This window comes from Malania oleifera, chromosome 1 (genome assembly GCF_029873635.1).
Source record: "Malania oleifera isolate guangnan ecotype guangnan chromosome 1, ASM2987363v1, whole genome shotgun sequence".
Lineage (NCBI taxonomy): Eukaryota > Viridiplantae > Streptophyta > Magnoliopsida > Santalales > Ximeniaceae > Malania > Malania oleifera.
The window spans coordinates 61623243-61695331 of NC_080417.1; the positions used below are offsets into that span (position 1 = coordinate 61623243).

The window sequence follows — 72089 nt, forward strand, 5'->3', positions numbered from 1 at the left end:
TCAAAATCGGGATATGACCCATAGGGTCAACAATTAATATATCAATTAATTAAATTATCAGTAATTTAATTTAATTGACAGGTATTTGTAATCTTTACATGGGAAGATAAATAAACATTTAATAATAGGAGCTTGAAATTTAATTTCGAATATGACAAGAAGTGCAATTATAATTCTTTAGTGGTATGAATTATAATTTACGTAATTAAGGATGAATTTGAGTTGGATTAGGAATTCCTAAATACGTGAGAAGCCCTAGTCATATTTGCCTAGAGGTCTTAAATTAGGATAGCTTCCCAAAAGGGGTGTGAATTCGGTTTTTAAAAAATTAATTCCTTTTTAATGTTTTTGTGTTATAACAACAAGAACATCTCCAACACAATCACAAAATTAAATCAAGTCAACCACAACCAAAAACAAAGTAATCAATATCTTAATCTTAGTATCAATAGCCCTGTAACAAAGTGTAAAACACGCTGAATTTATATAAGCCCTGTGTTTTACACTTTGTTACAGGGCTATTAAAACACGCTGAATTTATATAAGCCCTGTGTTATTCCACAATCACACTTCTTCCTAGTGTTCATTTTTTAAATAAACTTTCAGTTTAATAAGTTTAGGATGATCAACCAATGTAGTCCCTTTCGGTTTCCGCAATCAATGTTGATCAAGCCAAAATGAATTATCTTCCGGTCTATTTAACAACCATACACTTAGAATTTATCAATTTTAAAGCATCCATGCAAGTTGTAAATTTTGCTGAAAAATAAAGAGTAAGGAAGAAGAGAGAGACACAAGGTTTTACGAGGTTTGGCTTATACCCAGCCTACATCCTCACTTTTGGCAAACCACCAAAGGATTCACTAGTTCAGTTTCATTGACGGGTGGAACAATACCAATTACAACCACTCCTTTCTTTAGGCTAGAGCCTGCCTCTCCAATGATATTCCCTTGTTCGGTCCAACGATTCTACAGCCTTGAATCTTCTATAAACAAGATACAAGATAAAGAAAGATTTTTGTACAAGAGACAGTCTCACAGCAGAGTTGATTAGTACAAGAATCACAAATATACTTCAAAGTAAATAAATATAAAAAATTGAAGCTCAAATTGAATTTAGATCACCAAATATATCTTCCAATTATTGAAAGATTAAGACTTTGAAGGCTTTACTTCGGAATTTGTATCAGCAGCAATTTAGTAGTTGAAGTAGGATAAACACAAGAGAGTTTGAGAGCTTTTAGAGGACTTTGATTGTTGGAAAATTTCTTGGTATAGAAATCTTTGAAGTTTGGGGCTATTTATAGATGTTTAAAAGTAATTCCTTACCCCCCCCCCCCCCAAGTTTACTTGGAGCAATCCTCAAGTTTTTCAAAAGAGTAGTGCCCAAGAAATCCATTTAAAAAATCTTCTCGTTAAGAATTTTAAAAATCTGTTCGAGTGGCAATTGCTTGCCATGACCAGGCAGTTGCCTGCCATAGAAGAAACTGAACGATCCAGAATACTAGCAATCGCCTGCCAAAACCCAGGCAATCGCTTGACTTGACCACCTAGGTGCTTGGCTATGCTCAGGCAGTCACCTGGCACCCTACTGCCTCCTTAAAAATTCTTTCTATAAATTGGGCACTCACCTGCCACATGTAGTCAGTCACCTGGCTGTTTAGCTTCACTTTATATTCTTTAAAAAACTTTTCTTCTTTTAAGACCTTGTTTACTTTGATTTTAAAACATACTTTAGGGTTTTTCTAAAAAATACATTTTTAAGTTTCTTTTGATTTATATGAGCTTTAATTCAATTTATATTGAAGTTTACATGAAGTACTTACATACAGACATCCTTAAAACTCTATTCTTTTGATCTTCAAGTAATTCCTTTTTCTTCTATGATCATATATCATCTTTGAGCTTTTGATCATCTTTCTTTCTTGAACCTTTTGTATAGGACATTCATCATGACCTTTATCATCCATTTGAGCTTGAAGTTTCTTTAATCTTTGCCTTCTTCCTGAAAGAGTTTCACTTAAAACAAACCATATCAAACTTATCCTGATTTGTTATCATCAAAATAAGAAATGTAAGCCTTGTTCAGCCAATAATCTCCCCCTTTTTTATGATGACAAATCTAGAGCAAAAAGTAGGAAAATTCCACTTACATACTTTCCTTTTGAAAAAAATTTACGGCTCATGGCTCCCCCTTTCAACATGCATGAGGTTTTCATACACAATGATCAAGTTATCAATACCATTAATGATCGAGCATACCAAATGCACTCATACAAGCATATACCAAATGTATTCGTACAAGCATATATTCATACAAACATATCAAATACATTCATATAGTCATATACAAAATGCATTCATACAAGCCATTCGTATACACACCATTCATACAAAATGTATTCATACAAGCCATTCATATACAAGCCATTCATATACAAGCCATTCATATTTCTTTTTGCTCTTCTCTCTCTCAAACATTCTCCCCCTTTGGACGTCAATCAAAAAGGAAAAGAGGGTGATACAACAAAAGGCATAGGGAAGAACTAAAATACAAACTACTTTTAGGTCTTACAAACACAAAAGAAATGTTGTTCGGTGAAATACATAGAAACATGAATACATAAGCATAGATATTAAAACATCACAAGGAGTAAGCATATCAATCTGAGGCTTCCTTAGACCCACTTTCATCATCTTCTTCTTTTTATTCATCAGAATTTTCAGCAGATTCATCATCACTAGATGGAACCGAGCTAATATCCATTTGAGTTGTGCCTTTAGAAGAACTAGCCAAGTATTTCTCAATCTTATCAACACGCTAAACAAGGCTTGAAGAATGAGTTACCATAGTGGAAACCTTTTCCCGAAGAGTACCAAAACCAGTTTTCATCCCATCGCTGAAGGTCATATAGTGATTGTAAAATAGAATGAACCAAGAGGGAGTTTTTGGGTCTAGCTATACTGAAGGGGCTGGCATGGAAGGCTGAGAAGGTGGTTCAGATGTGGTGTGACGATGTCCCTTATGAAACCATCCTTGAGTAGTTTTCTTATATCCCATACGCTTAAGAATTTTGTCAAAAAAGATATCGTAATGGGTTTTGCTAGTGAAATTGAATGATGGTTTGAGAACGTTAAAATGTGCAAATACCATATTCAATATCCCAGCATAAGGTAGAATGATACGAGGGGCATCAACTTTCATATATATCCATTTCATAAGTAAACTTCAAAGATCCAGCTTTTTCCCTTTAAGAATACACCACATAATAAATCAATCTAAGAAAGAAACATGGTCATGAGAACCGAATCGAGGTAGGATATTATACATAATAAGTTTATGCAGGATTATAGCTTAGAGATTAAGCTTTTTGTAAATGGGTACATGCCCAAAGAAGATGGGTGTATCAGCTGTGACAAGAGGTAAAAATTCCTCTAGAGTGAATCCTTAGGCCATTATCCATTGTTTTTCAACAATTTGTACTTCGAAATATCCTGGCTTAACTTGAAGAATTTTTCCTGAAGATATGGGAGTAAGATGAATACTCTACCCTAAGAGATTTGTTTTTATCCCATTGTCAAGTTTCTCCATGTTAGCATAGAAAATCCATACTACGTTTGGATAGTACCCTTTTCCTTAATATGTGATAAATCATTCCCATCCAATCTCCTTAAAAAGCTCTATGATTTTAGTAAAATCAGAATTAAAGAATGTAACATCAAGTACTTTACCTAGAATCGATTCTACTGAAGTTATTTGATTTCTATAGAGAGTTATTTGATTTCTATAGAGAGTTTTGGCGTGAGGAGTTACTAACCACTTCTCTACTTCATCGTTGTTGATTTGTGTGGAGGAAGAGGTACCCTTGTTAACAACTGATTTGATTTGAGGCATGTTTATTTTCAAGAGTGAAACTGGTAAACCCTAGAACTTTGTACAAGATGATGCAAAGGTTGGGTTTGAATCAGGATTTCAGACGAATTTGGAAGAGAAATCTATTTGAAAAAGAGTAGGAATGGAAGATTATGGAGTGAAAGTAGAAGGGGCAAGCGCCTGAGAGTAGTTAAAAGGACACATAACAGGGTTTTAAATTCTTACCTTTCGCGAGGTAGTCGCTTGCTACGAGGAGGCAGGCACTTATTAACCAAGAAAAATACCAAGTCAGTAGCATGGTAGTTTCCTGTCACCCAGGTGGCAGTCGCCTGCCAAGAAAATCTTCTATTTAAATAGCTTCTCATATATGCATCATTCCTAATTCTCGTCTAATGATTATGAACCGCTCTTCAGAGAGTGGTTTTGTGAATATGTCTACTAATTGGTCATTTGTATTGACAAATTCTAGTGTTATGTCCTTGTTTTGTACATGATCTCTCAAGAAGTGATGTTTTTGTCAATATGTTTTGTTCTTGAGTGAGATATCAGATTTTTTGAAATATTTATGGCACCTGTGTTGTCACACTTTATTGGAATAGATTGATATTAACGTTTGGGCACAACAACTCCCCACTACTATGTATTCTGCTTCAGCTATGGAAAATACCACAGAATTTTGTTTCTTTGAAGACCAGGAGACTAATGAGTGCCCTAGAAAATGACAAGTTCCACTAGTGCTCTTTCTATCTATTTTGCATCCATCAAAATCTACATCTGAATAGCTTATCATTTCAAACTTAGTTCCCTTTGGATACCATAAGCCTAGTTCGAGTGTGCCTAGTAAATATCTAAGGATTCATTTAACTGCTATTTGATGTGATTCCTTAGGAGCCAATTGGAACCTAGCACACATACATACACTAAACATGATATCTAGTCTACTTGTTATTAAGTAAAGTAAGCTTCCTATCATGACTCAATAATGCTTGGTATCTACTTGTTTCCCTTTTTCATCCTTGTCAAGACTAGTTGAGGTGCTCATGGGAGTTCCTATAGGTTTACTTTCTTCCATATCAAACTTCTTTAACGTGTCTTTAATATACTTATTTTGATTTATGAAAGTTCCATTTTTAGCTTGTTTGATTTGTAACCCTAAGAAGTAATTTAACTCTCCCATCATGCTTATCTCAAATTCTTTTTGCATAGACTTAGTAAATTCATTACAAAATTCTTCATGAGTTGCTCCAAAAATAATATCATCAACATAAATTTGTACTACAAGCATGTCTTTATTTTTTGTTTTTATAAATAGAGTGCTATCTATCTTTCCTCTTGAAAAATGTTTTGAAGTAGGAACTTGCTTAGTTTTTCATACCAAGCTCTAGGAGCTTGTTTCAAATCATACAAAGCTTTTTTTAACTTAAATACATGACTTGGATTTTTTGAATTTTCAAAACCTGGAGGTTGTTTGACATACACTTCTTCATTTATATATCCATTTAAGAATGCACTCTTTACATATATTTGGTATAATTTAAAATCCTTATGGGCTGCATAAGTTAGGAGCATCCTAATTGCTTCCATTCTAGCTACAGGAGCAAAAGTTTCATCGTAATCAATACCTTCTTCTTGATTATAACCTTGTGCTACTAGCCTAGCTTTATTTCTTATAACTACCTCATTTTCATCCTTTTTATTTCTAAACACCCATTTAGTTCCTATGATTGATTTATCTTTGGGTTTAGGTATAAGTTCCCACACTTGACTTCTTTCTAATTGATTTAGTTCATCTTACATAGCTATAATCCAAGAATCATCTTTGAAGGTTTCTTCAAAGTTCTTGGGTTCATCTTAAGATAAAAAGGCATAATGATTGCAAATATTTTTCAATGAGGCTCTAGTGGTTATTCCTTTTGATGTTTCATCAAGAATTTGTTCTTTTGGGTGACTTTTAGCATATCTTTATTCTTTAGGTAGTTCTAGATTTTCTATAATGTTTTCATTTGAAGTTTCATTATTGTTTTCTTCTTTTATTTCAAGAACTTCTTCTTTTTGTGGAATATCTTCTTTTTCATCAATCTTATCTTTATAATTATTTGATTCATCAAACGTTATGTGTATTGATTCAATAATGGTAAAAGTTCTTCTATTATAAACCCTATAAGCTTTGTTATTTGTAGAGTAGCCTAAGAAGATACCTTCATCAGATTTTGCATCAAACTTTCCTAAATCATCTTTAGTATTAAGGATAAAACATTTGCATTTGAATACATGAAAGTAGGAGATATTTGGTTTTCTAACTTTCTATAATTCATATGGTGTTTTGTCTATACTTGATCTTATAGATACCATATTGACAATATAACAAGCTATATTTACAGCTTCTGCCCCAAAAGTATTTAGGTAGGTTATTTTTGTTTATCATTGTTCATGCCTTTTCTTGTAGGGTTCTATTCTTTCTTTCTATAACTCCATTTTGTTGTGGAGTCCTACGTGCTGAAAAATTATGATTTATTCCATGTTCATTTCAAAATTTATCAACCTCTTTGCTTTTCAACTCCCTACCTTGATCACTTCTAAAGCTTGTTACATTATAGCCCTTTTCATTTTGTAATTTCTTGCATAAGGTGATTAGCATGTCACAGGCTTCATCTTTGTTTGATAGGAATAATACCTAAGTAAATTTTGAATAGTCATCTACTATTACAAAAGCATATTGTTTACCTCCTAGGCTTAAGGTTCTAGTTGAACCAAATAAGTCTAGGTGTAATAGTTCTAGGGGTCTTTTAGTAGATATATATATATATATATATATATATATATATATATATTTTTTTTTTCTTTTTGAAGCTTGTTTTGACTTTCTTTCCCTTTTGGCATGCATCACACATCTTGTCTTTTATGAATTTGGTATTTGGTAATCCTTTTACAAGATTTTTCTTTGATAATTTGGATAATAGGTCCATGTTAGCATGTCCTAGTTTCCTATGCCATAGCCAACTTATTTCATTCATTGCTGCCAAACAAGTTATGTTCTGATTTACTAAGTTCTCAAGATTTATACAATAAACATTATTTATCCTATGAGCTATAAACAAGGTTTCATTGTTCTTAGAATTTTGGATAACGCATTTTTCTTTCTTAAAGGTTATTTCAAACCCTTTGTCACTTAATTGGCTAATGCTTAAAAGGTTGTGTTTTAATCCTTCTACTAATAGCACATTATCAATAGTGAGAGAAGTTTCTTTACCTATTTTTCCAATGCTAATAATTTTACCTTTGCCATTTTCGCCGAAGGTGACGTATCCCATATCCTTTTGTCTTAGTGTGGTAAACTTGGTCTTATCACCGGTCATGTGCCTTGAACACCCGCTGTCCAAGTACCACTTTTCCATTGACAGTGTTGTCCTAAAGCATACCTACAATGAAGAATTCATTGTGTTAGTCTTTGGAACCCAAATTCTCTTAATTTTCTTTGTATTATTTTTAGTTCCACTATTGACTCTCCACTCTCCTTGAATTTTAACATATTTTCTTTTTAATGGGCAGTTGACCATTACGTGCCCTTTAGTCTTGCACATATAGCAAGTGGTATGTTCATGTTTGTTGTTTAAGGAGGTGCTAGCATAGTGCTTGGCTTCCTTGATGAAGTATCCCATGTACAATTTTTTATTCTTTTCATTTGTTTTACTATTGTAATCTATCCCTTCTTTATTTCCATGTAGCCTTTGCTGTCCAATCATCTTTTCAAAATTTTCTTTACCTTTGGTAAAGTTATATATAATTTTCTCCTTATCCTCTACTAAAATCTTAAGTTCATTCACTTCAAAATCTTTTTTATTCAAATCATCTTCATGATTTTTTCCTAACTCTTGAGTTACTTTATTTACTTCCTCTTCTAACTTCTTAATACAAGAGTCCTTTTCTTTTTCAATGGTTTTGAATGATTCAAGTTGCTTTAGTAGTTCTTTATTTTGATCTTTCAAGGTTATATTTCTTTTGGAAATTTTTATGAATCTTTTATGTAGAGAAAAAAATTCAACTTGTAATTCCTTTTAAGAAGGCATACTATCATATGACTCGTCACAAGACTCATTGTACAATTCTGTTGAAGAATAGTAGGAATTTACCTCTTCGTCATTCGCCATGAAACATATATTTGTCATCTCTTGTCCACTTGATTCGTTTTCCATCTCACTGGAGCTTGAGTCATCCCAAGTGGCCTTCATAGCTTCCTTCTTTTTCTTCTTGTCTTTCTTGAGCAATGGGCGGTCCGGTTTGATATGCCATGTTTTCTTGTAGTGATAGCATATTGGAGGTTCATTCTTACTTTTATTTTCGTTTCTACTTGTCTCTCCTTTTTTATTTTTCTTTTTATTGATCTTTCTAGGAAATATTTTATTCCTTTTATAGAACTTACCAAGTCTTTTAGTGATGAATGCTAATTCTTCTTGATCTAAATCACTTATTTCACTTTCCTCTTCACTTGAGCTGTGGCTAGATGCTTTTAGTGCAATGAATCTCTTATGCTTTGGTTCAAGATTCCTTTCTTTTAAAGTCATTTCATAGGTAAATGAGTGAACCTATGAGTTCATATAAGGAAGTGGTCTTAAGGTTTCAACCTTCTGTAATTGTTGTAGCCATTGGTTCCCATATAGAGGGAAGGCCTTTTAGAATTTTTCTAATCATTTCATAGGTAGTATAAGTTTTTCCTAAGGCACTTAAGGAATTGATTATATGGGTAAATCTTGTGTACATACTTGATATGGTTTTATCTTAATTCATCTTGAATGCTTCATACTCGCTTGTTAACATGTCTATCCTATTGTCCCTAAGATCAATAGTTCCTTCAAATGTCACTTCTAATTTGTCCCATATTTTTTTAGCCACCTTGCAGGCCATGACCCTATTAAATTCGTTAGCATCTAAAGTACAGTATAAAACATTTATAGCACTCGAATTGATCTGAAGCATTTTATAATCTAAATCGGTCATATCTTTTTTCTCTTTTGGAATCTATTTTCCATCTACTATTTTAGTAGGAATAAGGTCTCAATCCATAACTACTTCCCATGCTTTCCAATCCATGTATTGGAGATAGATTTGCATTCTCTTTTTCCAAAAGGTATAGTTGTGTCCAAAAAAGATTAGTGGACGAGTTGAGGATTGGCCCTCTCCAAAAGGAGCTACTCCAATGTTTGTCATTTAGATCTTTTTATAGCTTCTTCTTAGGAATTTACTATAACTAGGCTCTAATACCAATTGAAATTAGGATAGCTTCCCAAGAGGGGGGTGAATTGGGTTTTTAAAAAGTTATTTCCTTTTTAATGTTTTTGTGTTGTAACAACAAGCACAAAAAGCACACCTCCAACACAATCACAAAATTAAATCAAATCATCCCCAACCAAAAACAAAGTAATCAATATATTAATCTTTGTATCAATAGCCCTGTAACAAAGTGTAAACCACGCTGAATTTATATAAGCCCTGTGTTATTCCACAATCACACTTCTTCCTAGTGTTCAGTTTTTCAAATAAACTTTCAGTTTATTAAGTTTAGGATGATCAACCAACGTAGTCCCTTTCGGTTTCCGCAATCAATGCTAATCAAGCCAAAAAAAATTATCTTCCGATCTATTTAACAACTATACACTCAGAATTTATCAATTTTAAAGCATCCATGCAGGTTGTAAATTTTGCTGAAAAATAAAAAGTAAGGAAGATGAGAGAGATACAAGGTTTTACGAGGTTCAACTTATACCTAACCTACGTCCTCGCCTTTGGCAAACCACTAAAGGATTCACTAGTTTAGTTCCGTTAATTGGTGGAACAATACCGATTACAGACACACCTTTCTTTAGGTTAGAGCCCGCCTCTCCAAATGATATTCCCTCATTCGGTCCAACAATTCTATAGCCTTTGAATCATCTATAAACAAGAAACAAGATGAAGAAAGATTTGTGCACAAGAGACACTTTCACAGTAGAATTGATTAGTACAAGAATCACAAATATACTTCAAAGTAAATAAATATAAAAAATTGAAGCTCAAATTGAATTTAGATCACCAAATACATCTTCCAAATATTGAAAGATTCTGACTTCAAAGGCTCTACTTCGGAATTTGTATCAGCAGCAATTCAGTAGTTGAAGCAGGATGAACACAAGAGAGTTTGAGAGCTTTTAGAGAACTTTGATTGATGGAAAATTTCTTGGTATAGAAATCTTTGAAGTTTGGGGCAATTTATAGATGTTTAAAAGTAATTTCTTGCCCCCCAAGTTTACTTGGAGCAATCCTCAAGTTTTTCAAAAGAGTAGTGCCCAAGAAATCTAGTTAAAAAATCTTCCCGTTGAGAATTTTAAAAATCTGTTCGAGTGGCAGTTGCTTGCCACGACCTAGCAGTCGCCTTCCATAGAAGAAACTGAACGATCCAGAATACTAGAAGTCGCCTTCCAGAACCCAAGCAGTCACCTGGCTTGGCCACCCAAGCGCCTGGCTATGCTCAGGAAGTCGTCTGGGAACCTACTGCCTCCTTAAAAATTCTTTCTATAAATTGGGCAGTCGCCTACCACATGTAGGTAGTCGCCTAGTTGTTCAGCTTCACTTTATATTCTTTAAAAAACTTTTCTTCTTTTAAGACCTTATTTACTTTGATTTTAAAACATACTTTAGGGTTTTTATAAAAAATACATTTCTAAGTTTATTTTGATTTATAAGAGCTTCAATTCAGTTTATATTGAAGTTTACATAAAGTACTTGCATGTAGACATCCTTACAACTCTATTCTTTTGATCTTCAAGTAAGTCCTTGTTCTTCTATGATCATATATCATCTTTTAGCTTTTGATCATCTTTCTTTCTTGAACCTTTTGTATAGGACATTCATCATGAGCATTATCATCCATTTGAGCTTGGAGTTTCTTTAATCTTTGCCTTCTTCCTGAAAGAGTTTCACTTGAAACAAACCATATCAAAGTTATCATGATTTGTTATCATCAAAATAAGAATTGTAAGCCTTGTTAGGCCAACAAGGTCCTTGTTATAGCTGATACACACGCATCCATTCAGCAGCTAGGGTTAGATGAGAGAACTCTCACAGAGGCAGACGTTTCATGAGAGAAGAAAACCCTAGCAGCCGCTTACAAGCCCACTCTCTTCGAAGCAAGAACTATTCAAGGAATACAGTACAAGATTCTTGGTCATCTTCAAGAGGTCATTTTCGTACTTGCAGATTTGGGATCAAATCAGACTAACTCGCAAGTATAATCCTAATAACGTGTTTTCCTAACAAGGCGTACGGATATTTTTTTATGATAACCAATCAATGGATTTTAACATGTTTTGGTTAAAGTGATGATGTTTCAGGAAACAAGCATATAACTTCAAGATCAAAGTGATCACAAGCATTTATTAAAAGTCTACATTCCAAAAAAGTGATAAGATGAAATCTTAATTGTTCAAAGATAAACAAAATTGATACAAGCTCAAAGAATATTGAAGCTCAAGGTCAAGATGGACTCAAAGAAAGAAATATATGAAGACTTCGCATTTAGATTATTTTTAAGTCTTAAGATAGTCTTATGTAAGTACTTCAATTTAAAGTCAATATAGATGCTTTGAAGCTCATTAGGATTAATTATTGACTTAGAGACCAAATTTTGAAAAACCCCGAAAAATATCTTCAAAAGACTCAAAGTAATTTGGCAAGTAAAAGCTCACAAAAGTTTTTGGAAACAAACAATATAAAAGCATGAATTTTTGTCTGTCCAAGCGACTGACCCATTCTAGTCAGGAGACTCACATTTATGCTGAATTATTTTTGGAAGACAGAATAGTCCCAATTGACTGACCCCTCTGAGTCCAGACGACTGACCCCATTCTGGCTTTAATTTTTTGCTGATTTTCAAAGTCCAGGCGACTGACCCCGATAAGTCTAGTCGACTAAACTTTGTAACTACTATTTTTAAACAGCGAAGAAAACTCTCCAAATTAGATTTCTTGGACCCCAAAATTTGTAAAAACTTGGGAAACACTCCAAGAAACTTGGGCAACATGAAAAATTATTTTTTAGCTCTATAAATACATGGAAAACCAAAAGATTTTATACAACTACATACAATCAAGAATTACATTCAGCAATCAAGCCTTACTGCCAATACTCTTCAAAAGCTTTCTTGCTCACACTATTTGCTGAGATTTTACTTAGGCTCGGTGTTCTATTCTCACACATCTTTGTGCACATATACTGAGTTTTTCAATCAAAGAAAGAAGATCTCGGAGATAAATTTTTTCATCTTCAAATTCAATTCTTTATTGATATTTTAAATTGAAGTATATTAGTTGCACTTTAACTTGCACTAATCAACTCTATTTTGAAAGTGATCTTTGTACACAAGAATTGTTCTTGTTTTTGTTGTCTTTTAACGGTTCAATATTGTTGAATTGCTGAATTACCAAGCGTGGGGTATCGTTTGGAGAGGAGGGCTCCATTCGACTTGAAGGAGTGTGTAAATGGTTTGTTCTACTTGACTAAAGGAGTGATATAGTGAAACCCTTGGGTGGTGTACCTAAGACGAGGATGTAGGCGAGTATAACCGAACTCCGTAAAAATCTCGATGCCACTCTCTTTCCTATTCTCTTTAAATTTCAGCACATATAAACTGCATGGATGCTTATTTAAATTGCTGAAATTATTTTGTGATTAGAAATTGCAGAAACCTTGAATAAAGTGGAGTACATTGATTGAATCTTGCAGAAGCTTTCTAAGGGAGTATGTTCATTATACAAGTCATTTATCAGCTACAACTCAATATCAAAAGACTGAATCTTGGAAGCTTGCTAGAATTGTTATAGTATTTCATATAGTGAAGCTTATTTTGATTGATTGAATTGATTTATTGAGTTTTGGTTTAATTTGCTAAAAGAAGTATTGAGAAACTTGCAAAACATTCAAATTGATATACTCATCCATAAAGGCTTAAAAATTAAATTGATGCTTGGCTGAATTTGTGATTGAAAGTCAAACCATACATGTGTGAAGAGTTGAGAAAGAATTAATAAAAGAGTTTGATGGGGATCAGCATATGTTACCCCTTCCTTTTGTAGATGTTCTGACACGTGGATGACCTCCTAATGTCTATGTTCTTCGCCAACATGGTGACTACCATGGACAACCTCCAGATGTCTACGTTCCTTGCCGACATGGTGACTACTGTGGATGACCTCCAGATGTCTACGTTCTTTGCCGACATGGTGACTACCTTTCGTTCGCCGACGTGGTGTCCCAAATGTCCACAATTCTTACTAACCATTGCAAGAACTTATGAAGACACTTGAAGACCCTATGGAGAAACTTGAAGACTTTTCAGAATAAAGAAGTTGAGTTGTGATTTTACAATTCCGAGACTCAAGACCCTTGTGGGCCCCACACGGATTTATTGGGTCCCACACAGCTACTCTAGGCCCCACATAGCTTGGGCCTCCCTTTTGACTTTATTTTAGTTAATTAATTACTTTATGAGTTGTTAGGTATTTAATTTATGTGAGGATTGAGTGATTAATAAGTTTTAATTGTGAACATTAAAGTGAGTCATCCCCCATGCCTGTATGGGGACGTTTAGGTCATTTATCATTTAGGTATTTATTTTCCCCTATATATGTTGCTATTGTAAATGATGGAAGGCAGGCAAGTATTATTATTGAATGAAAAAGGTTCTTCCTTTGTGAAGCTCTTGAAGCTTTGTTCTGATCCTTGCGATTGAGTGGCGAGAGGCTACAACGTTCTCCTCGAAAATTAGTTGGTGTGAGACCAACAACCTATCCAACATCTATCTATCACAATCCATCCATCACATCTACACCCTCTCTGATCATCTCACGCCATACACACACGATGAACAAGCAACAACATTTACACCGATTCACCGCGATCTTGACGAATTCCTTGGTGTGATTCATATTCGTTGATCATTGGTAAGTTATTTAGAGGACCCACATGGCAAAAATCATCCCTACCCACCCATAAATTTGTTTATCATCTTTTTTTAAGATTACATAAACTGTAGTTTTGCAAAACCCCATAAAAATCCCATTTTTCAGCCGACCCTTTGCTGCCCAGTCGCCTAATAGTGTCTGCCTTCCTACTTGATGTATGATTTTCAATGTAAAAACCTCCTCATCTTCAAAAAATTTAACAAAAAAGTTGCGCGAAGTTTTCTTAGCTTTCTTTTGACACCAAGATCACCTTATTTGGAGTTTTGTAGCAAATGTTCTGCCCCAAATACTGAAGGTTGTTCGCGGCTAAAAAAATCCATTAGTTGCTCTTGGGATTCCCCGAATTTCTCAATTTAAACATATATTTGAATTTCAACCATGGGAATATGATTGTGGTAGTTCAGAATTATTTTATTGAATGATTGAAGAGCATGTTCATGGCATATAACTTGATTATCTTGTGAAAGAACTGTTAGAATTTGTTATTCCCAAGAGGGGGGGTGAATTGGAATTTTTAAAACTTTTTCACCTAGGTTAATCCATGCAAACATGGTATGTACACAACCTAGGATCAGTCTATGCAATTTCCAAACGCGTAGATAAATATACTGTGAAAATTAAGTCATACGCATCATTCACCCATAACGTACACGTGCGGTAAATATAAAGTGCAGAGATATAGGCAAACACACGATATGTTATCGGGGTTCGGCCAACTGTGCCTACGTCCTCGCCTCAAGCTCGCAAGCTAGAGGATTTCACTAATAGCTCACTTAAGGGTGGAGCGACACCGTTTACAATCAGGTCAAATTATCACAGGGCTGACCTCAACCTTAACCAGATCAATTAGCGGGGCTGACCTCAACCTACACGCCTTAACAGGACGATGCACCTAGCTTTCCTAACCGGGTCTAAGCCAATCCGGGACTATTCCAGGTCTAGTCTCCCTCTTCAGGCCCATTCCTAAAAATACAACCAAAGTGTATTACAATGAAATGGTACAGTGATTGTGCTTTCAAGTAAAGCAGATAAGTACCCAAATTCGCGCAATAATATACACCACAAATATGATTCAATATGTAAGCTCAATGTGGTCTAAGATGTCAACTCTCAAATAGATTTACTATCGTTGTAATGAGTGCGTGAGAGTGCAAACCTAAATGATCTTTGTATCACAGGATATTCAATCTAAGTGCTCAAACAAAGATATTATCCAAACTTCATATATTTCAATCAACAAGTTTTCTCAATACATATATGTATATGAAGCTCTAGCAACGTATAAGTTTGGTTTGCAAAAGGATACTCAATCTTTGTATTCAGCAAGGAATATATGAATTAACGAATATTGCAACAAAGGTTTTATCACACTAGCAAATATCTCATCAAATATTTTCAAGATAAAAACACAGTAGATATTTGAAAATGTTTTTGCAACCAAAATGCAAATACCCTCTTCTTAAGATCTTGCAATGAAGGTGCAAGCTTAGAAGATCTAACAAGGTTTTCTTAGGAAATGCTTATTAGCAAAAGCCTCCTAAGAATCCTAAGGTTTGGCTCTCAAGAAAATCACATCAAACAAGTAGCATAAGGAGAGCAAACCTATTAAACAAAACACTCAATTAACTAACAAAATATGTAGGCAATGCTAGAAGGCAAGTATGAGTGGTTTGAGTAATAAAATGAGTAGTATAGGGTTTTTATTTTTCAGAGAATTCTTCCCTAATCAAGGTGGCTAATCTCTCTTTTAATCTTTGCAAATGAACCCATATATATAGCTATGGAAGGAAATATGGCCGTTGGAGACCTATAGGGTATTATTAGAAAAGTTTAATGACGTTTAAGGCATTTTAACCCTGTTTAGAAAAATACTAACCACGGTAAAAATAGGAGCAACCCGAGAGGACTGGTCGACTAGAAATGGTTCGGTCGACCAGGACTTAAATGGCTCGGTCGACCAGGGCTATTTTGAACTGAGTGGCCGATCGACCGAGGAAGGCGATTTTTCAAAATTTCGAGGTTCGGTCGACCGGGACTATTTTGAACTGAAGGGCTCGATCAACCATACCATTGGGAGTTCTCCCAAGACCCTTCGATCGACCAGGTAGTTGGAGTACAAAAGTGCTCGGTCGACCAGGAGGTCAAAAAGTTGACTTCCAGGTGGTTCGGTCGACCGGGGTCAAATGAACTACATGGTCTCGGTTGACCGGGACCTAGGTCAACGGTTGACCCAGGGATGGTTCAGTCGACCAGGCCAAGAATGAACTGTTTTTTCTGGTCGACCGAAAGTGCACCAAGTGTGCATTTCGGTCCCGTCTTAACACAATAAAGCCCTATTTAAGTGCCTAACAATTATATGTGAAAGTGTGAGTGTCCTAGGGGCACTTGGGGTCTAATTTGGAGACACCGAAAAAGTCTGGTGTCGGTCGACCTAAAACCCTAAGGTCTTTCTAAAGTCCATTGTCATTCATGGTTTGTTTGAGCTTACGTATTATCATGCATGTGATGTGTGTGAGCTTATTACAAACCAAAGACCTATTTACTATTACAAACCTTTCCTACTTAAATATTATAGACCCGAATATAAATTACAACAAATCAATTATATCAAGGGTCTTCAGAGTCTTCGTTTTCCTCTGGGTCTCTGAGTGCCATCATAGGATACTGCCAAGATAAACCTGCACATCAACTTGGCAATCATTAAATACCTGAGTATTTGTCATAATCAAAACAGGGTATGACCTATAGGGTCAACAAGAACTACCTAAGACTGAATTTGAATCTAATTATATACCTTTTTAAAATCCTTGGACCGCATGATAAAACATGATTTATTTAGTTTATGTTGGTTGATTAAATTTTGATTTTAAAGTGTTTATCATGTGTGTGATGATGAGGGTTGAACACAAGTAAGACAAGGTCACCCTACCCCACCTTACATCATCTAAGCATAAACAACTAGGATATACCATCTTGTCCTAGACCAAAGCTCAAAGAAAGTTTTTAAATCCCAATTCACTCACCCTCTTGGGAGTACACATTACTTTTCATCACGTGATTAGGGTTTGCATGATCAAATTTTGTTTGGTTATCTGTACGCACTACAACCGGATCATAGGGCTATTCCACAAGTCCCTTCACATGATGCATACAAAATTGCCACTATCTTCTTTAGAGAAGTTGTAAGGCTACATGGTCTTCTCAAGACCATTGTTTCTCATAGGAATGTACAATTTTTCAGTTATTTTTGGAAACCTTGTGGGCCATGTTAGGTATCAAACTCCTGTTTTCTAGTGCCTACCATCCATAGACTGATGGACAAACTAAGGTAGTTAATAGGAGCTTGAGTGACCTATTGAGATATCTAGTGGGTGAAAACATAGGTTCATGGGTATTGTGTCTTCCTATGGCTAAATTTGCATTTAATAGTTCAGTATATAGAACCACAAGATTGAGTCCTTTTTAGGTTGCCACTAGTTACCAACCTAGGAAGCTCATAGATCTTATTCCATTACCACCACAAGCTAGAGTGAGTGAGCAAGCTAATACTTTTGCAAAACACATACATGATTTACACTCTAAAATAAGAATTAAAATTGACTTGAATAATGATCATTATAAATCTAATGTTGATGTACATTCCAGGTTGTAACAATTTTCAAAGGGTGATATGGTTATGGTCTGCATTCGTCCCAAGCGGATTCCTATAGGAAATGTAAAGTTGCATGCTAAAAAATGGCACCTTTCAAAGTTTTAAAGATAGTTAGTTCTAATGCTTATATGCTTGATATTCATATTGATTTCGGTATAAGTGATGTGTTTAATGTTAAAAATCTAACCCATTTTCTTGAAGCATTATCTTTTGTGGAGCCTTCAAATTCTAACCCGACAAGTGATCCTACTCCATTCCCCACTCCTCTTAACCCCAAACCCCCAAAATTACATTTGCCTCCACCTTTACCCATACCTTTGAAACTTGATGAGATTGAAGAGATCTTTGATGACCAGACAACATTCACACGAGTAGGATTATACCAAAAATTCTTGGTCAAGTGGAGAGGTAAGCCACTTTCTGAGAGAAGCCAGATTCTTAAATATGACCTCCTTCATCTCAACCCGAAGTTGTCTTCCCATTACATCACTTCTCATTTTTTGGAGAAGAATTCTTTTATGCCCAAGAGAGATGATGGGGATCAACATGCCTTACCCATTTCCTTTGCAGATATGGTGACACGTGGACGACCTCTCGATGTCCACAATCATACAAATTATTTTGTAGGTACGCATGGAGTTATTTGAGGACTACTTGAAGACTTTCCATGCATGAAGATCTCCAATTGATATATTGATGCAAGTTTGAGTCCAAGACCCATGTGGGCCCGACATGGCCATGTGAACCCCACACGACTATGCTTCATGGGCCCTACGTGGTTTTGAACTTCTCTTTTGGCACATACTTGAGTCCCATATTTAATTTGTAAAAATACAGGACAACTAAGCTTGCATGTGTGCTTAGTAAGTAGTGATAATATTTCTTGTGTTATAAATAAGTGTAGAGTTTAATTGCTTTGTTTCCCCATGTGTGTTGCCCATGCTTTGTTCCCCATGCCTTTGAGAGTTGTGTGAGTGTGTTAATGTATTATCCCCCTATGCTATGTCTTTATATTTTGAATCATTGTAAGAATTCTGCAAAGAGAGATTGATATTGAATATTGAGAAGAATTTCTTTGCTAAAGCTTAAAGCTTGTCCAATCATTTTGATTGCATAGTGTGAGGCTACAGACGTTCTCTCTCAAGATCACGTGGTGAGAGACCACTCTATCCAGCACTATCACCATCCTACCTCTTACCCCCACATGGCCACATTTATATACAGACAACAGTTCCACTTTTATCATTGTGTTAACAACTTGTTGCAAGGATTTTCCTACATAATTTAAGCTTGTGGTGAATAGTATCAAGTCATCCAATGATTTCCTTTGGTAAAACTATTATTTTCCTTTAGCCCTTATTTGATTGTAAGCTCTTACTTGAACTCAAGCAACCCTTGTTTAAACAACACTTGAATTCCTGCATTTTATTCAAAAATTGTGGGTGTTCAGGTGACTGAAGACATAGGTTCAATCGACTGAACCACTACTGCTAGTCAGGAATTCTACTTCTAAATGCTTCATGCGACTGAACCCTAAAGTTCAAGCGATTGAAGTCACCTTGAACTGTTATTTTCAATATTATTATCACCTGCTCATATCAATTGTGGGAATATTGTTGTGCTAACATAGAACTTACATTATTAAAGTTTTGAAATAGCATCTTTTCAACATACAACTTGACTCTTTTTTGAATGAGCAATTGGAATTTAATTTCTAAATGAATCATACACCTTTTCAAAATCCTTGAAACATGTGAATCATAGCTTAGTTCATATTGTTTACGTTTGGTTGATAAATTATTAAATTAAAATGTTTAAAGTGTATGTGCTTGCTTGAGGGTTATTAGTAGAACTAGGCCACCCATACCTGTCCTACATCATGATGGACTCACTTCGCCATTAACACATTTGATAAATAGTGAATATGAGCGTGCGTCACTAAAAATTCAGTATTAGTGAGAATTTGACATTGGCGACTAAAAGTACACTATTAGTGATGCATGTCAAACTGTCAATAATAATATATCTTTTTGTGACTGATATAAGTTGATCACTATTAATCTATAATTAGTGACAATCTCTTATATGTCACTAATAGCAAACTTTTAGTGAGGAATGTCCATATTCGTCACCAACAATTATTAGTGATAGCTTTATTGGTGACTAACTTTTAACATAGAAATGTTCATCACTAACAATTACTTAGTGACAATTCTAGAATATTAAACGTTTTGGTGGACACTAATAGTGCCTTTTTTTTGTAGTGGGGGCTCTTATTGACCAACATCATGCTATGAGATCGATTTGATCAAATCATCTCAAATAATGAGTCACACTTAATAGGTTTTACAAAATTACCATATTCAATAGCTATTGTTCCCTTATGCGACTTAGACCAATATGGGTACAAAAACTGCAAATAAGAATGTCAAAACCATTTTGCCAAAAAGGTTTCAATGAAATAAATATTGTCTACATATGTTACCCTGTGCTTTGAGGAAATAAAAAAGATATATAAGATTGACACGGCAAAAATTATATGCACTAGTTTATTGAAAGGAGGCGATGCCACTTGCTAAGGTGAAAGCCCCATCTTGAAAAGTGATCCCGAAAAGTCAACTTGAAAAAGAACATTGGAAATAAAATAGTTATGATTTTCACTATCAAAACCTCCCCATCTTCAAAAACCTTAACACAAAATTTGTGCAAAATTTTCTTAGCTTTCTTTTGACACCAAGATCACCTTATTTGGAGTTCTGTAGCAAATGTTATGCCCCAAATACTAAAGGATGTTCGTGGCTAAAAAAATCCATTAGCTGCTCTCGGGATTCCCCAAATTTCTCAGTTTAAACATATATTTGAATTTCAACCATGGGAATATGATTGTGGTAGCTTAGAATTATTTTATTGAATGATTGAAGAGCATGTTCATGGAATATAACTTGTTTATCTTGTGAAAGAACCACCTAAGACTGAATTTGAATCTAAATATATACCTTTTTAAAATCCTTGGACCACATAATAAAGCATGATTTATCTTGTTTTTGTTGGTTGATTAAATTCTGATTTTAAAGTGTTTATCATGTGTTTGATGTTGAGGGTTGAACATAAGTAAGACTAGGTCACCCTACCCCACCTTACATCATCTGAGCATAAACAACTAGGATGTACCATCTTGTCCTACACCAGAGCTCAAATAAAGTTTTTAAATCCCTATTCACCCCCCCCCCCCCTCTCTTGGGAGTACACCTTACTTTTCATCACATAATTAGGGTTGCATGATCAAATTTTGTTTGGTTATCCGTATGCACTACAGCCGGATCTTAGGACTATTCCGCAAGTCCCTTCACATGATGCATACAAAATTTCCACTATCTTCTTTAGAGAAGTTGTAAGGCTACATGGTCTTCTCAAGACCATTGTTTCTCATAGGAATGTACAATTTTTCAGTTATTTTTGGAAACCTTGTGGGCCATGTTAGGTATCAAACTCCTGTTTTCTAGTGCCTACCATCCATAGACTGATGGACAAACTAAGGTAGTTAATAGGAGCTTGAGTGACCTACTGAGATATCTAGTGGGTGAAAACATAGGTTCATGGGATTTGTGTCTTCCTATGGCTAAATTTTCATTTAATAGTTCAGTATATAGAACCACAAGATTGAGTCCTTTTTAGGTTGTCACTAGTTACCAACCTAGGAAGCCCATAGATCTTATTTCATTACCACCACAGGCTAGAGTGAGTGAGAAAGCTAATGCTTTTTCAAAACACATACATGATTTACACTCTGAAATAAGAATTAAAATTGACTTGAATAATGATCATTATAAATCTAATGTTGATGTACATTGCAGGTTGAAAGAATTTTCAAAGGGTGATATGGTTATAGTTTGTATTCATCCCAAACGGATTCCTATAGGAAATGTAAAGTTGCATGCTAAAAAGATAGGACCTTTCAAAGTATTAAAGAAAGTTAGTTCTAATGCTTACATGCTTGATATTCATATTCATTTTGGTATAAGTAATGTGTTTAATGTTAAAAATCTAACCCATTTTCTTGAAGCATTATCTTTTGTGGAGCCTTCAAATTCTAACCCTACAAGTGATCCTACTCAATTCACCACTCCTCTTAACCCCAAAACCCCAAAATTACATTTGCCTCCACCTTTACCCATACCTTTGAAACTTGATGAGATTGAAGAGATCTTGGATGACAAGACAACATTCACATGAGCAGGATTATACCAAAAATTCTTGGTCAAGTGGAGAGGTAAGCCACTTTCTAAGGGAAGCTAGATTCTTAAATATGACCTCCTTCATCTCAACCCGGAGTTGTCTTCCCAATACATCACTTCTCATTTTTCGGAGAAGAATTTTTTTATGCCCAGGAGAGATGATGGGGATCAACGTGTCTTACCCATTTCCTTTGCAGGTATGGTGACACATGGATGACCTCTCGATGTCCACAATCATACAAATTATTTTGCAGGTATGCATGGAGTTATTTGATGACTACTTGAAGACTTTCCGTGCATGAAGATCTCCAATTGATATATTGATGCAAGTTTAAGTCCAAGACCCATGTGGGCCCCACACGGCCATGTGAACCCCACACGACTATGCTTCATGAGCCCTACATGGTTTTGAACTTCTCTTTTGGCACATGCTTGAGTCCTACATTTAATTTGTAAAAATGCAGGACAACTAAGCTTGCATGTGTGCTTAGTAAGTAGTGATAATAGTTCTTGTGTTATAAATAAGTGTAGAGTTTAATTGCTTTGTTTCCCCATGTGTGTTGCCCATGCTTTGTTCCCCATGCCTTTGAGAGTTGTGTGAGTTTGTTAATGTAGCATCCCCCTATGCTATGTCTTTATATTTTGAATCATTGTAAGAATTCTGCAAAGAGAGATTGATATTGAATATTGAGAAGAATTTCTTTGCTAAAGCTTAAGCTTGTCCAATCATTTTGATTGCGCAGTGTGAGGCTACAGGCGTTCTCTCTCGAGATCACGTGGTAAGAGACCACCCTATCCAGCACTATCACCATCCTACCTCTTACCCCCACATGGCCACATTTATATACACACAGCAGTTCCACTTCTATCATTGTGTTAACAACTTGTTCCAAGGATTTTCCTACATGATTTAAGCTTGTGGTGAATAGTATCAAGTCATCCAATGATTTCTTTTGGTAAAACCATTATTTTCCTTCAGCCCTTATTTGATTGTAAGCTCTTACTTGAACTCAAGCAACCCTTGTTTAAACAGCCCTTGAATTCCTACATTTTATTCAAAAATTATGGGTGTTCAGGCGACTGAAGACATAGGTTCAATCGACTGAACCACTACTGCTAGTCATGAATTTTGCTTCTAAATTCTTCATGCGACTGAACCTTAAAGTTCAGGCAATTGAAGTCACCTTGAACTTTTATTTTCAATGTTATTATCACTTGCTCATATCAATTGTGGGAATATTGTTGTGCTAACATAGAACTTACATTATTAAAGTTTTGAAATAGCATCTTTTCAACATACAACTTGATTCTTTTTTTAATGAACAATTGGAATTTAATTTCTAGAAGAATTATACACCTTTTCAAAATCCTTGAAACATGTGAATCATAGCTTAGTTCATATTGTTTACGTTTGGTTGATTAAATTATTAATTTAAAGTGTTTAAAGTGTATGTGCTGGCTTGAGGGTTATCAGTAGAACTAGGTCACCCATACCTATCCTACATCATGATGGACTCACTTCGCCATTAACACATTTGATAAATAGTGACTCATGAGCATGCATCACTAAAAATTTAGTATTAGCGAGAATTTTACATTGGCGACTAAAAGTACACTATTAGTGATGCTTGTCAAACTGTCAATAATAATATAGCCTTAAGTGACCGATATAAGTTGATCACTATTAATCTATAATTAGTGACAATCTCTTATATGTCACTAATAGCAAACTTTTAGTGAGGAATGTCCATATTCGTCACCAATAATTATTAGTGATAGCTTTATTGGTGACTAACTTTTAACATAGAAATGTTCATCACTAACAATTACTTAGTGACAATTCTAGAATATTACTGAAGGTTTTGGTGGATACTAATAGTGCCTTTTCTTTTTCTTTTTTTCGTAGTGGGGGCTCTTATTGACCAACATCATGCTATTAGATCCATTTGATGAAATCATCTCAAATAATGAGTCACACATAATAGGTTTTGCAAAATTACCATATTCAATAGCTATTGTTCCCTTTTGCAACGTAGACCAATATGGGTGCAAAAACTACAAATAAGAATGTCAAAACCATTTTGCAAAAAAGGTTTCATCAACGTATGTTACCCTTTGCTTTGAGGAAATAAAAAAGATATATAAGATTGACTTGGCAAAAATTGTACGGACTAATTTATTGAAAGGAGGCGATGCCACTTGACAAGGTGAAAGCCCCGTCTTGAAAAGTGATCCCGACAGTCAACTTGAAAAAGAACATCGAAAATAAAATAGTTATGATTAATTGCACCACATTTAGGGGTACCAAGGAGGGTCACATCATTAAGAAGAAAGTTAAGAGTGAGAGATATAGAAGTTGGACATACGGTGTTGAAATAAAATGGACAACACTATAAGATCCTAAGGCAAATTCAACCCAATTGATTAGGATTGAAGGTTACAAAGTTGGTATCATAAAAGTGGTAAAATTACAAATTTTAGATAGGAAAGATGTCGAACCACCACCAACTTAGACTAACTAAAAAGTACTTTACAAAAAAAGGTGTGTGGAAGGGGAGAGCTTTGCAAACTTTTGAAAATGCAATTTAGACCAAATAAATAAATAAAAGAGAATAGAAAATGAAGTCTCATTGGGTTTAAAAAATATTAAAAAGGACAGCATCGATAAGAAATTAGAAGTTCGCCTCTCATCTTTTCGTTTGTAAAGTCAAATTACATTATTGGTCGTTATTATTTAAATGTCAACTAATTATTAACATTTTTTAAAATAGCATATCCATTGTGCTTATTATAAACTTTCATCCACTTGATAACTTCTTTAGCCAATTACTCAAGATCTGCATTTTTTCTTTCTAACAAGTTTTTGACAAGAAAAGACGAGCAATTTTTATAACCACCAGAATTAGCTATCTTTTCATTAGCTTCCTTTCTCATCCACAATTTAGATCCAACAAAGACTAAGAAGAATTCCACCTCAAAAAGGGTGCTCAAAGCAAGAGACCTCCCAACAATGTACCCCTCCATACCATTTTATGTATTTAATTTCAATTGACATCAATGGCAAAGATGTGTAGCACACAAAAAAATAAAATAAAAAATAAAAAATAAAAAACTAAACTAAACTAAACTAAAAAGATCAAATAGAGAACTAGCTTTGACTGAAATGACATGCTTTTTGACTTAATATTTGTTTTTTCACATATACCCTCAAATTCAATCTGAAAGCCCATTAGAACCACGACCAATCTTTATGGTGGTTTCGCCATCTGGTTCATGTCCTTGCCGCAGCTAAACTGCATGTCCTTCCAATCAAAGTGCCAACCCTCTCTCCCATAATTGCTCTTGAGATATTACCTGGTTTCGTCAAGTTGAAGACAACGACTGCATCCAGGAAAAATATGGTGTAAATCCTCCATGCAGCCATCAAAAAGTACCAAACTCTGTAATACCAAGGCAACAGCATTAAACAACACAAACTGCAAGTTACTGGGTTGTACCCGGAATATTGTTTTCTTGGCACAATGTAATGGCAGTCATATCCATCACGGAGAGATCTCTGGACGTCACGTCATGATAACTCAAAGTATCAAGCAGATGAGCATTTGGGTTACGCCTGGGGTCACCATCATAAACCCCATCAACATTTGTAGCTTTTAACACCACCTCTGCATTTACTGGATCAACAATCATAAAGCAAGTATTAGCTCAAACTTTTCACAGCCAAGAGAATTCGGTATTGGGGAACACTATTTGCTGCCAGAAAATCTGTGAATTTTTGGATTGGATGAGAAAAGCATCAATAATAACCATAAAGCAGCAGGTCATATGGAGAAGAAGAGGATGAAGGTGAGAGACAGATAATGGGAAATGATCCTGGATGTTTAGCTACAATCAATGAATTAGTTGACTCTGTTAGGGCTTCATATGTTCATTGCGAATAAATGAGTGCACTGGGAACTCAACCTCCTGGTTTGGAAGGACATACTACTTCAATGGTGGAACTAACTCCACTTTTACCATGAATAAAGACCAAAGGTAGCATGGCTTACTTTCCGCACAACGAAGAGCTGCAGCGGTATCGGTGGTGAAAAATGGATTTCCAGTTCCAGCAGCAAAAATCACAACCCTTCCTTTCTCCAAATGCCTGATGGCCCTTCTACGTATATATGGTTCAGCAACTTCAGACATGCGAAATGCAGTCTGGACCCGTGTCGGAATGCCAATACTTTCCATTGTTGCTTGCAGGAATATAGCATTCATAACAGTTGCCAACATCCTATGCAATTAGAATCCGGTTACAGCTGTGGAATGCCATTTAAAAACTAGGTCTGGCATGTATTACAAATACAGCAGCTTTCAATGATAACTACATATAGATGATACTGGGTGTCAAACAATTAACTTGGGAGAACTCTAACCTTATGTTCCAAAAAGCCTTGGATTTGGATAAGGTGTAATATAAAATTGTATTAAAATTGGTCAACATCCACTCAAATCCAAATCCAAGATCTGAAATTTATGCTCCCAAATGCAGCGTAAAATAAAAATTCTAGTCTTACATACTCTAAACATTAAGAACAATCACAAATCCATTAGGAAGGGAAAACATTTAAGCACAGCTCAGCAAAAAGAATATGCATAGCATATGGATTAAGATGCATAAGTATCTTAGCTCTGTTTTCATATAACGATCATCTTAAGCTTTGGGCGAGCTTTTTGGCAGGGGAGGAGGGGTTGTGGAAGGGTAAATCAAAATAGTATTTTTTTTATCTTCAGTTTCAAATTTTATATTGCAAGTCGAACAAGCATCAACAAATCCTTGCATCACCAGTTTGTTATCTCTGGTAGTCTATGCCAGCTTCACATTTCCCACCAAATTCCTACCCCCATCACCCTTTTGGGTGGTCCATACCCAAGGTTTGTGTGTCCGGCATGGATAATATACCTACTTTTGATCAAACTCAAACTTACCATATATTTTTAGTAGTGTCGTTTAGGCATAAAAAAACAAACAGTGTAATTCTTAGCAGGGGAAAGGATTAAAGGAAACAATGCAATTCTAAGGTGGGGTTTGCATTACTTTTCAATAGCTCAGAGGGCTTTCTGTTGGGTATACCAATAAATCAGGGGGTCCTTGTCTTTATGAAATCTTTAAGGGCCTTAGTGTTTCTTGAAGCCTCAAGGATAGTATTTTTCATCACCCCCCACCCCCCCGTGCGCGCGCGCCAACCTTCTCATGCAACCAAAAAAAAAAGCCTTTTGAGTCTTTTGTATTGAGTGTATCAATAAATTTGCATTGCCAAATCATTTGCAAATCAATAAAAAGTATGCCTTCCAGTAATCATAAAACTGAAAAGGGCCAAAAGAATTCCTAGAATAGCTATACGATAAATAAAATCCAAGAAAACAATATACCCAATGTGGTCAGCAGATGAACGGTCCAGACAACTACTTCCAACCCAGGAGGATCCACGGAAAATATTTCCCCCGCCAACGACAATTGCAACCTGAAAATTTTGCTAATCATAATTCAGAGATAATCCTTTCAAAGCTAACTATGAAGCCTCTGGTTTTATAGGTTTGCAAGTTCAACTCCAATGTTCTCAAAACACGATTTAAAGAACATCATGAACTATGCAGCATCCAAAAAACTACAGCAACTTTTCTTTGAGTTCCAATATTACTATATCATTTGAAGAAATATACGCACTTCCTTCCTAGGGCAAACCATTTTTAGCATTATAAAATTTATAATTGAACTCAAATTATTTGAATAACTTTTCAAGAATTACCAGTGTCTAACATATTCACAGCAATGAGTAGATCTTAAGTCATGAATTGTTACTGCTTTTATAATCAGCAAAAATATATAACTAATTGTCAAAATGGTATGAAAAAACAAGCAGAAAAAATATTTTAGGAAAATAATGCGTAAATTAGATCAAGACTTACCTCAATGCCAAGCCGAGTCACAGATGCAACCTCCCTTGCAATCGACATGGTAATCTACAATGTAACATGACCATCTCTTTTCAAACATCATAAGTGAACAAAAAACAACAAACTATGAGAAAGATACTAAATAGCAGGTTGAATTGTCCTTTAAATTCCAACCTTTGGATCAATATTTTGTGTGCGATCTCCTGCAAGTGCTTCTCCGCTAACTTTAAGCAATACCCTTTGCCATTTATATGATGATTTGGACATGCCGGGTTCATTCATTGCAATGCCTAAGGAAGTTAGGGAAGACACCTGAGGTTGCCTGTTGAACAATAACGTCAAAGCAAGGGACATGCAAACTCTCTAAATCTGAAGTACAGAAACAGTGTAGGAAAATATGCAAAATAATAATCTGTGGTTTTATGCAACTGTAGATAATAGCATTGGGAAAAGCAAATTTGTGTAGTAGCAAATAGGAACAGCAGATGTTACATAGCAGAAACCAGCAAAAGAACTGAATATTTTTCAAAGCATGCACAACCTCATATATTCAAGCAGACTTGCATGTTTTGAGCCCCTGGCTATTACTACTAGGATTTTTTCATGTGTTTTTGAGTCTTTGGTTCAACCCACCAGGCTACTAACATTTTTTTAGTAAGCATGCATAAATTTCACATTGGTTTTGAAATGTTATTGGAGGAGAAATCATATTTCTTTCTTTCACTCTTCAGTCTTCAGTACTTTGTGACAATATATATAAACAGGTAATTAACTAATCATATAAAATAAGTTGATAAGTAGCTCACATGACAAGGCAAGTGTATGATAAATAAATTAACGAAAAAGAATAGTTACGGTATGTATTATAGACACAACGTTAATATCTCAAATGCAATACATATGAAAAATTAATTATACAAGGTCCACGTTTTTGTTGGTTAAAGAAAAAAAATTAAGAAATTTTTACCAATTCTGCCATTAATTTAAATGGTTATATTAGATAACCTATGCCGTAAAACTTATAACATAATAATAAAGCTTATTATTGAAAATTTATCAAAATAAAAAAATTACGAACTAGAAATAAATTACTAATAAGTTGAAAATTTTAGGAACTAGAAAAGAAACAAAGATTGAAATTGAAAAAATAAAATAGAAAAGAGATGCCAAAGTATTACTATTAACAAATAAATAAAATAAAATTTGTGAAGCAAAGAGTTGTTAAGATCAAATTGTCAACTAATGCACCTCTTGCAAGTATTACAATATGTAAGTGTGTGTGTATGTGTGTGTTTTCTTTTTCTTTTTTTTAAGCCCAAGGTGTAATGCAAGGCATTTTAATCCTTATAAGGCAGGGTGTAAGCCTTAGGGCATAAAGGCATAACCTTTTGGGAATTTTATTTTTTAAAATAAATAAATTACATATCTATAGGGAAGACAAAAAAAAAAAAACAGAAGAGTTATAAATATATATATATTTTTTAAATGAATGGTAATTGCTTTTTGTTCATTCTAAGCATATCAACTTAAAATCATTCAAGCAAACCATGCTAAGAAATAATCATAACATTACAAAGTTTAAACTGTGTTTGACCCAAGATGCAACTTTCAAAATTTTGGTTCAAAATTTTACAGATTTACTCATATTAGAGCATTCCTTAGTCCTTTCTTACATACATGTGCTTCAATTTTGCTAGTTTAAAACAAGATTTGACTTAAAATGAAAGCCTCAACCATAAAAGCATAAAAGAAGCACATTATGTTCAACTGCATAAGCCTCACTGCATTATGCACTTGCCTTTTGAGAGTTTGGCTCAGACTACACCTTAGGCCATTTTAGGCATGCCTTATCATGGGAGAAGCCTTGATCACATATTTTTAAAAACAATGCAAAAAACAAATAATTGTGCATTAATATCATCCTCATTCTCCTCCCATTCTCTTCACATGGCCAATTAGGATTGATGCAGGGAAAAAAAAAAAAAACAAATAAGAGAAAAAGAGAAGAAAAAGTACAATTTAAAATTTTTAAAATTAGTACTACAATAGTCTTGTAATGGCTATAGCAGCCACCGCATTTTCTCCTTCCCTACTCTTCACATAGCCAATTGGGATTGGTGTAGGAGACGAAAATGGGAGAAAAAAAAAACAAAAAGTTAAGGGGAAAAACATTTTTATTGCACAAGAGTCCTGTAATGTCCCTAGCAACCCTGTAGTGGCTATGGACAAGTTTTATTCCCACCACTTCATGGTATCAAGATCCCAGAAATCCGTTGTGTTGTGGCTGCTATTTAAAAAACTCAAGATTAAAGTTCACATAATCATGACATAGGTAACCCTAAAAGAAGATGAAGATTATTCAAAACATCTAAAGGACAAACAAATGAATTAGTTATGTTCACCACAGGAAAAAAACATTGTCCAATCACTAAGATAAGGAGGAAACTACTTGTTTATAAGTAAAGATACCACCTCTTGCAAGCCCTTGCTTACCTAACACTAAATGAGCTACATTAAATGCAATCGTTTGCACCTGACGAATGTGGAATCACTCCACTGTGTTTTATATACAATTTGAAAGTCCACATCTTTGTATAAATCATCGTGAAATCAACGCATCTTCCCATATATTTCTTTGGAGTTTGGACCATTGAGTAGTGCATTCATAACACATAATGATCAATGTATTGAGATACATCCATAATAGCTAATGATCAATATTTTGGGCACAAAAAAAAAAATTTATCAGCATTTTGGAACAATCATTCAGAGTCCCACTTTGACAGGGGCCAAATGAATTATGATAAGTATTAAGATTCACATCTAATGTTAGACATTTCAATTTCTGCTATTTGTTAATAAATGGGCATCATTCTCTCTGATGACACATTAGTTATTGTTAGCTGAGGTGTGGCAGCAATTAGCACATGTGATGAAGGCCTAGGGTGTGGGCCATGCCAGAATCAAAATGCAGTGCTTCAGCTATTCTATGATTTGAGTAGCACTTTCACTCTGAGGCATAAGCTTTTGGTGGTGCAACGGCAAGTGCCCAACCCTAAGTAGAGCTTTGCATTAATAAAGACGAAGGGGGTGAAGATTGTTGGCCAAAGTATGGCAGCAGTCTACCTGCACAGAAAAGGCCTTAGGTGTGGGTTAAGTCAGAATCAAAATGGGGTGCTTGGGCTGCTATACTCTCATGTCACATTTGGTTTGTGGAGTGAGATAGGGTAGGAGTGAAACAGGATGAAATTTTGAAAGGAGAAAATGAAGAAATCAAGTGATAAATTTGATTCCATTTCGTTCGATTCTATACCATTCCTATGTAGCAAACATTAAATTAGGGGATTTGTGTAGCATTCTCAATACCAACAATAACTTTGGTCCAAGGGCAAACACTTGGTCCTACTATTATACTGTACAAACACACAAACATGGTGGGCGTGTGCATTTCTGTCTGTGTGTATTATGAGAATGATTTTGTATAGAACAGATAATTGCAATGAACTCAATTTCCTTGGGTAACCAAAAGCACCCTAAATGGATATATAAATGTCAAATAAGAAACCTCGTTCCTGACTGCTATAATTCATCCCAAAGTTTACTCTCACTAACATAATACTGGCAGCATCATTGTCAAATCCCCTTTGGAAGAGACATCTGAACTGAGAAGGTGACATGAGGTGAAGAGAGAGACATGTGCTGCTGGAAAAGTGCCACTCTTGGTGAAGATAAGATTTATGCCCCGTTGGAGAATGGAATTTCTTTTTTCATAATACACATCCACTTGTTATAGAAAAATAAAAACTACTGTCATCTATTTAGGTTAGTGCAAGTTGGAAATTGTCTATAGTTAACATTGAGATAGATCACAATCTTAAAAGAGGAAAAGATTTTCTTGTTATGCCATGATTTTGTTTAGATAAGTGGGAAATCTTCCAAGTAAACATATAATTTCCTTGCAAAGTGATATTTCTAACCGAAGAGAGGCAACAAGTTTTCCCCAAACTACACAATAAACAATCTATTTTATTTCCCTTTTTTCCATCAAAAGATGAGAAATATTAATTTATCGATAACAATGGGGTAAAGAAAGGAGCAGTCACACAAATAAGAGTGCAGGCTCCCAAGCACAAAGGTTAAGATTGAGGAAGAAATTCAAACAAACTACTAATATTTCACCAGATTTCCCAAGAATACAATTTCCAAAGTTGCCTTGAACAATATGTTCAGTCAAAGAACTTCATTAAGAAAGGAAAGGCGGAAATGCAAGGAAGAGGTCAAGATATCCACTTAGAAAAAATGAATGAAAAATAAAAAATAAATAAATAAAGCAACTGTTTTCCAAACTCTCTGGGAATCAGTCAAAGGAACTCCTAAAAGTGCATGAACACAAACATCCAAGCTGCCTTGAATAGGTTCCAGTTATTCATTGAGCTTCTAACTTTCAATATCGAGAAATAATTCACAATTTAAATTAGCTCTTTACCAGCACCCCCTCTATTTTTCCATATGATCTATTCAGTTTACAAAAATAATGCTTAAACAGGTTGTGATCTACTGCTCAGACACCTGACACAAACAACTCTTTCGATTTTCTTCTTTTTGAGATCAGCTTACATCATCTAGTAAAAAAAATAAAAAATTGTGTCAAAAATCAGAATGATATTTGGTCAAAACACGTTCTAAATTGTTACTCCCTACTCTTATATTGGAGATTTATTTACACAATAACACATTATTTTATTAGGATCATGTTCAAACAATTCTTAAAGACAATCCATCATGAAACTACACACATCATAATTATATATAACATCATAACAAGATTTGCCTTCCCAGCTCAATCTATAGAGAACCATCAATATAAAAATCCAAAGTAGTTAATAACTCCTTTCTAATTGAATGAAAAAAAAAAAAAAACCTATAAGATCTACTTATATTCACCAATTTCAAAAGAGGAATCAAAAGGTATGAAAAAAATAAACTGTGGACTTTTATAAAACAAAAGATTCAGAGTCCACCTGAGGCATACATAGGATGGTAGCTAGGTGGATACTGGATGCAGGATCAACCTGCTGCAACCCATTTAGTAAGTAGGTCACTCATACATGACAGATAGCATTGATAGTATTAAATCAGTACCCAAGCCAATTTGTCTAAGGTCAATATGGGATACTGGATTGATTACAACACCTCTAGTTCATCCAAGCCTTCCCCTCCTAAAAAAAACAGGGGAAAAGAAAACCTTTTCCTACTTTCTCAGAAAACATGCAGAGGCATAATCTACCCAAACAGAACAACACACCAACAAACCTGTTGAAAATAAAAATAGAAAAAAAGAAGAAAGAATTTAGAACCTCTTGTGTATCCATATATATCATATTCCCTACTAGAACCTTCTCCACCAGCAACCATTGGAAATCTAAAAATCATTCTCGCTGCTGCCTCACATGTCTCCCAGTGCCATCTTTGGCAGCATCCGCAACAGCATAACATAAAAAGAAATCAAGTAGGGAGATGGCGTACATGGGAACATTATGAGAAAGTTTTTGATTTAAATGGGTAAGCAGGTTGAAACAATTTTAAATGGGTAATGACACAAATGAGTGAATCCATTCCATATAAATGGCCATATATGTCATGAATGAACCCACCCATTCTGACAACCCTTTTTGACACATCACACATACCCGCCCATTTAACATGCCTAGGAAGAACAATTAATAATTAAAGAATGTGAAGGCCCAAGCTTAGCCACAAATAGAATTTGCACCAGCAAGATTACAGAGTAGGTGTCCAGGCAAACAATAGAAGACATCACAGCATCAAGAAATCAATGTTCTGTCTACTCAAAACTCCATTCTTTCATAATCTCTCTTAAGCATGGACATAAACTGATAAACCAAATGCAACTAGCGCATTACTGCCCATGAGACTACACCAACCATACAAGTACTAGTCACATTTGTCAATGAAGTAATTACCAATGTTACTTGATGTTACAAGTACTAATAAGTCATATAAATACTTAATGTTACCTAGAGCACTAAATGTTCTAGTCCATGGAACAAGAAGGGGATTGCAGTACAGCACATGCTCATAATTGCGGAATGTTGGGGTTATACTAGTAAATATAGATATACTAGTGAAAATATGTAATGGTACTCATGTGTTTTTAAATCTAGAAGTGATTTTATTTTGTGCAATCAACTAATCATGACTGAAAATAGAATTATAATGTAATAATTCTCCACTTTAACTAATAAAAAATATATTACGTGAGAACTATTGAAATTAAAATTTTGGTTGGATAGATTTAGCAGTCCAAAACAAATATGTACCATGTGTTGGAACTATCCTATCAATTTGTCATCCAGTAAGGTGTTAGCATTTTCAAGTGACTATCTCACTACTTATTATAAGTAACCATCTCAAGTAACAAAAATTAATACCATAGGAAGCAAAACCATTAAATTAATCAAGGGGCTCGTACTTGAGTGGATGCTACCACTACAGTCATACTTTCTGTTGGAGGACACCAAGTGAAAAAATAAAAAATTTGGTGACATTAGCTTTTAGCATAATGCCACATTTAAAAAGAAAAAAGAAAACGAAGGGAAACAAAAGGAAAAAAAGTATTTTACATTAGATTGTAGTTTCATACTGCACCATGCCGCCATCAAAATAGCAATAAGTCTTAGACCGTAACACTATTCACTGCTCGGCTTGTCAAGGCCATTAACAATAGTTGAATAACCACTTCATGAATGTAATAATAACTGCATTATTATTTTTTTATAGGATTCCTTGCAAAAACAAAATTTGACTTCTGCTGGATGGAGCTTAATCCAAATGGGGCTGGCTTTTCATCATTACAAAGTTGGTAACAGAAAGACCATATATAAACCATGTTATAGTGAGACAGAGGGACAGAATTAGCCTGTACATGTTATAGTGAGACAGAGGGACAGAATTAGCCTGTACCCTGGCTTACTCACTGGAGAAGAACCAAAGCAAAAAGGGAGAAAGAAACCTAAGAGACTACCATATTATGAACCATAATGTCCATTACGACTACAAATGACTTACTAAATTACAATGACAGCACTCTTCCCCACTCCAGGCAAGTAGTATAGTAAGGACACGGACCATAGTTCCCACTTACTGCTTCAAACAGGGCAAAAGTTCAGCAATCTAAACAATCTAAAGGGCTGTACAGATCTTATTAGTGCAAAACTAAAGCCCTCACTCCCCTCTTGTCTGCCTTCTAAAAACGGATTCCTTCCCAGAGCCCTTTTATCCTCTGTATAATCTTAGAATGAAAGGAAGATGGAAAAAAATAACTTAAACAAACCTATAAAGAAATCACCCATAGGCATTTTCCTTTCCTCTCCCTCACAACTCAAGCAAAAACTACAAAACAGATTTCCGAGCAACAATTTCAACATTTTCATTATCATTTTTAGTATGAGGATAGCCATAACCAAAACCACCACAATTTTCATGTTTCTCCTACATGATCTTGAAATGGAAACTGCTAACCTTATACCTTCCTTAACTGCATGAAATCAGTTTAAAGCCCTAGGTACAATTCATAAAACACAAGAATCTTTTCACTGGAGTTTGACTGTGTACTTCAAGCCAACAATGAATCGTCTAGCACTGCACCAGCAGGGTGAGAATGAGACATGGACAACAAACTCATAGCCTGCTTCTCTGTTTAAGGCAAAACTATCTCTAAGCATCCAGTTTCATGTATCTCAGTAGCCCATAGCATTCACTTAAGATCAAACAGTAGCTGAGATTGCCTGCTCCAATAATAGGGTGAAACTGCCTTAAGATAAAAACATCTAGCTCAATGATCCCGCGCAAGCCAAAAACATTCACAAACCTTATCAAGCGTGCACCATATTATGCACCCTTGCAGAGCTTGTCATTGATAAATCACCCAAAAAAATATTGTTAGTTTTGAAAGACCCAAGACCTGTTCATTATTGCACACGCTTAATTATCAACATTACGAAGAATTAAAGCATCAATGATTCAAAATTGAAATGTCAATAGGATGCAAACAAGCGTAAAGCTAATATCAAATATTCCCACAAAATTCATAGAATCCCTTCAATTAAATTCTTGAAAATAAAAGCTAAAAAGACACAAACATCAACGCCAATTTCAATCCCAACTATTCCAAACAGACATTTTCACAAACACCCTGGGCCCACAACACATTTCAACGTTCAAAAACAAACAATGGTGCGAGAACCTGAGAGAAATCGCCCGGCATTGTTACCTGGAATTCGTGGGGTCTGAGGTTGGACCCATTTCAGACGAAGAACAATTAATCGCCAAACGTCCATGCGTGTTCTGAAAGTTTATCATCGAACTACGACGGCTGCTGGGTATGAAAGAACTCAGGGATGGCAATTGTGAACATGATGAAGAGGAGATGATACTGACTGAGGCAGCGCAAATGGAGGAAGAGGGGATTGCCATCGGAAACTAAAACAGATGGTCACGAGAAACTATGGAAAGCGTCTTAGCTAGAGCTAGTAGTATAACGCCCCCGCCCGTCGGCTTTGTATTTATTGGATGCTCTACTTCTATATATACATAAAGAAGATATTTTTTTATTTTTCTTTTTTTATTTCTTATAATTATATTTGAAGTTTTTTCCCGATTTATTTTCTTTTTTTTTAAACATATTAAATAATTTTTAAAAAAAAATAATTTTCAAAATAATTCTGATGTGATCTCGTTACTTGGTTCAGCGATATTTGCTTAAATCTCACTGGATCAAATAGAAAAATTTAGTTGAAAAATTAATGGCCTAACAAATCTTGATAATTAATTTTCTTAAAAATAGCTCTTTCACCTGTCCTTGACAGCTAACACATGCCATTACAAAGGCTACTTGGCTAGTAAGTAGCTGGCAGCAGCCAGCTAGCTGCTGGCTCCACCCTTCAATTCAATCCACCCCTCACTAATGTAGGCATACAGTAGCTGAGGCTACTCTTCTTCCATCCGTCCATGTTAAAAGATTGTAAAACGCAAAAAGTGCAAAGAAAACTACTAGAGCATAAGGGAAGAAGGGGATGAAGGATGGATGCATGTTAAATACTGCTTCATTTATAAAATAATATTAAATTTGTATAACTTAATATATTAAATTATTTTATAAAATATAAAAATAATAAAATAATGAAAATTTAATTAATTTTACAAACTACTAATTAAAAATTATGGAACTCAAATTTAACTTGTAAAACTATTAATGTTAAAAGGCTTGTGGGAAACATACCAATTGTTGAAGTTCAACTGACCAAAATATTTTTTTGAACTTTTTACCCTTAAAAATATTTTTAAATATTTTTGAAAAAGATAGAGATGTTCATAAGGATACATTTTTTTAATCTATCTTTTAAAATAAAGTTTTTTACAAAATCATTTCTTGTTTACTTTAATTGATTGGATATTCTAAATGATACTATATTTGATTTGAAGCACGTCCTTTATTAATCCAATATGATATTATTGATTCCATAATCTAAGGGATCATCAATAAGAAGAGAGAAAAAAAAAAAGCATAGGTTGTACATATCTTTATCCCTATTTTTTATGAATTACAACTAATTATTAAAAAGAATTTTTAAATTAAAAAAATGCAATTAAATGGAATAATTCCTCCTTTGTTATGGTGTAATTTAAATTATATCAAGTCTTATGAATTAATTTACTTGTCTATAATGCTAAATATGTTATAATGAAATTTAAAGTAAATGTTTTACAAGAATCAAATTATGTTTTTTAAGAAAAATTAAATGCTTGAATAAAGAAAATTAAAATGATATTGAAATGCTTGAAAAATAGTAATATGGCTTTGAAGACGGAAGAAAAAAATTGAAAACAAAAATGAAGATTTGAGAAAATGGAAATACGATTTTGAGAGAAAAGGTTTAGATGAATTAAACAAACCATTTTTTAAATTTTCCAGCACAAAGGATAAATGCCATGCATTAGTTTTTTTTTTAAATGAAGTATTTTCTAAAAAAGTATTTTACACCTTAACGGTGTATTTGGATTAAGGATTTTAGTAATGGAAAGGAAAGGAAAGGAAAAGGAGGAGGAAGCTCATTTTCCGTTGTATCTTTCTTTTATATATAAATACTTTTGAAAATAAAATTTTATTTTAATTATATAAATAAATTAGAGTGAAATAACTGGTTACATAAGACGAGACTATGTATATTTATATAGAAGTGAGTATTGGGGGGTGGGGTGTCAAATAATTAAAATGTGTATGGGTGGATTGAGAGGCATGCACCAACTGAACAGCCTAATAGGGGTTGGGAGGGTTTGACTTGGGTTGCAGGAACTTAAAATCCAAGCATGCATCCATGCATCACCCTCTTCGTCCCTTATGCTCTAATAGCTCTCTTTGCACTTTTTGCATTTTACAATTTTTTAACATGGACGAATGGGATGGATGAGTTGCCTCAACTACTGCATGCCTACATTAATGAGGGGGATCAACCCTACAAAGATAGGGTTACAGGCTTATAGGGACAGGGAGGTGGAAGAAGAAGAATTGAATTGAAGGGTGGGCTGCAGCTAGCTAACCGAGTAGCCTTTGTAATGGCATAGGGAGCATCGCATAAAAAAGGTAGTCAAGTTCATATCTATGCATGTGTCAGCTATCAATGGTGGATGGATGAGTTATTCCGAAGCAAATTTCACTAAATGAACTAGTGAGATTTGTCGTGCGTTCAATTTTCCCAACTAAATCTTGCTACTTGGTCCAGCGAGATTTAAACAAATCTCGTTGAACCAAGTAGCGAGATTACGTCAGAGTCATTTCGAGAATTATTTTTTCAAAAAAATGTATTATTTAATATATATATATTTTTTTTAAAAAATATAATTTGGGAAAAAAATCATTATATTTGACAATGTTGTTTCCTATGAAAAATTGAAAATAGTTTTTTTTTCTTTGTACATGTGGAGACAAATATCTCCTTCCAAAAAGGTAAAAATCTGGCAGTTGTAATTTGCTTATCGAGTTGTTTATCATGTTATTAATTTAACATTATATAGTGGTCTATAGTCATTCAATTAACCGACCTACATCTCTTCCCTTAGTAATTTACTGAGCATTTTCACTATATTTTACATAGAAAATAACAAATCGTGCAAACTACATATGAACAAATCTTGTCTAAATTTAATAGACACAACTTAAATCAATGACACAACCAACAAATACCTTCAGGTGTTCAATCCAATCGAACTATCATATCCAACCATAACTTAAATAAGCCAATTACAAACCTAATAATGTGTCCATGGATCACTTTAGGCAATCCCGACATAAGATATATGAAATAGCAACAACACAGTGATTAACATGTATGCATATATCTCAAACTTTTTACTAAGTCAATGTTGGAATTGTGTGTATGCTTGTAAATTAAAAAAGTTATGATGATTTCTAAAACATCAAAGAATAAAATTGATCATTTGATTGGAGAAAAACATATAAAAATTTGATCATTAGACATATAATACTTTGCATTAGAAGTTTCATTAGATGCATGATATAAGTATATCTTGTTAGCTATTTATTAGATGCATCATTAGAGGCAGTCTCTCTTTACATTTTAGAGGCACCACTAGATGCAATTTTACGTTAGATGCTCTATTAGACATGGTCTATGCAACTAACTGAATAGACACACCATTAGGTGTTGTAAGCATATTTACACTTACCTCTTCATCATTCACATAGTATTAGGCATTAGAAGCATTCTAAATATGTTGAATACTCTTGCCATATTTTTGTTACTACATATTTCATTTTAAAATAAATCATTATTTATAAATGAATTTTGATTAAAATTGGAGCTTAGTATATTTTTTAGAATTGATTAAGATGTCTAGTTTAATAATAAAAAAAATGTGTAATTATTTGGCTTGCTAAAAAGAAAAAGGGCAGTCCGGTGCACAAAACTCCCGCGTATGTGGGGTCCAGGGAAGGGACAGACCATAATGGGTCTATAGTACGCAACCTTACCTTTACATTTTTGCAAGAGGTTTTTTCCACGCCTTGAACCCATGACCTCCAGGTCACACGGCGACAACCTTACCATTGCGCCTAAGCTCTCCTTCAATTTTTTGGCTTGCTAACTCACCTGTAATTTGACTTTATGCTAAAAATAATAATATTAATAAATACAAGCTTTGATACCACAATTGTAGCGCCCCGAACCCGGTGGGACTTGGAGTGCTATTCTCCATACATATTTCTCAGATACCATAATTATAACGACCCGAACCCAAGGTCGGGTACCGGGTACACCTGTTCATAACTCAATTTAAATACATGCAGCAGAAACATACACGTATAACCTCAAATACTATACTAGAGTTCTAAACCTTCACATTTACATAAGTATCACCCCAAAACAATATTACAACCTATGTTGTACAAAAGCATCACTATATTCATATCAGGTCTCGCGGGCACTTACTTTAAACAATACTATCTAAGTCCCTTGATTCCTTGTATTTCCTAAAATGTTAAAATTATTGGAGTGAGACACTTCTCAGTAAGACAGAATAGATTATTATTAGTGTGTGGCCATATGTGTTTTAGTGTAGCAAAAGCATATCCACACTACAAAAAAACCGGTTTTTAGTGATGAACATATTAGTGACGAAATTGAATTCGTCACTAATATGTTTGTCACTAAAATTGGAAAATAACGAGTGAAAACATTTTTTGCGCATAAATTAACCCAGGAAAATATTAGTGACGATTTCTAGGGTATTAGTGATGAATTCAATTCGTCACTAAAAGATAAACATTAGTGACGATTAAATAACCGTCAATACTATTTTTCTAAGAAAATAAAAAAATTTAAGTTCAGAGTATTAGTGACGAATTTGTAGGTTTGTCACTATTGGTCTATTATTAGTGGCGGATTTGACAACCATCACTAATACTTCCTTTTTAAAAAAATTAAAAAAATTTAAGTTCAGAGTATTAGTGATGAATTTGTAAATTTGTCACTATTGGGCTTTATTAGTGACGGATTCGAGAACCGTCGCTACTACTTCCTGTTTTAAAAAAATAAAAAAATTTAAGTTCAGAGTATTAGTGGCAAATTTATAAATTCATCACTATTAGTCACTTATTAGTGACGGATTTGAGAGTCGTCACTAATACTTCTTTTTTAAAACAAATAATAAAAATTTAATTCAGAGTATTAGTGACGATGTTGTAAATTCGTCACTAATAAGGACCAATAGTGACGAATTTTTAGATGCGTCACTAATATTTCTTTTTTTTTTTTTAAGAAAAAATTTTAAGTTCAAAATATTAATGACGAATTTATAAATTCGTCACCATTAGTCCCTTATTAGTGATGAATTTATAAATTCCTCACTACTAGGCCATTATTAGTGACGAATTGTGGACAGTCACTAATGCTATGTTATTTAAAAAAAAAATTAAACAGAGAATAGTAGTGACGATTTTGAAATCGTCACTAATGCCGAAAAACCCTTATTCCTTTCCGCGGGATATTTTCCCACTCTTTCCCCTCCTACTCCCCAGCTGGCTTGTACTCTTCCCCTCCTGCTCTCGCGAACCTCTCTCGGCCTCCTAGTCTTCCCCTCCTACTCCCGCGAACCTCTCTCGACCTCCCAGTCTTCCCTTCCTACTCCCATGAACCTCTCTCGGCCTCCTAGTCTCCCGCTGCTCTCACCTGGTGTGTCCTGTTCGCCGGACATCTCAGGTTTTGTCGGAGCCCTAGCGGACTGACGTCCTGGTACGTATGCCCTTTCCCAGTCTCCCGCTGCGACCCCCATCGAACCCCTTTCCCAGTCTCCCGTTGTTCCCAGGTGAATGACGCCCTTGATCTCACCGGGCATTCATCAGTGGCCTATATTTTTCATTCATCAATGGCCTATATAGTGCTTTTTCTACACAATAAGAGGTAAGTTACATCTCCCTCTCCATATCCCCTTCTTCTTTGTCAATATTAACTTGAATCTTCAACAATGAAGTTAAATTTAAGCTCGATCCGTTAAGATGTCTCTTTTAAGGATTGTCCAATTCGATGTATCCTACTTGTTGTGCACTATGACAATATACAAAATTCTTAGGAGATTTAGTTTGGTATAGACATGCGTAACTTAGACATCTAAAAATTTGACATTGTAAAATTTTATAGCTAAGAGAAAGATTCTATATATTAGAACATTGAAGAGCTGTCATTGATTTGTAACTATAACATATATTTCTAAAATTCTAATCTTGTAACATCATTTTATATTTTTGATGGACTAATGTATGACTTTATTTTTATACTTTATCACATTTTCGCATCCCAATAAAGGCATAAAATGTCGAAAGAAGCCTAATAAAATATTGATCAATTTCATTTATGGCTAACAAAGAGGTTTACATGTTTCTCGTGAAGCTACTAGTCATGGTCCTTCACTTCATTCTTTGGAGTTTATGATGGACATGGAGGTAAGAATTGGGAGGTTCAGGTACTCTTATAGTGGGGTGGATGGTTATTCTTTATCTATTTTATCCAGAGTTTCTTTTCAAAATTGATTTGAAATGCGATAAGTCTGCCCATGTAGAAAAAATGAATTTTAGTCTTTCATCTGATAGGTTGTCTCCTATAGTTAAGGTAAAGGCAAGCGGATGCAATGACCGCAAGAAGGGCATCAAGATTCAAGAGAAATAAAATTAATATTTAAATCATACCTTAACTATAGGAGACAACATATCAGATGAAAGGCAAATATTCATTTTGTCTACATGGGCAGGCTTATCGCATTTCAAATCAATTTTGAAAAGAAACTCCGGGTAAACTAGATAAAGAATCATTGATGCAGGCACCACCATCCACGACCTCATCATCCTTCTTTGTCATCCATGACTTCATTGTCCTTCATCACCCTCCATGACCTCATCATCTACTCCATCACTATCAAGGTCGAGGATTCTGAAGTTGATTTGGGGAAGACAAAGGTTACTATCTTCTTTGGTACTTAGAACAATCTTAGTAAAGATTCATGAATGTGCTATTTTTTTTCCCTACGGGCACTTAGTTTTTTGCTTGTTTTGAAGAAAGAAAATAAAATACTATCATACAGTGGCCATCACGTTCTCGGCTGATGTGATGATTGTATTTATTAATTTTTTTATTAAGGAATCAAATTTTTGTTTACTAGTTCAAAGGTTAAATATGGTTCAGTTGTTTATGTATTCTGGAAATCCTTTTTTGTTTCTTATAGATCTATATTTTCTATGACGTCTTCTACATTTTTTGGACCAACCAAATAGAGCATTATGATTCAGATTGAATCTGTAGTTAGACTTCTTCTTCCTTATTTTTTTTTTTCCATAGTGAGGCCTTGCGAATTTTATTTTCTGTTCTCTTGTTTTGGGTTTGAAGTTTTGTATTTTGCTTTTGTGATTTAGGATTCTTGTTTGATTGCAGCTAGAGATGGGTATATATCTAAGCACTCCCAAAACTGAAAAGTTGTCTGATTGAGAAAGGATTTGTAAGTTTTCACAAGTTGTGGGAATCAGTATGTGTTAAAGTTATTTGTGGCATCTTTTTTTCACACTTGGATAGTAACAAACATCTTGTTGAATTCCTCTGATTGAATAATAATTGCTTGGGTATGCAGTTTTAGTGTTGAGCTGCATATATATATAGTACTATGTTTGTTTAATTCTACGACCTGGACATCCTTACAAGATGAAAATACGTGCCCAAGACCTTACACTTGGACATACATCGAGACACTCACACAAGACAATAAATATGGTCACACACTAATGTACCTCACAAGTACTACAAGATAACTAACACTAAGCATTCTTACTTACAAAACACTTCCATGTTGCCAACACACAAAACACACTTACAATTCTTTTTTGTACATACGGCACACAAAATTTCTATTGTTTGCGCACTCAAATTTTTTTCCTGCGCACAACACACAATTGCCTTGTGCTTATCTAACATAAGTTTAATAGATGATTTAACTTCTAGATTACATGCTTGGATTGATATATCTTGTGAACTACATGCTAGTAGTGGACATTAGGACTGCATGCTTGATTGGAACGCCACCTGCATGGTTGATGCAGTGATGTGTATTACCTGCTGGTAGATACTTTTAGGTTGTTACATGTCTTAATCTAAATAACATCTGTATGATGCAAAAATATTGTGAATTGCATGCTTTTGTGACTTGCAGGTTTGGGAAATGTTCTATTTATAGACGGTATGCTACCGAAAATTTGTTTGCTTTTTCCTAAAATAATCATAGCCATATACCATATGTTCATATGGTTATAGTGTGCTGAATGTTAAAACATTTTTGAAAGAATAAGTGAACTTCAAATGAACTTTGAACTTCATCTCTAAATTTACTTTTGCATATGCTAAGGGAAAATTCTATCAATCATGGACTCATTTGCATTATTTGATTATTATAGTTGTTTTAGAGTCCTATGGAAGCCATGTAAACCATAAACATCACATTCTAATTTTTCATAGAACTATATTCTTATATATATTGTTTATGAGATGCATGAACACGTTACATTAGTTAATGCTTATTATATGAAACTCTTGTGCACTTTTAAAATTCATTACTAGTTGAATTATTGTGAACTATTTATTGTAAACACTTAGGTTTAGAGCATATCTCTATGGAAAATGTCATATTTACAAGAGAAATACTGTCAAATTTTTAAAAAAAAAACATATACTAATTTTTTTTACTTTCTTAATTTGTAGGGTTTGCAACCGTTATAACGTCAGCACAATGCCATGCACTACGGATGTAGCTTTTGACTTTTTTTTGTTATCTGAACAGATGAAATTTCTGTATTTGAATTTGTATAATGTATTTGCTTTTAAATTTGAATTTGTATAATATATTTGTATTTGAATTTGAATTTGTATAATATATTTGTATTTTTATTTAAATTTGAATTTGAATTTGAATTTGAATTTTGAATAATTTATAAATTTTTTAGCAATTATGGTTTAATGTTACATATACGAAAATGTAATTACAAATTTTTACAGGAAATAATAATTGGAGAAAAATAAATTTAAAATTGTCAGTGACAATTTTAAAACCGTCACTACTAATTGTCCAATTTAAGTATTAGTGAAGATTTCAAAACTGTCACTAATAATTGCTTTTTTTTTTTAAGAGTTTTAGTGAAGGTTTTTAAACTGTCACTAATAATATAGTATTAGTGACAGTTTTATAGTATTAGTGACGGTTTGAAAATCATCACTAATAGTTGCCTGTGAGCGATAGTGATGATTTTTAAACCATCATTAATAATAGAGCATTAGTGAAAAATTTAAAACTGTCACTAATACTATGGCTTTAGTGATGATTTTTGATCGAGCCGGTGTAGAATTTATAGTGATGAGCTTAGGTTTTTTAGTGACGGTTTTAATCTGTCACTAATACTCTATTATTAGTGACACTCTATTATTAGTGACAGTTTGAAAAATTTGTCACTAATAAGTATTAGTAACGACAAATATAACGACTAATTTAAAATCATCACTAATACTCACAAAACCGTCACTAATAGTATTAGTGATGATTTTGTGAGTATTAGTGACGGTTTTGAACCATCACTAATAACCTTATTTTTTGTAGTGCCATTAATTAAATTAACTTCAACTGAGAAATCATGTAAAACTGTACTCACACCTATATATTTGAAAATACTTACTTTCTTTTCGAAAAACATGCTTTGGCTTATTAAATTCCTCTATGTACGTAAATCATTATATATGCATAAAAAAACCTCCCTAAATGGACAATCATATAATATCATGTATTAACCCCACATGATCGAGTTGTGCAGTCCGAAGACTGAACTTAGCCTTGACTGGTCTACCACCAGGTTAAGTCAAAATACTTGTCTGTAAGTACGATTTGCCTACCCAGCTTGGTCCGGACTCGAGGGGAGTATTCTACACTTCTCTAGCCAAATCAACTATTCAATCACCAACACTCTTAGAATAGTGTGGTTGCACTGACATATCATACTACTTACGGTACCAAGCTTCCTTCAGATATTTGGTCCACTAGGGTTCTTAAACCATATAATGCAATTTATAAAATAAAACAATAACATGATTTCATTTTTACAATTCAATATAAAATCATCATATTCATATATCAGTATAAAACCTACCATATTCATAAATCGGTATAAAACCGTCATATCATAACTCGAAATAAAACTTTCATATCATAACTTTGTATAAAAATGTCATATCATAACTCAGTATAAAATCGTCATATCACAACTCTGTATAAAATTGGCGTATCATAACTCAGTATAAAACCATACTTTGTTGTATATCATCACAAAATATTCTAATAGGCTTATTGATGTTGTAACATAATTATTTCTCATGCCACACAAGTTGAGTGATAATTCATATTACAATAACTACCCGGGGAAAATATTTTCTACTGAAAAATATAGGTAAAATCATCTCTAGGGTTTACTTAAACTCAAAATACCAAGTTTTTCCCAAATGCGTATATAATAAATAAAACTATCATTTTCGTACTCTAATTCATTCAAACAAACATATACAATATTCCTATAATCATATACTTCATTTCAAATGGTAAAATTTTGAAAAATAACTAACATAATCTATTCCCCTTACTTGTGTCCCTGAAATGGTGCCTGTGATGCACAAACAGCGAATTCACTCTGGTTAAAATGCTAAGGATCAAAGCTAGGACTCAGAAATAGTGTTTGTTCTTCAATTTGGCTAAGGATTGGAGAGAAATTGAGAAGAGAGAGAGAGAGAGAGAGAGAGAGAGAGAGAGAGAGAGAGAGAGAGAGAGAGAGAGAAATCAAAACCCTAGAGTGAGAGAGAGTGAGAGAAGGAATTTTTCCTTAAAAAAGTGAGTCGATCCTTATTTATAGGTATGCTGGCCCAGACGAAACCATCAACGGTTTGGTCTTTAACCAAACCATTTTTACCGCATTTTAGATTTAATGAACCTTTGTAATTTGAAACTGTCAATGATTTTCCTGGGATTTCAAAAACCGCCAATGGTTTGTTCTCACCAAACTATGCACACACAAAACCGTCGACGATTTGGTCCTGCACCAAACCAAATTTTCCTTTTATTATTATTATTATTATTATTATTATTATTATTATTATTATTATTATTCAGATCTCTACATCCTCCCCTCGTAATAAAATTTTCGTCCTCGAAATTTGCTTAGTAGCACTCATACCAACATCTGGAAAATCACTGAAATGTTTACTTGACTCTAAAAAGAGCCAGTGGCCACCCATATAGCGGCCCCATCCCAAATTTATTAATAACTCTCACTTATGGCGGAGGAATACCGTGGTTACAATAAAGGTTGCTGGCAAATAGTCAATATAAAAACTTCCCCAAAACCACTCATAATTTTAAAAACCATAACACATAGATTTGTACTAACCAAACCTATTCTAAACAAGCCCATAATCAAACAACCAAATACTTACCTACCTCGTATTGGGCCTAGTTGAATAAGTGTGGGTACCTCTGATGCATTTCCCCCTCTAATTCCCATGAAACTTCTTCAACTGCGTGATCACGCCAGAGTACTACTTTACCAACATGATCTTTTTGGTGCGTAGTTCCTTCTCCTTCTGGTCTAGAATATGAACTGGTACTTCTTCATATGATAAGGTGTCTCTAAGCTCTAGCAACTCATAACTTATAACATGTGATGGATCTGGGACGTACTTTTTCAGCATGGACACATGAAACACGTCATGGATCCTAGACAATGTCGGGGGTATGCTATCCTGTAGGCAATTGAACCAATTCTTTCTAGTATCTTGAATGGACCAACATGCTTAGGGCTTAGCTTACCCTTCTTCCCAAATCTCATAACTCCCTTCATTAGTGCAATTATCAAAAATACATTATCCTCTACACTAAACTCTAGCTCTCATTGGTGGGTACCAGCATAACTTTTCTATCGACTCTAAGCTGTTTTAATTCTTTACAAGATAAATCTGATTTTCTTAGTAGTCACTATATAATCTCTGGCCTCCAAAATTTTCCTTTCACTAACTTCATCCCAATAAAGTGGAGATCGGCGCCTTCGACCATATAACACTTCATACGGTGCCATCTCGATATTGGCCTGGTAGCTATTATTGTAAGAAAACTCAACCAGTGGCAGATATTGAATCCAACTCCCTCCAAATTCCAGCACACATGCCCACAACATATCTTCCTATATCTAGATTTTTCTCTCTGACTGTCCATCAGTCCAGGGGTGAAATGTTGTGCTAAATGTCAGCTGAGATCCCAAGGCCCTCTATAAACTTTTACAAAACTGGGATGTGAACCGTGGGTCCTGATCTAATATGATGGACACTGGAACACCATGAAGTCTAACCATCTCCTAAACATACAACTCTGTTAGCCTATTCATGAAGTAGTTAACTTTAATTGGAATGAAATGGGCAGTCTTTGTCAGACGGTCAAAAACTACCCAAATGGCATTTTACGCATGCAATGTTCGTGGCAACTCCATTACAAAGTCCATGGAAATGTACTCCCACTTCCATTTGGGAATGTGAATATATATATATATATATATATATATATTTCATAATAATGAAACCAATAAACCTAGCAGATCATAATCAACCTGAACCCGTGGGTACCAGGGATACATCAAAAATACAACACGGAAGCCTAAGTAGTAGGAAACATAAAATCATATAGATCTCATAATACCATTCAACACAAATCCAGAGTTTACTATATCCATCATATACATCCCAAAACGTTCAAACCAATCTTAGGGTCATGTCCCACAAAATTCATCTGACCTTATCAAATACTTACCCTTCAGAAAGGGTAGATCAGCTGTAACTATCTCTGCAGAGCTTTATCCACTCTTCTATCTGGGGCTCCTGAAATGTTCATATAATTTGGGGTGAGACACCTTCAGTAAGGGAAATAAATTAATATCAGTGTGCGGCAACATGAGTAATTTCGTGTTATACATATAATAGTACGTAAGCATTCCCAATAAAACCCATACGTATCATATATAAGAAAACATATGTAAGCATAACATGGTATAACATAATGGGTTTCCATAAACATAATTCATCTCAAATAATAATAATTGAAAACAACCCTGGAAAGTTAGCTGGCTCGTGTCATGTCTTACCCCCACATGATTAGGTTGTGTGGCCCGAAGGCAGGACTTGATAATGGCTGGCCGACCACTACCAAGTCAAAGTAAAAGTCTGAAAGTATGATGGGTCTGCCAGACCTAGTTCATACACTAGAGGCGTCAACATTTCAATAAACCACATTGACTATCCATCCTCACGCTGTCCTGTACGACAGAGATAACACAATATCATAATGATCATGATCACATAACTACGGTACCATGCTCATGAAAGCCTAAAGCAAGCCAACCGGGTTCTGCTAACATATAACATATACTCAAACAGTGATACATGGATATTTCATAATAATAATTGCCAAATTAATATCATCATATCATTTGCATATATAACGTGAAAATCATCGGCCTGTACGCTGACATTTCATATTTTACCATTCACGGCCCATGCGCTGTATTATTATATATAAAGTTCGGTCCGTACGCTGGCATATCACATAAAACCCTCAGGCCATACGCCGGTATATCATATCAAACTCTCGGCTTGTACGCCGATATATCATTTAAAATCCTCTGTATCATTTCAACATTTTTCTAGAAATCATATTATACTCATTTTGTAAATACAGTACCCCCACAGCAAATTTTACTCATGCCACACAAGATATGTATTTTTCATATTTAATCATACCATCATTTACAGCAGTATTTCTTAAACATAATAATTATATACATTTATTTTCTTAAAATTAAATATTGTAAAATTATACATATAGTTTTATGAAAATAACTGACTTAGTTTATCCCCTTACCTGATTTCTGAAAAACTCCACAACAACTAATCCTGCACCTGCAGGTTTCCCCATTCAACACCCTGAAAACAACATTTCCTAGAACATAAATTCAATATTTCTATGTGTACTACATTTTCTACAACTATAAGGAAGGTCAAATACTGAATAAAAGTCTTACCTTGAATTTGGGATGGATTCCAAACTAGCCCCACTGACGATCCACTCCAGCAGACTTGTAGAGAACTTCCCTAGGAGTGTCGTGGCGGTTTCGGATCGTCGATCCGGCGAAAAAAGGACCCAGAAAGCTAGAGAGAAGGGAGAGAAACCGAAAAGGAGAGAGAAAATATCATTTTTCCTGAATAATCTGCGCTGAAATCCGGATTAGGGCTATTTATACACTGGTCTTCGTCGACGAGACAAAGAATTTTCCTCGTTGCCAAAATTCAGAGCTAAAAAAAATAGCCTCTCGGTATCTTCTCGTCAACAAAGCACACCCTTGTCATCCCCTGTTATAATTTCCATTTTCCTTCATCTTTTATTATTTAAATATCATAATTCTTTGGGTCACTACATTCTCCCCTCCTTATAAAAATTTTGTCTTCGAAATTTACTATCTATATGGTTCATCATCCCCTAAAGAAAACAGTCTACTTATTTTATTACTTACCCTCACTTATGGCGGAGGAATACCGTGGTTACATACAGAGTTTTGGGAGATTACATATACAAAATAAAATTCTCCCAAAACCAAAAAGCTACTTACTAACTAACTACTACATGTACCTGCAAAAGAAATATTACACAATCATTTACACTTTCCTTGATTATGACTGAACCCTTTGGAATAAGTGCGGGTATTTCTGCCTTATCTGTTCCTCGAGCTCCCAAGATGATTCTTCCATTATGTAATTTCTCCATAGAACTTTTACTAAGGGAATCTTCTTATTACGTAACTCTTGTTCTTTTCTGTCTAGAATCTGTACTAGCACCTCCTCATAAACTAGTGAATCACTGAGCTCTTATTCACCATAATTAATTACATGAGAAGGGTCTAGGATGTATATCCTCAATATAGAAATGTGGAATACGTCATGAATCCTGGACAATACAGGTGGTAAAGCTAACCTGTAGGCAACCGGCCTCACTTTCTCCAGAATCTCAAATGGACCAATAAACCTAAGGTTAAGTTTACCTTTCCTCCCGAACCTCATAACCCCTTTCAATGGAGCTATTTTCAAAAATACATGATTACCAATATCAAATTCCAACTTTCTACAGCGGTTAGCGACATAACTCTTCTGTCAGCTCTGAGTTGCACTAATTCTCTCTCTGATGAGTCGAACCTTATCACACGCTTGCTGTACTAGCTCTGGCCCCACAACTCACCACTCACCCATCTCATCCCAAAATAAAGGAGAATGAAATCTCCTACTGTAAAGCGCCTCAAATGGTGTCATGCCAATGCTGGCCTGGTTACTATTATTGTACGCAAATTCCACCAACGACATAAATTGAGTCCAACTACCCCCAAAATCTAATACGCATGCCTGAAGCATATCTTCTAATATCTGTATCGTCCTCTCAGTCTATCTGTCTGACTGAGGATGGAATGCCATGCTAAAAGACATCTGAGACCCTAGAGCCTCCTGCAAGCTCCTCCAAAAACGTGATGTGAAACGTAGGTCTCGATCTGACACAATAAATACTGGCACCCCATGAGAACGTACTATCTTCTGAATATAAATCTCTGCCAAATGGTTGAGAGAGTAGCTGATCTTGATAGGTAGGAAATGGGCAGTCTTAGTTAAGTGGTCTACAATCACCCAAATGGCATTCTGGCCGTGCAATGCCGTCGGCAATCCTGAAACAAAATCCATGGATATATGATCCCATATCCACTCTGGGATAAAAGGTGGCTGTAACTACCCTGCCGGCCTTTGATGCTCAGCTTTTACCTGCTGGCACGTCAAACACTGTGCTAGATACTCCATAATTTCCTTCTTTATACCACTCCACCAATAAAATTCTCGCAGATCCCTATACATTTCCGTGCTGCCAGGATGTACAGTGTATAAAGATCTATGAGTCTCCTCTAGGATGGTCCTCCTGATATCAACATCAGTAGAAACACATAATCTAAAACGGAACTTCAAAACTTCGTCATCTACAATACAAAATTCTTCTCCCTACCCACTCTGTACTTTGATCATTACCTTTGCTAATTCTGGATCATCTTTCTGAGCAGCTTTAATCCTTTCCCGTAGAGTAGGCTGCACCACTAAACTGGCATACATACCTAAGGATCACTCTTAACCAACTTTATACCGAGTCTCTCCAAATCCATCATAATTAGATACTGAATTTCCACAGCTGCTAGAGTTGGTCCCACAGACTTCCTGCTTAACGCATGAGCTACCACATTTGCTTTTCCTGGGTGAAAACTGATAGTACAATTAAAATCCTTAATAAGCTCCAACCACCTTCTCTGCCTCATATTTAGTTCTTTCTGGGTGAAAAAGTACTTCAAACTTTTGTGGTCGGAGATGATTTCGCACCGTTCGCCATACAGGTAATGCCTCCAAATCTTCAATGCGCGTACTACCGCAGCCAATTCAAGATCATGGGTAGGGTAGTTCTTTTCATACTCTTTCAACTTCCTGGAAGCATACGCTACCACTCCATCCTGCTGCATCAGTACACAACCAAGCCCTTTCAGGGACACATCACTATAGATAACATAACCGTCACCCCTTCACAGGATGATCAATACTGGTGTTGTAACAAGCCTCTGCTTCAATTCCTGAAAACTTTGCTCACAGCTATCGTTCCACTCAAATTTGGTATTCTTCCTCGTTAGTCGTGTTAAAGGCCCTAATAACGCTAAGAATCCCTAAACAAAATGACGACAATACCTGGCTAGCCTCAAGAAATTCCTGATCTCCTGGAAATTCCTCGGTCTAGTCCAATCCATTACCACCTCAATTTTACTAGAATCCACAGAAATACCATCTCTTGAGATGACGTGCCCTAAAAACACAACTTTCTAGAGACAGAATTCACATTTGCTAAACTTGACGTATAACTTATTTTCCCTGAGCATCTGTAAAACTTGCCTCAAATGTGTCTCATTCTCCTCATAGCTCCTCGAATAGATCAGTACATCATCAACAAGAACAACAACAAACTGGTCCAAGTATGGGTGGAAAACTCTATTCATCAAATCTATAAATACTGCAGGAGCATTCGTCAAACCAAACGACATAACGAGAAACTCATAATGGCCATATTTGTTCTTGAAAGTTGTCTTTGAGACGTCTTCTACTTTCAGTTTCACCTAATGATAGCCTGATCTGAGATCAATCTTAGAATACACCCCCGTACCCTGGAGCTGGTTAATAAATCATCTATACGGGGTAGAGGATATTTGTTCTTGATTGTCACTTTATTAATTTCCCTATAATCTATACACATCCTCATAGTCCCATCTTTCTTCTTCACAAATAAAACTGGAGCTCCCCATGGAGATACACTGGGTCGTATAAAGCCGTTATCAAGCAAATCTTGTAACTAGTTCTTTAATTCTGCCAACTCTGTTGGGGCCATTAGGTAAGGTGCTTTGGAGATCGGTGTTGTACCTGAAAGTAGATCAAAAGAAAAATCTAATTCACGATCGGGTGGGAAGCCAGGAAACTTCTTTGGAAAGACATCTGTAAACTCCTTTACTACAGGTGTACTAGCGAGTTTCAATTCATTCCCTGACATTTCCTTCATAAAGGCTACGAATCCCTGACAACCACTCAATAGTAATCTCCTCGCCTAAATAGCGGAAACTAACTGAGGCAGGGATTGCACTCGCAACCCTACAAACCTGAATTCTACTATTCTTGGAGGTCTGAATATCTCTTCTCATAAATGACAATCAATACTGGAAAAATTAGCTGCTAGCCAATCCATGCCGAATATGACATCAAACTCGTGCATGTCTAGCACTATCAAATCAGCAGACAAAATCTTCCCCTGGATATTAACTGGATGGCCTCGGAGCACCCTACTACACCTCACCGCTGACCTAGTCGGTGTAGATACCAATAGTTACGTATCTAACAACTGTGTTTCTGCCCCACATAGTCTAGTGCACTCCAAAGACAAAAATGAGTGTGTGGTTCCTGAATCAAATAATACAATAACTTTAAAAGAAAGCATGGTAACCATACCTATCACCACGTCGCCAGTTGTCTCAGCATCACCCGACGTTAGAGCAAAAACTATGGTTGGAGCCATATTTCTCTGCTCGCCACCACGTGGAGCTTGATAGCCTTCTCGGTATGGTCTAGGAGCAGGAGCAACATTTGTTGGTGTAGGGAAATCTCGCATCAAATGTCCTTGTCTACCGCAGCGATAGCAGATAGCTCTCCTTACTCGACACTCTCCCTAGTGTCTCCTTCCACAAGTTTGACAATTAGGAGGATTCTGCACTTCCTGAACCTCATGACCTCTAGTATCCTACCTTTGTCCTCTGCCATAGTTTCCTCTCCTCCACTGACCCTGCTTAGGACCCTACTGGTAGCCCAAAGATGCATGTCTCTTCTTCTGTCCCTGCTCCTTTGCGTCCATATGCTCACTAATCTCGGCCAAGGTTGCTCTGTCGACTAACTCAGCAAAGTCCTGTATCTTCAGCACTACCACCTGCTTGAATGTGCCTCGTCTCAATCCTCTTTTAACCTCATTATGAACAATATACGGAGTGAAATGTGATAACTCTATAAACCGCACCACATACTGCTAGACTAACGGCAGTCCCTGTTTCAAATTCAGGAACTCTTCCACTTTAGCTTCCCTGACTGTGGATGAAAAATATCTATCAAAGAATAAATCTTTAAACCGATCCCATGTCATGGCTATCGGCATCATCTCTTGTTGCTCCAAAAGTCTCATAGCAGTCCACCACCTCTTGGCTTCACTTGTTAGTTTATAAGTGGTGAAGAGGACCCTCTGTTCCTCCATACACTGTAACACTACCAGAAACCACTACAGAAGTCCTGCCTCTAGACTATAGGACACAACCTTAAATTCTTTTCCTATACTCTGGTACTGTTTCCGCTGCACTCTAAAGTTTACATAACCTGGCAACCTAGGCTCTGATACCAAACTGTAACGACCTGCTTGTTTTACCATATATATATATTCATGATAATGAAACCAATAAAACTAGCAGATCACAATCAACTTGAACCCGTGGGTACTAGGGATACATCAGAAATACAACATGGAAGCTTAAGTAGCAGGAAACATAAAATCATATGCATCTCATAATACCATTCAACACAAATCCAGAGTTTACTATATCTATCATATACATCCCAAAAAATTCAAACCAATCTTAGGGTCATTTCCCACAAAATCCATTTGACCCTATCAAATACTTACCCTTCAGAAAGGATAGATCAGTTATAACTATCTCTACGGAGCTTTATTTGCTCTTCTATTTGGGGCTCCTGAAATGTTCATATAATTTGGGGTGAGATACCTCTTAGTAAGGGAAATAAACTAATATCAGTGTGTGACAACATGAGTAATTTCATGCTATACATATAACAGTACATAAGCATTCCCAATAAAACCCATATGTATCATATATGAGAAAATGTATGTAAGCATAACATGGTAAAACATACTGGGTTTCCATAAACATAATTCATCTCAAATAATAATAATTGAAAACAACCCTGGAAGGTTAGCTAGCTCGTGTCATGTATTACTCCCACATGATTGGGTTGTGTGGCCCAAAGGCGGGACCTGATAATGGTTAGCCGATCACTGCCAAGTCAAAGTAAAAGTCTCTAAGTACGATGGGTCTGCTAGACCTGGTCCATACACCAGGGGCGCTAACACTTCAATAAACCATATCGACCATCCATCCTCACTCTACCCCGTATGACAGCGATAACACAATATTATAATGATCGTGATCACATAGCTACGACACCGTGCTCGTGAGAGCCGAAACCAAGCCAACCAGGTTCTGATAACATATAACATATACTCAAACAGTGATACATGACTATTTCATAATAATCATTGCCAAATTAATATCATCATATCATTTGAATATACAACGTGAAAATCATCGGCCCGTACATCGTCATTTCATATTTTACCATTCACGGCTCGTACGCCGTATCATTATATATGCAGTTTGATTTGTATGATGGCATATGACATAAAATCCTCGGCCCATATGCCGATATATCATATCAAACTCTTGGCCCGTACGCCGATATATCATTTAAAATCTTTTGTATCATTTCAACATTTTTCTAGAAATCATATCATACTCATTTTGTAAATACAGTACCCCCATAGAAAATTTTACTCATGCCACACAAGATAGGTATTTTTCATATTTAAATCATACCATCATTTACAGCAGTATTTCTCAAACATAATAATTATATTCATTTATTTTCCTAAAATTAAATAATGTAAAATTATACATATACTTCTATGGAAACAACTGACTTAGTTTATCTCCTTACTTGACTTCTGAAAAGCCCCCATAACAACTAATCCTGCACCCGCAAAGTTCCCCATTCAACACCCTGAAAACAACATTTCCCAGAATAGAAATTTAGTATTTCTATGTGTACAACATTTTCTACAACTGTAGGGAAGGCCAAATACTAAATAAAAGCCTTATCCTGAATTTGGAATGGATTCCAAACTAGCCCCACCGACGATCGATTCCAGCAAAATTGTAGAGAACTTCCCTAGGAGTGTCGTGGTGGCTTCGGATCATCGATCCGGTGAAGAAGGAACCTAGAAAGCTAGAGAGAAGGGATAGAAACTGAAGAGGAGAGAGAAAATATGATTTTTCCTGAATAATCTGCGTTGAAATCCAGATTAGGGCTATTTATACACTGGCCTTCGTCGACGAGCCATGTCACTTCATCGAAGAGGCAAAGAAGTAAGTTCTTCGATGAATGCTATTCCTCGTCGCTGAAATTCAGAGCTGAAAAAAATAGCCTCTCGGTTTCTTCTCATCGAGGAAGCACACCCTCGTCAATGAGCTCAATATGTCACATCGTCGACGAACGCTTCATGTTCATTGACGAGGCCTGCTATGACCCCCTGTTACAATTTCCATTTTCATCCCTCTTTTATTATTTAAATATCATAATTCTTTGGGTCACTATAGTTGCAATGGCCCTACTAGTTTCTAATGTTTAGTCTTCACCTGCTGACATATAAGGCATTGTTCCACATATCGAGCAATTTCTCTCTTCATGTTGTTCCACCAGAAAGATTCTCATAGATCCTGATACATCTTAGTGCTTCCTGAATGCACTGTATAAAGAGAACAATGTGCCTCTTCTAGAATTATTTTTTTTTAATCTCAGCATCATTAGGTACACATAATCTGGCATGAAACCTCAAAACTCCATCATATGAAATATTAAATTCTGCCCTCAATCCACTCTACACTTTATTCACAATCCTCACCAGCTTTGTATCTTTCATCTAAGTGGTTTTAATTCTCTTTCGCAAAGTTGGTTGAATGACCAAATTAGCAATGAATGCTTGGTGATTTCCCTCCATCAATTCCACACCAAACCTTTGTAGATCCATCATGATTTAATGTTGAGTTAGCACTGCTGATACTGATGTACTCACTAACTTTTGACTCAACACATCAGCTACCATATTAGCTTTCCCTGGGTGGTAACTGATGGTACAGTCATAATCCTTTATCAATTCTAGCCATCTCCTCTATCTCATATTCAGTTCCTTTTGTGTGAAGAAGTACTTGAGGCTTTTGTGGTCCGTAAAGATCTCACATATTTCACTATACAGGTACTGCCTCCATATTTTCAATGCATACACTACTACCATTAACTCTAAATCATGCATAGGATAATTCTTCTCGTACTCCTTGAGTTGCCAAGAAGCATATGCCTTTTCCTTGTTGTATCAAAACACACCCAAGCCCTTTCTAAGATGCATCACTATAGATCACAAATCCATAATCTCGTAATGGAATGGTCAGAATTGGAGCAGTGATGAGTCATTGTTTTAGTTCTTGAAAACTCTGCTCATAATCATTAGTCCACTCAAACTTCACATTTTTCCTCGTCAACCATGGTAGAAGACCCGATAGTTGGGAAAATCCTTCCTCGAACTGGTGATAATACCTTGTCAAACCTAAGAAACTCCTAACCTCCTGAACATTCTTCGGTCTTGCCCAAATCCACTACCACCTCTATCTTACTCAAGTCTATAGAAACACCATCCCTAGATATCATGTGCCTGAGGAATGCAACCTTTTCTAACTAGAACTTACATTTTCTGAATTTAACATACAACCTCCTTTCCCTCAACACCTGGAGTACCATTCTCAAATGATTTTCATGCTCCTCAGGACTCTTCGAATAAACTAAAATGTCATCAATGAATACTACCACAAACTGATCCAGATATCCATGGAAGATCCTGTTCATAAGGTCCATAAATGTAGTAGGAGCATTAGTCAGTTCGAAAGGCATAACCAAGAACTCATAGTGGCCATAACTGGTTCAGAAAGCAGTCTTTGGAACGTCCTCTGCCTTGATTTTCACCTGATGATACACTGAGTGGAGATTAATCTTAGAGTAAACCTATGTTTCCTGGAGTTGGTCAAACAGATCATCAATATGAGGAAGTGGATACTTGTTCTGAACTGTCATTTTGTTTATCTCCTAGTAATCAATACACATTCTCATAAACCCATCTTTATTTTTCACGAAAAGCATTGGTGTTCTTCAAGGTGAAACACTGGGTCTGATGAATCCTTTATCCAGTAACTCCTATAACAGTTCCTTCAACTCTTTCAATTCTTCTAGAGCCATTTTATAGGAAGCCTTAGAGATTGGTGCCATCCTTGGAAGTAAGTCAATAGCAAATTCAATTTCTCGGTTGGGAGGCAACCTAGGCAAATCCTCTGGAAATATATTAGAGAATTCCCTCACAACTATAATATCTTCAAATTTTAGTTCCCCCTTTAGTACTTCCTTCACACAAACTAGGTACCTTTAGCATCCCTCCAGGAGTAGCGTTTTTTCCTGAATAGCTGACAGCATCTGTGGTGAGGAACGCACGCACGACCCGACAAACCTATACTTTTGCTCCCTAGGAGGTATAAACACTATATCTTTCTTATAACAATCAATATTGGAATAATTGGAGGCTAGTCAGTCCATTCCAAAAATCACATCAAATCCATGCATGTAAAATACTACTAGATTGGCGGGTAGCGTTTTCCCCTAAATATAGATTGGATAGTCCTTAAGCACTTTTCTTACGACCACAGATAATTCAGCGTCTAATAACTAAGTTTCTATCCCACACATTTTTATATACTCTCGTGATACAAATGAATGTGTTGCTCCTGAATCAAATAACACAACAACTTTAATTGAAAACATAAAAATAGTACCTGTCACCACATCACTTACATTCTCTACATCTCTCGGTGTAAATGAATAAACCCACGCCTGAACGGTGTTCCTCTACTAGCTGCCTCGGGGTGCCTAGTTGTTTCCCTAGTAATGATTAAGAGTGGGTGCATTGTTCAATAGCCCATGACATTCTTGCACAATGTGGCCAAGTCTATCGCACTGATAACAGGCATTCGATCCAACTCGACATTCCCCCTCATGCCTCTTGTTACATCTAGGACAAGTAGGGTATGTTTGATTTCCCTGATACACTCGACTCCTTATCTTCTATCTCTGGCTCCCATTGTTGCTATTACTCATCCATGAGCGCTGTCTTGTACCTTCTTGAAATCCAGAAGGCATGGGTCTCTTTCTTCGATTTTGCACCCCTGCACTTTTGGGTAGATTTGTCTCTATTACCATGGATTTTTCCACTAGCTCTGAGATATTCTGAAGTTGAAAAACCACTACCTGCTCATAGAACCCCTGTATCAAGCCTTCTCAAACCTCTATGCCTTCTCTGGCTCATTTGGAACCATATATGCGGCAAAGCGGGACAACTCCTCTACCTTAGTATCTCTGGTGGTAGCGGGGAAGTATTGATCGAAGAAAATTTCCTTAAAACGATTCTAGGTTAGAGTTACAGGTTTTGGCCTCTGATCTTCTAGTAACTTCACCGATTTCCACTAGCACTTAGCTTCCCCAGTCATCTTGAAAGTGACAAACAAGACCTTCTATTCATCGGTGCAGGGAAGGACTACCAGTATTTCCTCGATCTCCTATACCTAGTTTTCTGCAACGAATGGGTCAGATCCTCTTGAGAAAGCGGGGGGATTCATATGGGTAAAATGTTCTATAGTGCAGCCTTGGTGAGCTGGTGGACAGTTATGTTCCCCTAAGTTTCTCGCAATCTCCACCATAACCTGCTGGGCTATACTACGCAGTGCTGGATTAGAATCATGCCATCCATGCTGGAAGTCCCCACGTTGCTACTTCCTTCAGCATTTGTGTTGTTATCCCCATGGTCCATTTTGAAAATAGGACATAAAATAATCTTAAATTCCTAGTATCATAAAATGACTGGTGCAATCGTCTAACTAAGAAACTATAAAATATACTATATCCTTATACTAAAATATTTAGGCATTCCTTTATGAACTTTCCCCCACAAAAATATATCAATCTAGCATCCAAATCTCCCATTTTCAAGTTCCACTCTCCCTGCTCAGAAATAGACCTGTCGATGGTTTGCCATAGCTTTCTCGAAACAACGGTTTCAAGAAAAACACAAAAATCTATAACGAAAATTCTGCCTCTAGGTAGCGAGACAAAACCCAAAATTCTAAATTTAACCTCCAATAATGACTTACTAAAATCCTGATCTACCCATTTCCTACTCTCATCAAAATTCATACCTATACTCTGGTATTGTTATCCACTAAATTCTACAAAACCTAACAACCTAGGCTTTGATACCACTACTGTAACGAGCCTAAAAATAATAATATTAATAAATACAAGCTTTGATACCACAACTGTAGCTCCCCAAACACGGTAAGGTTTGGAGTGTTATTCTCCAAACATATTTTTCTGATACCATAACTAAAATGACCTGAACCCAAGGTGGGGTACTAGGTACACCTGTTCGTAACTTAATTTAAATACATGTAGTGGAAACATACACATATAACCTCAAATGCTACACCAGAGTTCTAAACCTTCACATTTATATAAGTATCACCCCAAAACAATATTACAACACATGTTGTACAAAAGCATCACTATATTCATATCAGTTCTCGCAGACATACACTTACTTTAAACAATACTCTCTAGGTCTCGCCCTGGAGCACCCTAGGCTTGATTCCTTGTATTTCTTGAAATATAAAAATTATTGGAGTGAGACACTTCTTAGTAAGATAGAATAGATTATCATCAGTGTGTGGCCAGATGAGTTTTAATGTAGCAAAAACACATCCATTAATTATATTAACTTTAACTGAGAAATCATGTAAAATTGTACTCATACATATATTTGAAAATACTTACTTTCTTTTTAAAATACATGCTTTGGTTTATTAAATTCCTCTGTGTACATAAATCATCATATATGCATAAAAGAACCTCCCTAAATGGACAATCATATAGCAACATGTATTAACCCCACATGATCGGGTTATGCGATCCGAAGACTAGACTTAGCCATGACTGGCCTACAACCAGGCTAAGTTAACATACTCATCTGTAAGTATGATTTGCCTACCCAGCGTGATCTGGACTCCAAGGGGGTACTTTACACTTCTCTGGCCAAATTGACTATCCAATCACCAATACTCTTAGAATAGTATGGTTGCACTGACATATCATACTAGCTATGGTACCGAGCTTCCTTCACATATCTAGTCCATCAGGGTTCTTAAACCATATAATGCAATTTATAAAATAAAATAATAATATGATTTCATTTTCACAATTCAATATAAAACCGTCATATTCACATATCATTATAAAACCTGCCATATTCATAAATCAGTATAAAATCATCATAACATAACTCGGTATAAAACCATCATATCATAACTATGTATAAAACTGTTAGATCATAAGTTGGTATAAAACCATCATATCATAACTCTGTATAAAACTGTCATATTATAACTCAGTATAAAACCATACTTTGCTGTATATCATCATAAAATATTCTAACAGGCTTATTGATGCAATAACATAATTATTTCTCATGCCAAACAATTTAAGTAATAATTTATAATACAATATTTGTCCGAGAAAAATATTTTCTACTGAAAAATATAGGTAAAATCATCTCTAGGGTTTACTTAAACTCAAAATACCAGGTTTTCCTCATATATATATATATATATATATATATATAATAAATAAAACTATCATTTCCTTACCCTGATTCATTCAGATAAACATATACAATATTCCTATAATCATATACTTCATTTCAAACGGTAAAATTTTGAAAAATAATTGACATAATTTATTCCCCTTACCTGTTCCCTAGAATAATGCCTACGATGCCCAAATAGCGAATTCACTCCAGTTAAAATGCTGAGGATCAAAGTTAGGACCTAGAAATAGTGTTTGTTATTCAATTTGGCTGAGGATTGAAGAGAAATTTGAGAAGAGAGAGAGAGAGAGAGAGAGAGAGAGAGAGAGAGAGACTGAAACCCTAGAGGGAGAGAGAGTGAAAGAAGGAATTTTTCCTAAAAAAAAAAAATGAGTTAATCCTTTTTTATAGGTATGACCATTGACAGTATGTTGAAACCGTCAACGATTTGTTGAAACTGTCGACGATTTGTTGAAACCGTCGACGATTTGGTATTTAACCAAACCATTTTTACTGCATTTTACATTTAACGACTCTCAGTAATTTGAAATCGTCGACTGTTTTTCTATGATTGCTGAAACCATCAACAGTTTGGTCTCACCAAACCATGCACACACAAAATCGTCGATGGTTTTTCCTAAGACTGCTCAAACCGTCGACGATTTGGTCCTACACCAAACCAAATTTTTCTTTTTTATTATTATTATTATTTTCCAAGTCTCTACAAAATATCTTTCTTGAAATTGAATTTAGTCAAATTATCTATGGGCTTTGCTATAACTATTGATATTCTTTATGCTAAATTCAAATTAATTTGTAAGGACATTTAAAGTTGGTAGCAAGTTGTCCAAGTAGTTATATTTCAATAGATCATCTCTATAAACTCCATGTAAAGAAGAACAGAGAGATATAGTGATACTGATAAAAGAATATCATTCATGCGAAAGGACAAGAATGTACTAAGTTAATTGAGTTTCTGTGGGCTAGAACCTAAAGCACTACCATGTGTTGGTCCCTTTAAAAGCTATCTGAGATGCTCTTAGATTTTAAAGCTTGCTTGTTTAATGCCTCACATATATTAAGTCCTTTTGTATTGTATATTGTATAATTCCCTCATATAAGCTAAAAAATTTTTAAACCCTCTTATTTCACCACATCTTTAAGAGATTTATTTTTAGGCGAGCGAGAAAAAAGTCTTGCGAGTGATTTATTCTCTTATTGTTTCTACTTTTACTTGTAACCTTATATAGGTAATTTACCTTGGATAGGACAGGCTGCCTTGAAATGCTTTTCAGCATGAAGTTGTTGGCTTTCTAGTTGATTAGGGTGTGCAACCATGTGAGCATAAGCAGTCTGAAGTGCTTGTTAGCATGCTATAAGTGATCAGTTGATTAATAGTGAAATCTCAAGAAGATTGCTTTGGGAGTGGTTGAAGGTAAAGGTTGACCGAACAACAATAAATTAGTTATGTCTATCTATTGTGGTTATGTATTTAATTTATTCTGAAAATTATTTTCATAGTTGAAATTTGATTAAAAAAATTTTAAAGGCCTAATTCATCCTGGCTCTTGGGCGTCATATTGTATTGGACCAATATTTGGTACCAAAGTAGGTGCTATTGTGCTTCACGTTGTACAATAGAGTAGAATTCATAGCATCCATTGCAAGTGCCAGTCTTGTTAAAGGATAGTGTATTGTTCAATGATACAAACTACGTGCATAGACGAGCTTGCATGAAGATATATGTTTGATTTGTTGTTGTTAACATATGGAAGATAATCATGAATGAACCTTTTATTCCTTATAATACTATGGATGATAAATCAACTATGAAAACATATAATGAGTGGGATGAAGATGATGAAAAAAAATTGAAATTAAAATAAAATAAAAAATCCCAAAACTTAATGTTAAGGCAATGAATTTGCTTTATTGCACTTTACATTCAAATGAGTTCAGTAGAGTTTGTGGTTCTGAATCAGCAAAAGAAATTGAAAATAGTTTTTAAAGGTACTATCAAGTGAAAGAATCAAAAATCAATTTGTTAGTGATTGAGTTCAAAATGTTTCATATAAAAGATGATGAACTCGTTGCTAGTATGTATTCTTGATTTACTAATATTCTAAATCCTATGAAATTTCTTGGTAAAAGTTTTCCTAGTAGTGATCTTGTCAAAATGATTCTAAGATCATTATTGGAAGCTAAGGTTGTCGCAATCAACTATGATATACAACTTCATCATAGAATATTAGGTCATCTAAATTTCAAAACACGTATGAATATTTTAAGGAACTGTTTGGAGCACATATGAAAGGAAAGTAATCTAAAAATTATTTTAAATCCAAAAATGTGGTTTCTACAAATGAATCTGTTGATTACATCTTGACCTATTTGGATCTATGCAAACACTAGATTAGGAGGAGAAAGGATTCACACTTGTAAATAATGATGATTTCTCAGGACTCATGAGCATAATATTTTTAAGATCAAAGGATGAAACATTTTGCAAATTCAACATTTTCTATAAAAAAGATTCAGAATAAGTTGAACCTTCATATAATATCCTTAGAAAAGTGAACATAGAAGGAAATTTGAATACATATATTTGACTTTTTTTTTTCTTTGAAAAAAACATGGAATGTGTCATAATTTCTTTGCTTCTCGGACACCACAAAAAAATTGAGTCGTTGAAAGAGAAAATAAAACACTTATTGAGATGGCTAGGTCTAAATTGAATGATAGCAGTTTAGCAAAATATTTCTAGGTTGAAGCATGAATAACGCATACTATACAATAAATGGAGTTTCTATAAGACCTGTGCTTGATAAAACACGATATGAATTGTTCTTTGAAAGAAAACCAAACATAGAGTGTTTTCATATGTTTGATTGTAAATATTTTATTCTTACTGAAAAAGATAACAAAAATAAAAATAAAAATGATGTAACAAATAATGAAAGAATACTCTTTGAATATTCTATTTCAGCAAAACATATATAATATTTTATTTAAAAAAAACTTTGGTTGAAGAAAGTATAAATGTCACATTTAATGAAGTTTCATATGTTCAAAGAAAAGAACTTATAAATGAAGATGTTTTAGAACCATCTTAAAAAAGGATACAAAAGTCTAAATAGAAGCAAGATCAAATATGGGATCATACAAAGGATCAAACACAATGATAGTTATGGTGTGATCTCAAGACCAAAGGGGGGGGGGGGGGGAAGTGAATTGGGTTTTAAAAACTTTTGACTAATTAATCTCGCCAATTCACCACATCATATCCCATTCATATTTAAAGCGTGTATGCAAAAATAATAACAACAATAAATGAACAAGCATACACGTGCGGAAAATAAAGTGTAGAAATATAAATGAGAGAGAGAGAGAGAGAGAGAGAGAGAGAGAGAGAGAGAGAGAGAGAGAGGGACAAACGCCTCCAAGGATTTCACTAACCTTACTCACTTAACTGGGTGAAATAGAAACCATTTACACTCCTTATAGGGTGGAGCCCTCTTAGCTCACTTAACTGGGCAGAGCCAAACTATTACACATTCCTTACAAGAGGAGCCTCCCTAGCTCACTTAATTGGACGGAGCCAAGCCATTAACACTCCTTATAGGGTGGAGTCCCCCTGACTCCCTTAACCGGGTGGAGTCAAACCTTCTCCAAGTTATGTACCCTCACTTGGCCCACAGTATACAACCCGAACCGTGAAGGGCTTGTTTATCAAAAAACAATTTCGTACAATCTAAAATGCTTCTCAAAATAAGTAGATTTGTATGCATTTAAAATCTAAATGCACTCTCATATAATTTGTAAATTGAAGTTCAATAGAGTAATGTTTTTCCTCTCAAAATTATTTTTCAAGTAAAAATGTGAGAGTATGGAAAAATGATTTTTATTTTCTAAAAATGACCTTTTAAAAATTTAATTCAAATAAGACTTCCAAGCAAAGTATATGATTGTAAATCAATGCTCTAACCTTTTCTCAAGATGCTTTTCAAGCCAATATTTATCAATGAAAAAATGCTTAAAGTAATCTTGATTAACCCAAAGTTTTCTCCGAAAAATATTTTCAAATAAAGGAATAGGAGAAACAATGGTTTTCTTTAAATTGATTGACATTATAAAATATCAAAAGCAAGAAGGCTCTCAAGCTTTATATATGAAGTGAGAAATAAGCTTAAGTCTTACTTGAATAACTAAAAAAATATTTCCCCAAAAAAAAAAAATTCACAAAGAAGAGTATGGGAGAAATATTATCTTTGAAAATCATGAAACTAAAAAGGCTATCAAGCAATATATATGAGTTATGATACAAGCTCAAGCTTTCAAGACAAATTTAAAAGAAATTTCTTCAAAGAAATATTTTTCAAATAAAAGAGTAGGAGAAATTTGAACTTTGATTTTCAAAACAATGAGGAGGCTTTCAAGCTATTTATTATGAACATGAATATAAGCTCAAGCCCTCCAATAAATCCTTAAACGTTTTCCCCAAAAAAAATATTATGGAAGAAATTTTATCTTTGAAAAATATGCCACATATAAAAGAAGAAGACCATCAAGAAATATATATATATATATATATATATATATATATATATATATATATATATGATATATGCTCAAGCCTCTTCAAATAAAACCTCTAAGAATATTTTCTCCACCAATGATTTTTAAATAAGAGAAGAGTAGGAGAAAATGGAAATTTAAAGCTCAAATGAGGTATAAACATGTGAGAGAATCAAAGAAGGATTAAAAACAAGTTTAGTATGATGCTCTGGTCGAATGGGGCTTCAAATATGTGACGTTCGGTCGACTGGAGTGAAGATTCGGTAGGCTAGACTCGAGTTTTTTGCACCGACACCCTTCAGTTTTTTTGACATAACTTTTTCTATAAAACTAAAAATTGGATGTTCTTGATATCAACCAAAAACTAAGAGAAAATTCCACAACTTTCATGTTGAACACTTTTCAAGATAAGAACTAATTGATTAAGAAAATCGCTCATCATTGAGGTAGCAAAAACATGAATGAAATTGTCTATTATGGTCACCGTTCAGTAATTAGGGTACTACTTTTTCTAGAAAACTCCAAATAGGAATTTCTTGGTATCAAAAGAAAGCTAAGAGAAAATTCCACAACTTTCATGTTGAACATGTTTTAAGATGAGAACAGATTGATTGAAAAAAGGACTCATCAATTTGATGGAAGAAACATGAGAGGGATTTTGAAAAACTTGTTTTGGAGTTTTTCATTCCAAAACTGATTTTTGCCTTTGTTTTGATTTTAAAACCAATTTAAACCTTTTGGTATAAATTTAAAATTTTGAATAAAAGGTTTTCATGAAAAAATTGGAATCCTAATGTCAATCTAAGGTCATTTATTTGAGCTTCAAATTAAATCAAAGATCATGCATGCACACATTAAACCTAATTTACTATTACAACCCAAAAAATAAATAAAGCCTTCAGTCTTCTGCTCATGATGTTCATGGAATAGGCCAGAGATTGTGCTCAATTGAGTGCTTCATGGCTTCCATTTTTCATTTCTTATTTGCACCTTCTGCGTCATAAATATGTTCAAAGACTAAATACACAAATGAGATATTGTGGTTTGTTATAATCAAAAGAGGGATCATACTCAAAAAGTCAACAATCTCCCATTTTTTTATGATAACAAACACAAGAGCAAAATTGGGTTTGCCTGGCAAGGTTTTCCCTAACAATATGCATAATTAAAAAGATATTCATCATAAAATTCAATCATATACAAACATGAAGACTTCGGTATTTTTTAAGTTATGCATTTAAGTCCAGTGGTTCAATGTGTAGCTTGCATTTGAAGCTAACTTAAGGATATTCAATTAAGCACATAGTTTATCATTTTCCATTTTGCAAATAACAAAAGTAGGAGAATATAGTTATAAACGGTTTTTAATTTTGGTCAATAACCTTCTACCCCTTTTGTCATCAGCAAAAGAGTTAAATAGATTCCTTTGAAAAGAAGATCATTTAAGCATTTAAACCTTCTCCCCCTTTTGTCTTTGAATTTTTGAAACCTCATGACAAAAAAAAAAAAAAATTTAGATACTAAATAATGTGTGTTATGAAGTCTTTTAAGCACACAAGAAAGATATAAGATTTATCTTTTGAAAGATCAGTTCTTGCCAAAAAAAAAAAATTTATTTTAAAAGGTTTCCCTTATTTGATATTATCAAAAAGTGTTGGGGATTATGCTTACTGAAAAAAAAAACTTTAATATGATGATTCAAGCAAGCTTTGTTTTTCTGGTGGACAATTAAGATCAATCAAAAATATTACCACAAAAGCCAACCATATAGATCCTAAAAGTTTGTAATTTTAAAAGCAAGATCATATGGCAAATTTAAAGAATATTGTGGCTAAGAAATATATTTTCAATCAAGATAATCAATAAAATCATTATGCTTAAGTACATGCCACATTAAATTTCTAATCTATGCAGAAATGTGGGTGAGCACAAGATATAGAAATGTTAAGTTTAGAAGCTCCCCCTATCAATTTGAATCCTAACTTAGATGTTATGAATATAAGATTTACTGTGGGCAGAAAGAAATTCATTATACTAAACATACATGTCACAATAACCTTTTGACCTAAGCCTAGAGTAGGGAGAACATAAGTGTTGACTCTACGAGTCCAATCCTATTTGGACAATGACAAATCATTTGGTATTTGATCTGTGCATTGAGATTGTGAACAGAAACAATATATAGCATGCACGGAAGGATGACAAGTCATGGAAGCCATGAAGATTAAAGCATACATATCTTGGCACAATCCATGGAACTGAAAGAGTAGAAGAATGAAGATGCAAGTGGAAAGTTCAAGATCATCATGGGAATGAGTACTTAGAACTTATGTATTCATATACTTCATATGATTTAATTTGAGGCTCAACATATACCCTAGAATGACCTTAGGACTCATGCATCTCATGAACATCATTAGGGGATATTTATGCACTTAGAAATATTTTTAAAACCCCGAAAAATGTTTTTACAAAAGAAAATTTTTCAAATTAAAAGAAAAAATCCAAAAGTTGGTCTATTCAAAAGACCGAAGTTAAGCTTAGTCGTTTGAAGAATTTCTTTAGAAGACCGAAGATTAAGTTCAATCTTCTGAATAATTTATGGTGAAACACATAACCTGACAGAAGCACCTCAAAAGACTGAACTTAGACTTCAGTAATCTGAACCCAAAACTTTAGAAGACTGAATCCTAACTTCAGTCGTCTGACCCTGTGTCCAGGTTATTTTTTTTCGAAGCTCTAAGGAACTTCAGTCGTCTGAACTTGCGGGAAAGTTTCAAAATTTATTTTTTAATGAGAGAACACGCGAACTATTGTTTGATCCAATGGCTAAGATTGATTCTAAGGGTAAGGTACCTATATATTCAACATCTAAACCCTAGTGCTGGAGCTAAGATAAACGAGAAGGGAAGAGAACATACTTTTGGAATAGAATTGAGAGACTTGAACATATTGTTAGACGATTGCCTGCACTCCAACTTATACTCATCAAGTTTGGGCAAATCAACTCAGAAAAATAAAGGGATTTCATTTACACATCTTGATTTCAACTTGGTATTGAGGTTTGGTAAATCAATTTATTATTTTCAAGAGTTTCTCATCTCATCATTGATTATTGAATATTATTAGAGAGATTGATCTTGAGTGTTCATATACATATAGAGATTGTTTTGACAAGATCATTACTTGAGAAAGGTTTTGCTATTGGTTAAATAGTTTTTGATTCAAGTGTGTATTTAGTTAAAGACTTGATATTTTTGATACTACAAAATCACTTGATTAAATATCCCTAGAAGTTCATAACTATATATATTATTGAGGGATATTTTCTGAAAAATCTTATATTAGGTTTTGATCTTTGGTAATCACATCATATATATATATATATATATATATATATATATATATTAATTTGCATATTACAAAGATCATATTGTGGTTGAAAACTTGGGAGAAAGCTCATTGATTTATATCTTTATAATATTCAAGAAAAACTTTTTAACAATATCATATTTGATATTTGTGCATCTTGTCTTCAAAGCTATTACTCATACAAATATTTTGGAAGATTTGATAAAAGAGAAATTTGGTGAAACATATTCATTCATTAACGATTGAATCGTTACATACATATTGAGCTTCAAGTTTCATCATATGGATATGTGTTAAGAATTTCGATTATACTCAGTAGCTTTGTTAGAAGTGAATCTTGAGTTGTTTTGCAGATTTGAAATTGTAATTGTAATCACGGTTCGGATTGTGAACTGGGTGAGAAGGAAGTTGTGCCTCTTGTAAGCAGCGGATGTAAGGGAAGCTCCATCCCAATTTAAGGAGTAGGGCTTTTAGTGGAATCCTTGAGTGGGTTGCTCAAGGCTAGAATGTAGGCCGGGTTGGTTGAACCTTGTTAAACTTCAAGGTGTGCATGGTTGCTCATTACTCGTATTTCATGTGTGCATGGTTGAATAACTTCTCACGCACTTATTAATTAATTGGAAATCATTCATTAATATAATAATTTAATTCAGCCTTAAACCCCTACAATTAATTTGTTAAATATAGAAATAGGGTTTAAGTGGTAAATAATCTAAAAGAATTTAAAAATGCCCAATTCACCGCCTCTTGGGATTACACCTAAATCAACATTTGGTATCAGAGCGGGTTTACATAGACTTAATTGTTCATTTGTAAAAAGATCACATGACACACATTGGTGTATTCTCATTTGGTGTGGGGCAAATCTCTGCAAGACCTCCTATGTTTTATGGTGAAAATTTCACTGAGTGGAAAATAAGAATGACTATTTTTTGTCAAATCAATGGATTGGAGGACTTGGAGAGTAATTGCTCAAGGAAACTTAGTTCCTATGAAAATTATTCATAATGTTGAAATTCCTAAATCTGAATATGAGCTAAATGAGAATGATATGAAATTATTGCAAATAAATTTCGGTGCTATGAACATTCTATTGCTTGGTTTAGATACAAATGTTTTTCATGAAATCAAGTCATGTCAAAGTGCTAAGGAGATATGGGAAGAACTCGATAATAGATTTGGGAAGACCAAAGGAAAGAAGTCCACTACTTGGGAAGATTCATGGTCAAATGATCAAGTAGTAGAAAACTATGGCCTAGTTGCATTAGTTGATGAAGAGGTACACTCTACTCATTCTACTTTTCATTTAACCTCTCAAAATGATTCATGCAATGACAGTGATACATCTTGTGATATTTGTGGAGGTGAATATTATGATGAATCTTATAATTATAACATGCCATCTTATGAGGAATTACAAAAGGAATTTGCTAAGGCTTATAAAATGTTAAAAAAGATTTCCAAAAGGAAAATAATGTTGGAAAGTGAAAATAAAGACTTAGCAATACAGTTAAAAGAGTTTCCAGAGTCTCATACTTCTTAAGAAAAAGAAAAGACTGAAAAAAAAATTAGAAATTAAGAGATTAGTAACCAAGAATGAGGCATCACTGAAAGATTTAGAATCAAATATTAGTGTTGAAAAAGAAAAGGATTTGAATATCATGAAATTAGAAAACAAAAATGATATGACGGCAAAAGAGCTAAAAGAGTTAAGATCCAAGATTTCGAGTGATACTGCAAAAGATCTTAAAATTTCTGAACTTGAATGTAAAGCAAACAAAATGACCGACGAATTGGTAAAATTACAAACTGTTTGCAAAGGCTTAAAAAATTTAAAAACTCAAGACCTAGAAAGAAAAATAGAGGATCAAGCTAAGATCATCCACACGTTTACTAAGGGAAAAGAAAATTTTGACAAGCTCTTAGGTTCTTAAAAGATGACCTTAGACAAAGAAGGTATAGGTTATAATGGAATTGAAAATAGGAGAAGAAAGAACCTATACATGGGGTATTTTGTTAAAACGTCAAAATTCTATGCTAGTACCTCCTCCGGTCCATATGCTCACACCATC

General features: G+C 34.7%; 1 protein-coding gene across 1 annotated transcript; it reads right to left on the reverse strand.

Annotated features, from left to right (window-relative positions):
- Positions 1-24751: 24751 nt before the first annotated feature.
- LOC131166000 (uridylate kinase PUMPKIN, chloroplastic) lies at positions 24752-36323 on the reverse strand. Its single transcript, XM_058124211.1, has 7 exons — positions 35987-36323; positions 27868-28015; positions 27706-27759; positions 27169-27260; positions 25803-26029; positions 25251-25427; positions 24752-25134 (listed from the first exon to the last, which is right to left on the reverse strand). The coding sequence occupies exons 1-7, from the start codon at positions 36187-36189 to the stop codon at positions 25025-25027; spliced, it is 1011 nt and encodes a 336-aa protein (XP_057980194.1). The 5' UTR covers positions 36190-36323; the 3' UTR covers positions 24752-25024.
- Positions 36324-72089: the final 35766 nt, after the last annotated feature.

What these genes read in the sequence shown, in the direction of transcription:
- LOC131166000 (XM_058124211.1), bottom strand. Translation starts at nt 36,189, where the DNA reads ATGGCAATCCCCTCTTCCTCCATTTGCGCTGCCTCAGTCAGTATCATC. An exon ending in TCATCTGCTGACCACATTGG is followed by an intron (nt 26,030 to 27,168) that starts GTATATTGTTTT and finishes CTAATTGCATAG; the next exon opens with GATGTTGGCAACTGTTATGA. An exon ending in AGCTCTTCGTTGTGCGGAAA is followed by an intron (nt 25,428 to 25,802) that starts GTAAGCCATGCT and finishes TTGTTGATCCAG; the next exon opens with TAAATGCAGAGGTGGTGTTA.